Below are 72,089 nucleotides of genomic sequence, written 5' to 3'. Positions count from 1 at the left end.
TGCAAAAATCTTTCTAATCTTACCACATGTACAATGGTATTTGCTCCTTTCTGATGGGGTATGATCAAAAGTTGGACTCCTTACTGAGAACACATCTGAGTTCTGTTAAGCAGTTGCCCACAGACCCTGCAGCGCTTGGGACCATGTAATGGTCCCCCTAATGCTAGAGGCCACTGGCTCTACCACGCTCATCACTTTTCCTCCCTTGGATGGCTTCGCATGCAACATTACCATGGCCTTGGCCACCATTTCTTGAGAGAACACCAGTTTCTTGGCCTCCACCGAGAACTCTGAAGTTTGACTTATGGTTGGTGCCCAGAACGTGCTTAGGCTTTAGGAGATTCTGTCTGGGCAGATGGAACAGAGATGAGGGTCTTTGATTAGACTGAGCATACCTGCCAACATTCTCTGTTACCCTTCTAGGAAAAATGTCAGTATTTGAATAAATTGTCGGTCTATGGACAACCACATCTGTCTGACTCCAAAGGCAGCTCTTACCCATCCTCCTTGTCTCCTGACCCACTCCATGCTGTGGCTCCACTGCACTAACTGTTCCAGAACCTCATACCCCCAAAAGGTGCGCATGCCTTGCAATTAAGAATAAGGAAAAAAATATGTATATAACTGGATCACTTTGCTGTGTACCAGAACCTAACACAACATTGTAAATCAACTATACTCCAATAAAAAATTTTTAAAAATTAAAAAAAAGAATAAGGAAAATATATCAGATGTTTTCCCATCAATTGTTATAGAAGTATATAAAGCAAGGACCCACTATCTTTTTTTTTTTTTTACAGAATTTTTTTTTAATTAGTTAATTTATTTTTGGCCGCATTGGGTCTTCGTTGCTGCATGCGGGCTTTCTCTAGTTGTGGTGAGTGGGGGCTACTCTTCGTTGTGCTGCACGGGCTTCTCATTGAAGTAGCTTCTCTTATTGCGGAGCACGGGCTGTAGGTGTGCAGACTTCAGTAGTTGTGGCATGTGGGCTCAGTAGTTGTGGCTCATGGGCTCTAGAGCACAGGCTCAGTAGTTGTGGCGCACGGGCTTAGTTGCTCCGCAGCATGTGGGATCTTCCCAGACCAGGGCTTGAACCTGTGTCCCCTGCATTGACAGGCAGATTCTTAACCACTGCGCCACCGGGGAAGTCCCCAGGACCCGCTATCTTTTAATTATAATCACTAAAGCAATTTAAAATCTTACAAAGCCTCTCTCATAAATACAGAATATTTTTGTGATTTTTAAAAAAGAAGGTAGAAATTAGCCTTGTGTTGCCACGTTGTCGTTTGCTTGTGGTCTTCAAAATTCAGTTTCAGTTGGAGTTGCTTGTGAGTGAGGCTCCATCATTGATCTTTCATTCCCGGGCCACGTTTCTTCCCTTGGTGACTCTTGATCTCCTCTTTTTGTAACAGCTGCCAGGAATTCAGTCCTTCCCCCAGCTGGGAGAGAGGCGTGAGCCTCTTGTAGACTTCTGTCTCACTCAGAGAGTTACAATATGAAGTTTAGTCATAGCACATGTTGGGGACAGGAAAGAGTCATGAAAAAAAAAAAACCAAACAAAAAAACCCCCCAAAACAAAAAACCACCATTGCTTCAAGCCAGCCTGCTTCTGATGCACCAAACAGTCTCTGTCATGCTCCAGGGTCTTGCTGACTCTACAAGTATCCATCACCCTGCTATTTTCCCATAGTGGTGACATTTTTCTTTAGCTGAGCTGTAAAGCTTGAACTTGGAAAGGAGAACTGTAGGAGAGTGGTCACCAGTGAGCAAACACCAGCCGGGGACAGCAGGGTCTTGAATCAAGTTTGCTACATTTCTGGAGGTCATGAAAGCAGGCTGAATAAAGTCATATTTTCAATCTACACGGCCTTCCCTTCCTTTTCTGAGAAAACATAAACTATAGGATTTTATAAGAAAATGCTGTGGACAAAAAAAAAATCAAGAAAAAGAGTAAGAGGAGATAAGTGAGCTGTAGGAACAAATGAGCAAGGAAATTAGTAAAATAAACAAAAATACATAAACTTTCTGGAGGGCGGTTTGACAAAATGTACAGAATTCATCAGAGATGTGTATAGCTTCGATCCCAAATACCCACTTCTAGGAATTTCTCTTACAAAAGTAATTAGAGAAGTTTATAAACCTTTAGCTTCAGAACATTTGGCCTAACATTGTATGTGATGACAGAAAAATTGGAGACAATATAAACATTCAATAATATAAGATTGGTTTAGAAAGTTCTGGCCTGTCTAAATGGTGGAATGCTATGCACCCATTTAAAATAATACTGTTGGGCTTCCCTTGTGGCACAGTGGTTGAGAATCTGCCTGCCAATGCAGGGGACACGGGTTCGAGCCCTGGTCCGGGAAGATCCCACATGCCGCGGAGCAGCTGGGCCCATGAGCCATGGCTGCTGAGGCTGCACGTCCGGAGCCTGTGCTCCGCAACGGGAGAGGCCACAACAGTGAGAGGCCCGCGTACCGCAAAAAAAAAATAAATAAATAAATAAAATAAAATAAAAAATAAAATAATACTGTTGATGTTCTTTACTGATGTCAAAATAAGTTATTTAAATATTTTAGAGTAAAAAAATGTCAGGTTTCAAAAACAGTGTGTAGGAAATTCTGCTCTGGCCAAGAAGGAGTTAGCAAGAACCAAACTGAACCTCCTGCCAGAAACAACCAAAAAATGGACAAAATATATGAACAATTTTTAAGATACTGTACATTAGTCAACCAAGGACAGTGATTTCCCAGAAATGGGAAATAAGTGAGGTGAGCCCTACTATTGTCTTAGTTTACCACCTTGACAGGATTTCCAGAGCACAGTACAAGGAGAGAAAACCTAGTCAGAGACCACTGGGTTCCCCGAGTGGCAGAGATGGAAGAGAGAGTACAAGGACATTAAGATGGCTAGAGTTTTCAGGAAAGAGCACCTGAAAGGAGAGAGCTACACAGAGAATTCTGGAAATCTGCAGAAGGTCAGTGTTGAGTATTCAGCTGATCGGCGCGTGCATGTGAAGAAACTGAGGGAGAGGGAAAGAACTACTCACGAGGGTTAGAGAGAACCATGCCTGATACATAAACAGGGCCAGGAGTAATGCCCATTTGCACTAGACAGACTAAAAAGAAAAAAACAAACCCTCATGATTCACAGGGCCTTGGGTAGAGTATACAAAATGGCTAATAATTAGCCCTAGACAGAGCACTACCCTAGTCCTGCATGATAAACCTTAAAAGTAAGACCCAAAAAGATCAAACTGTTCCAAGTAAGTTAGCTATGTCACAAAGTTCAATATTATTTATAGGAATACTCAGCAGGTAAATTCACAATGTCTGGCATCCAGTTAGAATTACCAGGGATGAAAAGAAGAAAGAAAGTACAACTTGTAATGAGGAGAAAAATCAGTCAATCAAAACTGACCCAGAACTGGCACAGATGTTAGAATTGGTAGAAAAGAACACTAAAAGAGTTATTATAATTGTGTCCCATATGTTCAAAAAGTTAAGTAGAGACATGGAAGATATAAAAAAAAAGACCCCATTCAATCTTTAGGGGATTAAATATACAATGTCTAAGATTTTTTTTTAACCCACTAGATGGATTAATGACAGATTATACATTACATAAGAAAGGAATGGTAAACAGCAATAGAAATTATCAAAAATAAAACAGAGTGAAAAGGGAATGTTACAAATATGAACAGAACCTTGGTGAGCTGTGGAACAACTTCAAGCAGACCAATATACATGTAAGTGGAAGCCCTAAAGGAGAGGAGAGAGAGAGATGGGTAAAAAAAAAAAAATTAAAAAATATATATATATATTTGAAGAAATAGTGGCCAGAAGGTGTTCAACTTTGATGAAAGCTATACACACAGGGATTCAAGAAATTCAACAAACCCAAGCACTCAAACAAACAAGAACAACATCAAGTCATATCATAATCAAATTGCTCAAAATCAGTGATAAAAAGAAAATCTTAAAGGAAGCCAGAAAAAAAGAGACATGTTACACACAGAGGAACAAAGATAGGGATGACAGAAGATTTCCTGCAGAAGAAATTCAAGCAAGAAAACAGTGGATCTTTGAAGTATTGAGAGAAAAAGACTGCCCATTTGTATCCTATATACAGCAATATCTTTCAAAAATGAAAACAAAAGCATTTTCAGACATAAAATAGCTGAAAGAATTCATTACTAGCAGACCACATTATAAGGAATGTTAAAAAAAAGTCTTTCAGGCAAAGGGAAAATGATTCCAGATGGAAATGTGGATCTAGACAAAGCAATGAAGAGGACCAGATATGGTAACTAGAATATATAAGGTATTTTTCTTAATATTTAAATCTCTTTAAAAGAACTTTTAAAGATCATTGACTGTTTAAACAGAAACAATAACAATATAGTGGGGGGAATATAACACATGTAAAAGTGAAATGTGTACCAACAAGAGCACAAAGGTCAGGAGAGGAGAAATAGAAGTACTTGATTATAAGGTTTTTATACTGTACATTAAATGGTTTAATATCACGTAAAGGTAGACTGTGATAAGTTAAAGATGTATACTATAAACACTAAAGCAAACAATAAAATAAAAAAAACAAAAAGTTATAGCTAATAAGCCAATGAAGGTGATAAGATATAATCACAAAAATATCGATTAATCAACAAAAAGGCTGGCAAAGAGGAAAGGGAAAACAAAGAACACATGGGACAAACAAAAGGAATAGCAAGATGATAGATTTAAACCTAATCTCATCAACAGTCACATAAAATGCAAATGGTCTCAATTCCCCAATTAAAAGGCAGAGATTGTTAGAATGTGTTTTAAAAGCAAGATTCAACTTTATGTTGTCTACAGGAAATGCATTTTAAATATAAAAATACGAATGGGTTAAAAGTTAAAGGATGGAAAAATATACCATGCTAACACCATTCAAATGAAAGCTGAAATGCCTATATTTAATGTCAGACAATGTAGATTTCAGAGCAAAAAATATTACCAGGGATAAAAAAGGGCATTTAATAATAATAAAGTATTCATTAAAAGGACATAACAATTCTAAATGTTTATGTCCTTAATCACATTTCTGCAAAACACATGAAGCAAAAATTGAAATGGCTTCAAGGAGAAATAGACAAATCTTAAAACATAGTCAGATATTTCAACTCCCTTCTCTCAATAATCGATAGAACAAGTAGACAGGAAATAAGTAAGGATATAGAATATTTGAACAACACTATCAACCAACTTGACCTAATTGACATTTAGAGAGCATTCCAACCAACAGCAGCAGAATACACATTCTTTTCAAGTATATATATGGAACATTTATAAATATAGACCATATTCTGGGTTATAAATAAGTATTACTTAAGACATTTAAAGGGATATAAGTCATACAAGTTTTGTTCTCTGACTATGGTGGAATTAAATTAGAAATCAGTAATGAAAAGATTTCTGGGAAATCTCCAAATATTTGGAAAATAATACATTTCTAAATAATCCATGGGTCAAAGAAGTAATCAAAAGGGAAATTATAAAATATTTTGGACTAAATGAAAACAAAAACATAACATATCAGAATTTGTAGCATACTGCTAAATCAGTACTTTGAGGGTAATTTATTGAACTAAATGCCTATGTTGGAGAAGAAAAAAAGGTCTCAAATCAATAATTTCAGCTTCTAGCTTTAGAAACTCTAAATGGAACAGCAAATTAAACCCAAAGTAAGAAGAAGAAAAGAAATAATAAAGACTGGAGCAGAAAAAAAATAGAAAACAGAAAAACAATAGGAAAAAACAATGAAACTAAAAGCTGGCTCTTTGAAAAGATCAATAAAATTGATAACCTCTAGCCAGAATGTTCAGAGAGAAAAGAGAGTGAAGACACAAATTACCAAACTCAGAAATGAGACTTCACTACAGATCCTATTAAAAGGATAGCAAGGGAATATTGTGAATAACTTCATGCCAATAAATTCAACAGTTCAGAGGAAATGGACAAATTTCTTGGAAGACACAAAAAACCAAAGTTCCCTCAAGAGGAAATACATAACCTGAATAACCCTATATCTATTAAAGACATTGAATTTGGAGTTTAAAATCTTCCAACAAAGTAAACTCTAGGCCCAGATTGCTTTACTGGTGAATTCTACCAAATATTTAAAGAAGATATAATAACAATTCTATGCAAACTTCCAGATAACTGAAAAGAAGATGAAACTTCCAAGCACATCCTATGAGACCAGCATTACCCTGATAGTCGGCAGGCGGACTCTCAACCACTGCGCCACCAGGGAAGCCTGCTAAAGTGTTTTAAACTGACAACACCAAGTGCTGGAAAAGGTATGGAGGAACTAGAACTCTCATATACTGCTGGTGGGAATGGAAAGTGGTATAAGTACTTGGAAGCAATTTGGCAGTTTCTTAAAAAATTAAACATACAGCTGCCATATGATTTAGTCATTCCCATTCCTAGGCATTTACCCCAGAGAAATAGCACGTATGTCCTACAAAGACTTGTACACAAATATTCATGGAAGCTTTATTTATAATAACCTAAAGAGGAGGGCTTTCCGGGTGGCGCAATGGTTGAGAGTCCACCTGCCGATGCAGGGGACAGGGTTCGTGCCCCGGTCCGGGAAGATCTCACATGACGCGGAGCGGCTGGGCCCGTGAGCCATAGCCGCTGAGCCTGCGCGTCCGGAGCCTGTGCTCCGCAACGGGAGAGGCCACAACAGTGAGAGGCCCGCGTACCAAAATAACCTAAAGAGGAAACGAACCAAATGTCCTTCAGAAGTAAAAGAATAAACAAACTGTAGTGTATCCACACAATAGGATTCTACGCAGCAATGAAAAGGAATAAACTACTTATCGTGCTACAACGTGGGAGAATCTCAAGATAATTCTGCTGAGTGAAAGAAGCTGGAAAAGAAGGGTACATAGTGCATGATACTATTTATATAATATTCAAGAGAATTTAAACTAATCCATAGTGACAGAAAGCAGATCTGTTATTGCCTGAAATTGGACCTGTGGGAGAGGAGGCAGGATGGCGGGATTACAGTGAGCATGAGAAAACATAGGGGTGATGGATTGGTTCACTGTCTTAATTGCGATGGTTTCACAGGTATATACACAAGTCGACACATTAAACTGTACACTTTAAAAAAAATTTTTTTATTGGAGTATAGTTGCTTTACAATGTTATTAGTTTCTACTGTACAGCAAAGTGAATCCGCTATATGTATATTTTAAAATGTGCAATTTATGATATGTCGATTATTCATCAATAAAGCTGTTAAAATAGTATAGCCTTATTTTGGTAAAAATATCTAGGTTGGGAGAGGATATATATACACTGAAAGACTGAAACACAGCTTATTTTTCTTTTCTCTCCTTTTCCCCCTTCTTCCTCCTCCTCTTTCTCTTCTTCTTTTGCTTATTTACAATTTATGATTTTCCAAAAATGACGTGGTACATGTGTAACCAAGCAAAAAAAAAAAAAAAACAAAAAGTGAACAATGTGGAGCAAAGGAACCAGAGAGATGAAGAAGAAAAGCTGTGAATTTTGTTAACAAAATCAGAAAAAAGCACAGGAGACGCCATTTGGAGGAATTATAAACAAGATCTTCTTTTAGAACAAAGATTTTTAGAAAAATTCATCAGGAACAAAAAGTTTAAGGATCAACTTTATGGACTTTCATGCACACCAACTTGTTAGAAATTTCCAAGGCAGTTTGACCAGATTATCACAGTTTCAGAAATATGTACATAAATAAATAATTATGGTTGGTTATTTTCCAAGCAGCAACTTCAGCACAATATGCAGAAGGAGAAAACAAGCCCACTGGTGGCTGAAGGTTTGGAAAGAACAAAATTATTTTCTACATAGTGATGAATTTCCAGTTAAGAGAGGTTGGATGGTCTAGGTCAGATTTATTGCCAATGGCAATTCTGAAAGACAGTTTTCTGTTTTTGGAAGAATTAGCCATTGCATTATGACAGTTGACATACTTAGTGACCTAGGTAATTTTCTGGAATCAAAAGAATTGTGCAAATGACATTTTTGTGTTAGAGCTGATAACTAGTGAAACAATGACAACGAAGTACTAGAACATCAGATGTTTTACTACGTCCCAAAGCCCTCAGAGGAAGCATCACTCCAAAGCAGGATGCTCCAACTGTCTGCTATTTTATAAAATACACAGCAGATGACACTGCTGTTTGGCTGGGGAAAGAGAGGGGGTGTTATAGCTCAGTAGTCATGTCCATAGTCTTGGGACTCAGACAACGCAAACTGAGACCCCAAACTCTACCCCTATCTTTGTGGTCGTGGGCATTTTATTTTTTCATCAGCCCAATAAGAATTCCAACAGTTAGTTGTAGGATGTTATGAAGATGAAATGAGATAATACATGAAAGGCACTTATGTTTAAAATGTCATACTTACAATAATGTCCTTGATATATTTGAGGATGTTTCGGTTCATTCCTAAATGAAAACTAAAATAATAAATTAGACTAATAGAATGTCAGAGTTGAAGAAATCTTAGAGTCTATGGTCCAGTTCCCCAAAGTGAGGCCTGGGGAATTTAAACTGAGACAGAGCCTGATAGCTCTCCCTGCTTAAAGTGTGTCCCATTACACAGCACAGTTGCTTGATAATGCTCATCTGGATTCACTGTAAGTTCTTCAGCAGCTCATAAGCTTCTACTGAGCAGTGATTAGGATGTTTTAAGCAAGTACAAAATGGTCAGCAGAGCCCAGCTCACCAGGGTGCTTGAAAAGTATTACCTGGTGATGGGAATTACATGACAATGTAGAGACAAGGAGAGAGACTGGTTCCAGAAGCTCCCCAGAGTGAAAATGAATCCTGTTCTCCCTCGCTCTGCTCTCGCTCTTACACACACACACACACACACACACACACACACACAGTCTATTCCTCTTTGTCTTCTTTGCCTGGCTCAATAAGCATTTATGCAGCAAAACCAACTCATTCTCATACTAGAATGTCCAGAAATATAATTTACCCTTAAAATAAACTTTATGTAAGATTACATTATTTCAGATTTACTGAGTGTCTATACCTAGCCTAAGATACTTGCTTAGCACATTGTTTATAAGACAGAAATCAAGTCCTTAACTACACCACCCCCTTTCATGGCAGCTTGGTTCTAATTCCTATTCTGCTTGGATCTGAACTTCAACAGATTCAATCCCAGCATGCACTGGAATATAGGGCAGTGGAGACCAAATGGCAGAAAGACACTCTTCCAGCTTTTCCTGAGTGATGTCTCTACGGTGTGGCTTCGTGATTGTTTTTAAAGCAAATTCTATTCAACTTAAAACCATGCACCAAAATGTGTTCCAAACACAAATATACATTATTTTCAGACTCTCAACAATTTGAGGCCATTCCATACACATCCACTCCTCTCTCCACTACTTACAAATGATCCAAACCGGACTCACGGTCTTTCTACAAAATCCTCTTTTGTTTGTTCCAAATTCTGCCTTGTCTTCCTACTGTATTTTCACAGATAATGGAAAACAAAGTGACAGTGACATGAGGAGGGTCCGGCTCTACATAGGAAGCTAATCGAATCCTCCCAAGGCAGTTGCCAAGAGCATCCTGACCCTTGCTGGGATTCTTCAATATTGCGATGAAAAGTGCAAATTGTACTTCAAATATGTCTTCACTCTAAGTGCATTGGGTCATTTCCGTTAACAATGTGAACATGCTCTCATTATCATGTTCAACTTGATTAGCGTATGGTCTAACATTTAAAAGCGCTCTTCAGATAAAAGAATGTATAAATGCATGATTGGTTCCTAATAAATTGAGCAACCCCTTAATGAACTGTGAGCCATCTAGAGAGGAACTATTCCTATCACACAGAAATGGCAAACCAGACAAAAATAGAGTGTGTGTGTGTGTGTGTGTGTGTGTGTGTGTGTGTGTAGGGAGAGAAGACGATCTTTCTCCATCTTCCATGATACACTGCTAACTTCATTGAAAAAATAACTAAGAGAATTCAAGGCAACCAGAGAAATTAGTTCATTTAGGAGCCAAATATAAACAAAGATCATCTTTTGGCAAATGTTCAGCGTGGCTGGCCTAGCACAGCTGAAAACGAAACTCAGAGGGGTGTGTGGAGAAATCTCTTGATCAAGCTTTCTTACTGTTTTCTTCGAGGTAAGCTAGAGTTGATATAGGATGTAAGATTTTCTTAGTCATTTAAGATAAATTCTGTCCCACCCCTCTCTATTCCCATTTCTCTTTCTTTTCTGTCTTTTTTGGTTTGGCTTTTACTTCCTAAACATGTATTTCATAGTGTTAGAATAAGCCACGGCACTGGCCAAGTGGTCTGTTCACAGAGTTTAAAACTAGTAGTTTGGGATCTTGTTTGTGAAATATATCTTACATTTACTCCTGTTAGGAACCTAAACATTTTCAGAAGAATGAGGCAGCGTGCCTCTTCTCTGAACTTTATTTCTAACTCGTATCAGACAAACACTGGTGAAATTTAAATGTGAGCTTGAAGAGTTTACATATTACTTGGCAGCAGGCTCAGCCATGAGAAATTTAAGCACAGTGCAGACCAGCATCACCAAATGTTTACTTGGTGCTGAGTAAGCACAAGAGGAATACAAACAGCTACGAGCCAGGGTCCCTCGTCGTGAACAGGCAGCACTCGCCAAGTGCCACGTGCGTGCTACAGGCAACGCACCTGAGAGGGGAGGGCTCATCAGAGGCAGGATGCTGGGGGGAAGGGCTCAAAGAAGAGATGACACTTGAGTTTGGCCTTAAAGGATGTGACTGGACCAAGATAAATCCAGTGAGGGACAGAGGACATTGGGGCAGGAGGCCCCAACTGGGAGAGAACACTATGTGTCTGGGGCCTGGAGGAGTGCAGTTAAGGCTGCCGGGACATTCCGTGGAGGGGAACACGAGAAGCTGAGGACCATGAAACTGCCTAAGAATGGGAAAGTATCAAAGGCTTCAGAGGAAGGCAGTGACTCCTGCAGAGACAGACGGCTCTGGCCTGGTGTGTAGGCCAGGTTGTAAGGGGAGAGTATGGCAAGCAGAAGGTCCAGCAGAAAGTTGTCTGAAGAAGGGCAGGCACGTGTGAGTAACAAAGGAAGGACAGTAGTGAGGATAAGCAGTCTGGAGGCAAGGATGCTCTGGGTGAGGGGCCTTACCCCATGTCGCAGCTTTACAAAGATGGAGATACATGTAACTCCTGTTTGCTTTCCTTAAAATGAGACATGGATACTCCTTTATCAAGAACTGGGTCTGTATTGTCTCCTCTTGGCCTGGGCAGAATGTTGTAACTGCTTCAACCACTAGGATAAGGGGAAGTGATGCAGCCTGACGCATGCAGCTGATGCTAGGTCATAAAAGCCTTCGAGCCTCTCCCTCCATCTCTCTTTCTCTCTCTCTCTCTCTCTCTCTCTCTCTCTCTCACACACACACACACACACACACACACACACACACACGGGAACCCTGAGCCAGCAGATGCGAATGCTGGAGAGATTGCATAGGGAGAGCACAGAGAGAGATGCTTAAAGAGCCCCAGGCTTTCAAGCCTGTATATAGCCATAAACTCGTCCAGCTGAGACACCACACATCATGAATCAGAGATAAGCATCCCGTCTGGGCTGTGTTCTGACCTACAGAATCCATGAGCCTAAGAAATGGTCGTTTTATGGCACTCACTACGTTTTGGGGTAACTTGTTCCAAAGCTATAGCATCTGTCAACATCCCATCTCTTGACTGTAAATCCACTAAGCATACCTTATCCTTCCACAGCCCCTACTCCAGTGGTCAGATTTTTTCTGTAAAGGACCAGAGAGTACATATTTTAGGCTTTGCATCTATTCTGTCATTCTTGTATAAAAGCAGCCATAGACAATACCTAAATGAATGAGCCTGGCTGTATTCCAATAAAACTTTATATACAAAAACAAGCAGTGGCTGAATTTGGCCTGGGAGCCTAGAGGGATGACCCCTATCCTGTACTTAGACGTCATCAGTACTATGTCTCTCATGATCATAGCAGTTTAGGTCGGTCCTGCAGGCTGTACCAAGAGGACAGGGATGGTACATGGGGCCCGTGTCCAAGAGCATGTCACGTGAGCCAGAGTGAACGAAAGGTCTGGGCTGACATATTTTCCCACCCTTTACCCCTATCCATTGAACAACCCTAGCCATTTCCACCACCATGGTAGTTAGGTCCTCAGAACTAGCCTAAGCTGGAGTCCTTCCTTCTCCTTCTTCCTATTTTACTTGGCTCTTAATTGCTCCATATTGACTGAGTTTAACACTGTAATCCTGAGGGTTTTCCCACTAGCTCAAAGTATAACTGGTTTGTAAAACCCAGCTCCCTGTTACTAAGTGCTCGGAATTCATTTCAGAAGCCAAAAGGGTGCTCTTCACCCATGATACATGGAACTCAAGGATGGTCAAGAATGCATCCCATAGTCCAATTCCTATTCCTTGAAATGCCAACAGCTGTGAGCAGCAGAAAGTGACAAGTAGACAGGAGAGTACAATGGGCCTGTGCTTTTGTTCTGCCTCCTGAGAGCCGAGTTGCTGTTGGGTCCTTGATACCTTTAAGTGCTGATTTTGCAATGATGGTGAAGTAAGCGGTACTGAGTTCACAAGTTCACATCACAGGATCCGCCGAGAAAGAGGCCTTAATGAGAGACAGAAGGACTATAAGCTAACCAGAAAATTCGCCTCTCCTTCCTCCTGGTTTTACAGGATTCTCTAATAAGGGGATAACTTGGAGAAAAAGGAGAGAAACTCAACTAAGTGTAACAGCAGGAGTCCCTCCAGCAATCTTCTAAGCAGCTTCCTGAGAAGGCCTCCAGCCATTCAGCAGAGCCTGGGAAGGCTTAATGAGAGCAGCCTCACATGTGGGACCTGTACACAGCCGCTCCGATGCCGGCTGCCGTGGGCCTTTGCCCTCCCAAAGTCAGTGGGCCACTCACAAAAAGCAGGACAGGAGGAATTCTCAGTGACTACTCTCAGCCCCGACCCAGCTGTTACTATATTATATTATAATATAATGTAAACATATAAAATAAAAAGGCCTTAGAGGAAAACCATATATATATATGGTTTTATAATGGGGTCACGGAAATGTAGGTAGTAAAGCGTGCTAGGAACTTGTGATTTCGCTTCTAAGATAAATGGAAAGTGAGAATAGAATTATGAAGAAATCTTTTGTTTCATCCAGTCCAAAAAAAAAAAAAACCAAACATGGCAATCGTCAGCACAGGTTGTTTAGAGGGAAGATATGTCACCCTGAGAAGATAGACAAATGCCTTTCAGACTGACCTAACGGACTCTTGGGCATCACAGCGAGTTAGAAATTTGGCAAGCTCAAACGGCCAAAGTAGGGATGGTTTGGGGACCTTTGAACGGAGAATATCCTTTCTTCCTCCTTCACCTGTCCCCTAACTTATGACAGCTTTATGAGGAAGCAGGACAGCAACTGCAGTGAACTCTCACCTCAGGCCTCAGGGGAACCGCCATATGCTTTCAGAAAGCACTTGATAAAACAGCTGTTTGTGTGAGAGCTAGCTCAAACCTTCTGGGAAAACTGTTTAAAAGAGGCACTTTGATTTATACAAGGTAGCAGAGTGAATTTCTGTCCTGAAATACCACAGAAAGGCTTTCCACAGAATCAGAGAATACTTTCCAATGCAGAGTGCCAGGTGGTGAGTGGAATGGCTGGTTCAGAGATCCTAGCCTGGGCCCAGCCATGTGACCAGGGGTGAGCCATTGAACCCTCAGTCTTCTCGTCTGCAAAATGGGTCTAGTAAACCAATGTAGCTCCTTCAGTTGTTGTGAGTAAAGTCCAAATGAGATCAAATATGGGAAGACCTGAAGTGCTTTGCAAAGTTATTACTTTTGTGACATTCTGTACATCTGTAAGCAAAATTCAATAGGGAGAGAGAAAGAGAATGGAGATGATCTGGTGACCAAAGTGTTTTTATTATTAAGCATTGATATAGCACTTTCATTTTCAGAGAGCATAACAATCTTTTCCCCTGAGTTACTTCGACAGGTTAACATCTCATTTACTGACGTTGGAGCAATTACCAGTGTCAAAACATGGCAGAAAGGGTAAAAGTTCAGAAAAGCAGTAGCACAGCTATTTCCTTCCTGGATGCACGTGGATGTTGTCAGCCATCAGGAAATCGCTTCCCTCCTCCCCCTTACCCGCCACCCCAACTTATCTAAACTAGGGGCAACATAAAATAGAACCCAAGACGAAATTTTAGCTACAAACGACACATACTTCTCTTTTCTTTATCACAAAAGGAGGCTAGGAACTTAAAACTCAAGACTTCTTACGAAATCTACCTGCCAAAGTCCTGATTTTCCTAAACGGCACAGAAAAAGCCAAATTCTTGGGCTTTGCCCTGGGAAAGGGAGATAGACCTTCTGGAGCTCCACCCTGTGCCCTAATCATAGCTATATGCTCAGGGCCAGCTGGTGAAGGGCTGCAGGTCAAATACTGATCCTCTAATCTCTGATCCCTTAAACTCATCCTGCAATTGCTGATATCTTAAAAACAAATAAAGCTTTGGTGGTGCTTTCTATTGCTGGAGATGGAGGCTTAAACTGAGGGCCAGGGTGCATTTATCTTCAGGGAGTAAAACACGGACAAAAGGAAACATTTCAATGGACTAGGCAAATGTTGGGCCAAAATCCTATTCTGAAATGGAGACATTTGGGGCCCTGTGTTGAAAGCTTGGTTTTGGCTGTGGCTGAGTTATACAGCAAGGCTGGTTTACTTCTGCCCTTTTGCCCTCCCCTGGGCTGGGTCCTGAGAGCAAAGCGGGGGCCTGGTCCTAGGGTGGGGAGAACATGGACAAAGGCCCTCACAAAGGTGGCGGGCCAGGGTGCCGAGGAGGAAGGACAGACGGATGTGGAGGAACAAGAATGGCCACAAGGCCTCGTCGTGGAGGGTTATGGCTGGTGCACTCTGGGAAGGAGTTCCAGCTCGTATTGAGGTTTTTGGGGGTTTTTTTTTGGCGGTACGCGGGCCTCTCACTGTTGTGGCCTCTCCCGTTGCGGAGCACAGGCTCCGGACGTGCAGGCTCAGCGGCCATGGCTCACGGACCCAGCCGCTCCGCGGCATGTGGGATCTTCCCGGACCGGGGCACGAACCCGTGTGCCCTGCATCGGCAGGCGGACTCTCAACCACTGCGCCACCAGGGAAGCCCTCATATTGAGTTTTAAGTTTGTTTTTTTCTCATTGTAAATCCCATCTGTAAACTCGTCAATTGTATTGTGTATTAGGTATCCTGGCACGTGAGAGAATGGTCCTATCAGCAGTGCTTTGGGAAGTCCGGGAGGGGGAAAGACTTAGCAGAAAATAACCATGTATCTTTGTGGAGCAGGTTGGGGCTTAGGATCCAGAATGGGGGCAGGAAACATCAGAAGCACAGAGCTAAGGATGCCGCATGGAAGGAGACCCTAGGGAACATCTTACCCCTCCCCTCCCCCACACCACAGATAAGAAAACTGGCCCAGAGGCCTTCATTCACTTCCCCAAGTTTGATGAAAAGTTCCCATCTGCTGTTTATATATTTGGGCTGGAATTCCCCTGCCAACCCCTCCCCCCCCCACTTATCCAAGAAAAGGTTGGAATTTCTCATTCTGTTTCTCTGCACCCACCCTCACTCGCCCAACACCAAATTGCTAAAATATATTGACTAGAAGCCACGTCAAAACACTAAGTATCCAAACAAGAACAGTGGCTCGTTGAGACGAGGCCGACTCTCATTTAGGTTTGTGCTGGGTTTTTTTTTCCTCCTCTTTTCCTCAGATTTTCTCTATCCTAACAGGCTCTTTTCAATGATGGCCCGTGACATTTTCTTACCTGCTTAGTCTGCCTACAGTCTTTCGAAAGATGTAGTTATTGCCTTACCCCACTCAGCAAACAGTTATTGAAAGCTTGCTGTATGTGCCAGGCATTGTTCTAGACACTGGCTATGCGGTGATGGAAGGGAAGACCCTACCCTCCTGGGGTGCACACTAGAGGTTTGCTGCCTCTTCCAACTTGGGGAACAGTCCTCAATGGAATAGCACAGTCTTTATTTTCTACTAGACTCTGAAAGCATGTTAACACTCAGAAATCTAGCCATAATCAGTGGTAAACAATTCTATTTCATTCAAGCTCTGTTGATTCTTTGTACTCTTTCCTTTATTTTGTCTTTTTTTTTTTTTTTTTTTTTTTTTGCGGTACGCGGGCCTCTCACTGTTGTGGCCTCTCCCGTTGCAGAGCACAGGCTCCATACGCACAGGCTCAGCGGCCATGGCTCACGGGCCCAGCCGCTCTGCGGCATGTGGGATCTTCCCGGACCGGGGCATGAACCCGTGTCCCCTGCATCAGCAGGCGGACTCCCAACCACTGCGCCACCAGGGAAGCCCCTATTTCATCATTTTTAATCAGTGCGTTCTTTGTCTGTATCCTCCAGCTCCTACACCCCCAAGTAGCTCAGAAAGTACCTTTAAAATGCACATAATATTGAAAACCTTCAAGAAATTTAAGTACAGCTCTCTTTCCCATTTAGCATTCTGATGCCAAGTCAAAAGGGAGTTCATCAATGCCAAGTGCAGATAACTTGGAAGTGTTTTTAGAGGTTAGGTCTCTACCACACCAAGATGCCTCATCATTCTGAAAATACAGGCTGAGTTAAGGATCTCTTAAGGAAAATGAGGAAAACCTGGGAAGCCAGTTGGATTGATACCTTGAAGTGGAGAACTACCATGCATGGCCCCCCTAATACTTCTGCAGAGCCCCAGGTTGACAGGAAGTCACCGCAGTGTGGTGCAAAGGCAAAAGCCAAGGAGACCCACCCCTGTGTCTTCTTTTCCCTTTTAAGGCCTTGACAAGGAGAGAAAACAGAACTGCCAGCACATCAAATCTTTCCAGGGTCATCCTAGTGGAATTGGCTGGAGTCTTGGAAATATAAAGGCTTGCCAGCTCCAGGGCCTGGTGTAAATCCACAATTGCAAATACTGTTGGGACCAGAACATCCATAAGTCAATTATAACCAGCTAAATCCATAAGATTAACCATGTCACTTGCTTGTGACTTCGGGCATTAAAAAAGAGATGAGATGAACACATGAAAAGAAGCAAGCAAAGGTGTATTCTGGAGACACATACTACTCTCCAAGACAGGCCAAAAGTTTGCCTTAATCAACAGTAATACATTTCAGTGAATGATATTGAAACAAAGGCTGCTGGTCTACAACTGTGATGAATAAGTTCCCCAAATGCCAAGAATTTCCATGCATGTTCCAAGGCAACTTTTCCCAGCCCAAGTGACTCACCAAGGTCCAGGATGCATTACCTAGAGTGACTTCATTCTTTCCAGCCACAGTGAAACTGCTGTTCCCCTCTGTGTTTGCTCACTTTTTGAATCATAGCATGAACTGACAATAGAATCATGTCAAACAAAATCCCAACATCAAGACGGAGTTTTCTGAAGGATGTGCCTGTATCCACTCAGCCTCTTGCAGTGGAGATGCATGCATACCCACTGCACTTAAAACATGAACACTTGTATTGTTTTTTAGCAAATCTGTGAATAGAAGGCTCACTTTCTGCTTTGATTTCCTTAAACTTCACGTGTTTAAGAAGGATAAAAAGCACGTTAGGAGGATGGCAAAGCAGAGTCACCGCAGTATCCTAGCTCTGTCCGTCCTGTTCAACTCTTTTTTTTTTTTTCCTCTTCAGTGAGCTTTGCATAAAGCTTACCCAAACCCACACGGATTTCTATAATATCCAAAAAGAATGACAATGAGTGATGTGATGTAGGTGGAAACTGCCTGAAGAAACCTAAATTGTAACAGGAAAAAAAAATTGACATTTTAGATTTTAAATGTTACACAGTTTTTATAAAGCTTCAGTCAATTTATTTTATTTATTCTAATGAAGAGCATTACAACTGCTTTACTGCGCTGAAGCAAGCATTGATCACATCATTAATCACACCTTGTGAATAGCCACAAATCAAGTCCTAACAGCAAGTACTGAATCAGGAGCAATGAAGCATAAACTCCTTCACAATTTATGATCTCTCCAATTGCATCTTTTCAACCATTAAATTGCAAGATACCATAAATTTTTATCTTCTTCACTTCAGTCACATTATTGATTCTGCCGTGTGAAATATAGAAGCGCCGTAAATCTCGGCTATTGAATTAAATTTAAAGTCCCGACTTCAGGAAAGAAACCCGACCCACCTCCATGGCTGTTAATTTACACTGAGGAACAAACGATAGAAACATTAAAATTTAAATGGACAACGGGGATTTCTAAAAGCCATAGTACTGTCAATCCTAGTCCTTGCCAACCTTGAGGGCTTTTTTTACATTATTATTATGAATTCAAAATTTAAAATGTTAAACAAAAAAGAATCAAAAACTTGGGCTTCCCTGGTGGCGCAGTGGTTGAGAGTCCTCCTGCCGATGCAGGGGACACGGGTTCGTGCCCTGGTCTGGGAAGATCCCACATGCCGCGGAGTGGCTGGGCTCGTGAGCCATGGCCGCTGAGCCTGCGCGTCCGGAGCCTGTGCTCCACAACGGGAGAGGCCACAACAGTGAGAGGCCCGCGTACCGAAAAAAAAAAAAAAAAAAAAAAAAAACTTAAAAAGTAGAAGGTAGATTGTTCATAAGAACAGATCATAGAAAACCTCCTCGGTGGGAATGGCTGCCAATACTGGATATTTTAAAAAGCAGGATGATGATATTTCCCCCCCACCCCATCCCATGGGATAGGTCCAAATGAATCCACGTGCCCTGCATCCCACTCAGGACTCCTCTGGCTAAAGTGGTGATCCCACAGGAGGCACCGACAGTCCCTAGGCAGGTGTGCTTGTCTCCATTTACCACCTGGACTCCTCATGCATTTGCTGCCCTGCTGCCCCTGCAGGCTGTCTTACAAGGCCCTCTTGCTGTCTGGCTCCCTGTTGGGCTTGGCCCGTGGGAAGGACCATCAGAATGGCACAGGGCAGAGTGAGAGAGAGCTTGGAGGAAGAGTCCCCCACTCCCTCCCTGCTTTGATGCCAGAGTTTGGCAGCGGTAGGATCCCTCCCTGACTAGAGCTCCTCTGTGTGTGTGTGTGTGTGTGTGTGTGTGTGTGTGTGTGTGTGTGTAGGGGATGGTAACCCTCCCCGGTGCAAGTTCTCACAGAGCTCCACTAACACTCTTCCTCCCTCTGCCCTTTCAGGCCTGGGGTTAGGAAAGACTCTTCCAGGTGTTTCTCTCCAGGTGCCTCAGAGTCCATTAAGGTACCCTTAACCCGCCCATAGCTCCGTAAAGAGGCCCTTCATTACAGTCTCTTTAGAACGTCTGAATGCATTCTGCTGCCTGCTGGAACCTTGACTGCTACAAGCAGGGCACAGGGAAGATCTTAAAAGCTCCAGAAAACAGCAGATAGCAGCCCAGCCTTGCAGTAAAAGCCAGAGATATCACACCCCCCAAATGATGAAAACTCTAAGTAAACCCAGACCACATACAGATCAAGAAATGCCAATTATGTTTCGGCAGATAGCCGACCCTGGCTATTATGAAGCTCGTGCGTTGCACCCAGAAGTGAGACACATGAGATCATGACAAGAGGCTTTTTTCACCAGCCACCAGGCAAGCTGAGATCTAGCCACGGAGCATAAGGGGGAGGTTGCTGAGCAGTGGCTGCACTAGAGGAAGAAGTAGGGGCTCGCTTTCATGCACACAGTGTCCTAACGCAGACAGAGGCCATCTAGGGTCCACTGCGATGTTCAGGGGTGGGACTCAGCAGGCATAAGCAGTCTACTAGCCTGTGCTCGCAGGATCCGAAATAACCCTATGGTGTGTGAGTTGTGATCTGAGGAAGCCCTGAATGGCCTCTAGCCTTATCTACTTCCCAATGAATTATCATACTTCCTGCATGAATTTTCTATGTCCTTCAAGGTGCTCCCAAATCTCAGACCCAGCTGCTTCCCTCTGGCAGGGTGAGACAGCTAAGAATAGCAGTAATTCAAAAATACTATTCTATGATGACTGTCCCATGATCCAACAAATACTCCTCCTCCCCCCCGTAACTGACCAAAGACTTGGAACGGAATGTGCTAATTTCTCCAACCAAATGACAATCCCATGAGATAGAGGGATTGAGTGTCTCTCTCCATCTAAGGCTGTGCCAGAGGTCAGAACATCCCTGAGAGCCAGCAAAGCCATTCTGGGACCAATTGGTCCCAACCTACCAGTAGAATCCAGGCAGGTCCAGGCTAAACAAGATTTCTGGGATTATCCTCCATTTGATTGAAAGTCACGTGAGCAGTGGAAGAACAAAGAACGACACCTGAATCATCTGTCAGACATGTGTTCTGAACCTGGAGCTTCCTGCTCCAAAGTGACTGAACCCCCTTCAGTCTATCACAGTAATGCTTCCAATGCCTCCAATATCAGAATGGCAATTCTTGGGGCTTCCCTGGTGGCGCAGTGGTTAAGAATCCGCCTGCCAATGCAGGGGACATGGGTTCGAGCCCTGGTCCGGGAAGATCCCACATGCCCGTGTGCGACTAAGCCCGTGTGCCACAACTACTGAGCCTGCACTCTAGAGCCTGCGAGCCACAACTACTGAGCCCGCGTGCCCCAACTACTGAAGCCTAGAGCCTGTGTTGCACAACAAGAGAAGCCATTGCAATGAGAAGCCCGCGCACCACAACAAAGAGTAGCCCCTGCTTGCCGCAACTAGAGAAAGCCCACGTGCGGCAACGAAGACCCAATGCAGCCAAAAATAAATAAATAAATTTATAAATCAGTAAATTTATAAAAAAAAAAGAATGGCAATTCTTGATATTCAGACGAAATAACTAAGACTCTGGAAGACGTGATGAACTGATGATTCTCAGGCCCTTCACAAACATCTGTTTGGTAAAATAATAATTATGCACATGGCTCAAAATTCAAAATATATAAAAGAAGATAAGGTAAAAGCTTTCCCTCCCACCCTATCTTTCAGCCATCCAGTTTCCTTCCCAGAGGCAATCAGTGCTGCTAGTTTATCTATAAGTCTATATATGTACCTATCTGTTTATCCATCTACCTAGATGGAGATATATGTATGCATATGTGTATACATATATGTATACTTTCGGAAATATTCTATTCATATATAAACAAATGAATACATATGTATATATATATATTCTCCCCCCTCCTTTACATAAATGGTAGCATGTCATACAGACTGCACGGCATTTAACGTTTTTCATTTAATACGTCATGAAGCACATAAAGATTTCCCTTGCTGTTCTTTAAGGCTCCAGAGTAGTTACGTAAGATGGACCATAATTTATTGAATCGGTCTACTGTTGAGGAACATGTAGGTTGTTTCTAATCGCTTGCTATGCCAAACAAGACTACGGTAATAAAATTACGCTTGTCTTTGCACAAACAGCATAGCAGTTTTAAAAAATTGATCCAACATTTTTTTTAAATCCAATCTCACGTGAAAAGTGGATTTGAAGCTTCTCTTGAAAAATGTAAGATTTGGCAGAAGGGAACTCCCACTCCCACATGGCAACAGGCAGCTAGAGCTGAGCAGTGGACGCCCCTTTGGAAGAGTTGTGTGCTCTCCACTTTGTCATCTCTTCCATGCACTTTTGCGTGGCATGCCTGGTCCCTGTGCGCATTTAAAATCCTGTCCACCTTAGACTGTGGTAAGGATTAAATGAGATAATGAAGTTAAAGCATCTGGCCCCTGTGAGTGGTGGAGACCTCTCAGGGAAATGAGATACTTATTAAAGGGCTATTCCCGTCCATTCTCCTTCCCCTTCCTTGCATCTGTGAATCCTGGTTCTTCAGCCTCTCTCTAATCTCATAAGAAAGTAAACTCCATGAAGACACAGACTTTATTTTGTTCACCACCACGATTCCAGTACCTCGAAGGGCACAGGGCGTATGAAATGAATGAGTGAGTAAATGGATGAATAAAAGAAAGACAGCACCAAGAAATAAGCTATTCCTCAACTATATACCTGTTTCTCAAAGCTTTCTTGTTTTCATTCATTTTCCATAGTTTTCCGTTTACTTGCCCAATCCAAGCTTTTCCATTTTGTCAATTACATAAACATTTCCCCAAGTTCTTTAGTATTTACCTTCTATTCCTTATCTTTTGAATTATCGTTACTGTTCTGACTGCAGATTCTTTGTTGCTTTCAATCGTCTCAACCTCATGGTTTCAAACCAGAAGAAATCAGTTTAATTTTTTTATGTGGTCCCCAAAGCCATAAATCTAATTTTAAATTCCAAAACAGCCCTAACATCTTTGAAATGTTAATAACCCTATAAAAATATTCACATTAGTCCAAATTACATGATTAATGTGGCATCTTCCCCAGGAACATTTAAATGACTTTAAACACAGGACTTTGTGACACTTGCTATGTGACACAAGTTCCTTCTTAGAAAATGAAGAAGGTGAAGAATGTTACCTGATTCACGTAGTTTTGATATAAACACCACAGACTTTACCAGTCCATAGTTATTTTCCAGCTTGCTCTGTTACACAATGAATGGAATGCCATGGTTGTAGGAGCTTTAACGTTTGCAAAGTGCTGGTTCCACATCACCCTGGCTCATTTGCTCTTCTCTGCAACGCATGAGGGAGTGGGTCAGGATGTTGGAGATGGTTTGAGTGAGTTACAGATGATCAAACTATCTTAAACTAACATGAACAATTGTTGGGGAGAGACAGGTATCTCACCACCTGAGGACAGGAATCTCACCACTTGAGGACAGGAACTGTGGCTCCACGCCAACAGGAACTGAGAAACTGCAAAATCATTGGGAACCGAGACATCTGCTCCATTGTCTCTCAGTGAGGCCACAGTCTCTCCTCTCAGCTTTTCTCTGTGCACCTGTTCCCCAACTTCGTCTCTACCTGCAGGGGCTTTCTTTGTTTTCCCTATGCATAGAAGACAGCTGCCCTCCCGTTTCTGATTGGTCCACCTTGGGTCAGATGTCCCTCTCAGTCAAACACGAGATAGGAACAAGACATTACTCACCACGTTTTATTCTTTGACATTCCAGCTACATGAACCAAGGGCAGCTTGCATGTGACTGTGAGTTACCGAAGCCATCCAGACAACCTTGAGCATAGAGGGGGGGTTGCAGGGGAGAGGCGTGGGTATCTCTTGGCTCCAGTAAAGGAAGGGTGGCTCCACCCCTGATTTGTTCTGAGTGACTCACCCACAGCCGGGGAGCCCCGTGCAGTCACGTAACGTGGAAGCCCCGTGCTAAATGAAAACGCAGCATTCCTTGTTCAACAACTATGAAGAATTCAAGATGCCGACAGCAGAACTGTCCGAGACTAGGGCCCTTCTAAGCCCAGGTCCCATGAAGCCAGCTCTGCATGGAAGGTAGACCCTTGAGAAGGGAGGAGGACATAGGTCACTAAGCACTCCCAAAGGTCTCTATCTTAAGTAAGTGCTGATACTTTAACCATTTGATAGGTTTATTGTGATTAGGGGACTTGCCCAGGGCTATAAAGGTAGCAAGTAGACTTCTGACCTAGATCTCTTCCACCCCAACCATATTCTTTTCATTTTACCACATTCCCTTTTCCACAACTTGGCACATCATAGGCACTCGGGACACAGAAATTTCCAGAGCAGAAAAAAAGGATAAAATATTTAAGGATAGGCTGCTAACATCTCCATTCTCTGGTATGATGTCCGTCCATTTAAAAGCCACCAAATTTCAGTAGAAATTGAATTCTAAATACAAGCACATCCTCACCATCACTGTAATTTTACCATAACTATCCTATCATAATTCCTGGAATTCTTTCTGAACCCCAGACAGAGTGTCAAATTGACACTCACTTTCCAGGAATCATCAGATTTTTAGACATTGAATATTACTGTCAGTTCCTCTCCCATCAAGGCATGTGATAATTCTCCCCAAATGTGCTGCCCCTACCTTTTTACTTTTAATAAATGTAATTGAATCAGTCCTGGGCAGGAGCTTCTAGCCTTGGGTTGCCGTGTGGAGTTTTTTTTTTTTTTTTTTTTTTTTGGTCCAGAGGGCACATTTTTTGTTCTGGGGTCAATGAAATAATCAAAACCTAGTCCCTGGGGAGGAAATTTTATGGTTCTCATTTATTTGATCCACAATCTACTAAACTCCATGCCATAGTCAATCAGCAGCAAAATGAAGAAGGAGAGAACAGCTAGTTTGCTCTAGATAAGGTAAAATCCATTGGATCCTGGGATGGTTGAGTTAGAAATAGATTGATTAAACCTAAGCTGGGGGCTCACAGTGCTTCAATGAAATTGCTCAGGAGTTGGGAGCTCACTCATTTATTTTGCCCACAAACAGAAGCTGCCTTTTGAATTGACAAGATGAATCCTAGTTAACCAGGTTTCCAACCCAGGCAATGGTGGAGATTGACAGGCTCGCATTGCCAGAAAAGAACAGCAGGAAGGTAATGAAGGGACAGCACTTTAGAAGCGACGGGCCAAGGTTCACAGGGAGAAAGCGCGTGTTCAGAGGTGCCCACCACCGCCCCGCAGACACCCAGGGCCATCTCCTCGGTGACCCACCCCTCTCAGCCCTCACATCACTGGGCTGGCCCATCAATTGATCTCTAATGCCTGCCTTGGTTAATGTAATTGGAATGTCAAAGAATAAAATGTGGTTAGTTACGCGTTATTCTCTTTCTCATAAAACTCACCCTTGGACAGAGGGAACCAGCCTTTGATGAGGTCTGTCACGGGGCTTCCAGAGAGCACTTATTTCTACATGTTCTCCAGGAGACATTTGAAGCGTTGGCGACTCCAAGTTGAGCATGAATTTAAATGAGTGGTACAGTGTCAGCAGGTTCTCAGACAATTGTATGACCAGGGGCTCTAAGAATTTTCTTGCCAGCCCATAGGAACAGTCACCACCCAAGGAATCCTCTCCACCCTCGCTGTCCCACCAGTTCCCGCCACTTAACATGGAGGTAGCAGTGGGGATGGAGGGACTTTCTTTGCAGGGTTTGCCTGGGGACACAATACTCCCTACCCCAGTGTCGCTGTGATTTGAGGCCTTATGGTACTCTCATATTTGCATTGGAGCTCTGATCCGCGGTCTCCAGGAGGGTGGGGACCATGTCCATTTACTTACGGCTACAGGGCCAGGGCCCAGCTCAGTGCCTGACACACTGTAGGTGCTAATAAATGTTTGTTGAGTCATTAAATGGATCTGTAAAATTTTAAGGGGAACATTCTGTGAAGAGAGATCTAAGCTAGCAGGACAGGTGTGAAATTGGTGTTATAGATACTACCCCTCAGGTAAGAAGATAGGAAAAAGGTGCGTTAGTTTTGCTAGATTTTTTTTTTTTTTTAAATGATCATAGGTTCACTGGTCAGAGTAGTGAGATGGAACAGAAGCTAAAGCAGGGACAGCCTGGGGATGGTCTGATGTAGAGTGTACAAATGAAAAGCGTTTAGAAGTGGCCAAAATATGGGCCAAACAGCCATTGATTCTCCCTTGACCATCCTCCTGGTCAAGGGAGACCATCCTCCTGCCTTCAGGTAGGGCCACATCTAAGACACTCCGTGAGGCGAGAGCTTGTTTGGAAGAGAGCCAGAGAGGGGCCTCTAGGAGTCAGCATGGCCCCTGGGAAGCCCTGGCCAGCAGCACGCTAGCATGCCTGTAGGTGGAGGACCTTCAGGTTCAAGTACAATCAGACAAAGTGTCTCTGTAGGAGACCCTCCTCTGCCATCGAGAGAGGTAGAATCCAAATTCAAGGACAGGTGGCCTACCCCACTTTACCTCTACTACAGATTCTTTTTGTGTGTATATTTCGAGCTATTTGCTATTAGAAAACCCATAAAGACACTCTAAATTCATTTTTCTTCAAAAGTAGTTGTAGCCTCTTGCTAAGAACAATTTGAGCATGAAATGGTTTTTCTGTCTAGTTTAAGCTGCTTCTGCAAGTCACCAAAGTTGGAGTGGGCTGCAAGCATGTCAAAATGAATCCTCCCATTCATACTGAATAGGCCTAGAAAATGCCCTGAGAGACAGCAACTGCCTATTAAACATGATAGAGAGGTGCTCTGTCCAGCAGAAAATGGACAGGGATGAGAGGAATAGGAACTCCCATGAGCAAACAGTGAGTGTTTGCAGAGTGAAAGCACCCTCAATATATAATGAAGCAGGCACACCCGCTAGGGGAACACGTTCAAAAGTAAGTAATAAATATCTCAAACTCATCGTATATTGATTTTACATAAATATCATTGATGCATGTTGAGTATAATTATTTTTACCACTTTTTTTTACCCCCAGAATTAAGCCAATTCTACCCCTATAAGGCTTTTGATACCAAAAAATGACATATGGGGGAGATTTGAAGACCAAGTGGAGTTTTATGTTAAGAGATTCCCCCCCCTCCCACATTTTTAATTCTCTTTGAATGCAGTCACTTACCTGATCCTGGAAGGCCCAGACACTTGCAAATGCAAAATAGGTTTCACACAGTGCAGGAGGAGAGTCTGGGGGAGTATTCTGGGCTGTCAGGAGACAATCCAGTAATGAGCACAAAGTCTTCAATAAAGACAAACAATAAAAGGGCTGTATTGAAATTACTGCAGCCTTGCATAATAGCTGAGCTGCAAAGATACTGCAGAAATGTTAATGAGTACAATAATTCTCTGAACTTGGAGTGTTTTTGTTTAAAAGATTTTAATTAACCAGAAAATGAGCATTAATCCCGGCAACTTGAAAAATAACAACATGCTATCTTTTTGCTACAAGCAAAAAGGTAAGAAAAAGAATAAGAAAATGTTATCTGGGGAAATAAGCCCTTTGAAAGATAAACAATTCAGAGCACTAGCTAGAGTATATAGCGTGGCCACTTCTAAACGGTCAATTTACAATGGCTTGTTACATTTGACATTTCTACCCTTACATTCTTGGGAATCCAGTTCTCTTCCATGCCCTGGTTTCCCAAGTTAAATAGAGTGGATGAAATTTTCAGTCATCTAGAATTTATATTCTGAAAAACTTACTCTTTGTTGGGAAATCCAAAGAACCAACCAGCATCCACTGCCTGCAGCCTCTCCAAAAATATCAGAGAAGTGCGCAAACGCTAAAAAGAGGCCAATGGCGACATTTTTACCTATAAATGTCTCTGCAAAGGACATGCTACCACACCAAGTTTCCTACTGCTGCTCAAAAAAATAATCATAATTTGTATCCACTACATGAGCTATAGTTTCCAACAGAAGAGAGCCTGGGTTTATTACATGAATAACAGAAGCAGACCTCAAAACATGAAATTGATTGTCCTAAAGCTTTCCATTAGCAACCAGGCGCCTGCAAAATGCAGGCATTGAAAAGGCAAAGTTCTTTTATAAGAAATTCTCCAAAATGCTCCCACACCATTTTTTCTTAGATTGACCCTCGGGATACAGATTTCAAAGCTCTATGGCTGTAATTTCTATTGTCGTTGGCAATCACGTGATAGCTAGAGTTAGGATCATAGAGCCTCAAACTGAGCGCGTCCAACATTTGACTTTGCAACCTGCACCTTGCCCTCAACTCCTTCCCTTGGGCGATGCACCGTGAGTGCCATGGCCTTCCAAGCTGGAAGTTATCTTAGACTATCTCACAAAACCTTGTCAATTCTACTCCAGAAATGGCTCCTGAATTTGCTCCTTCCCACTTGTCCCTCAGTTCAGGCATCCAGCCCTTCTCTCACTCACAAAAATTCCAATAATCTTCCAGTTCTTCCCACTGTCTTGATTCCATTTGTCTCCAGTCTTTTCCTCCTAAGAAACAGTTAACAAAACTCTCACGCTTAAAAATGCCCCCTGCCCACCAAACAAAGTCCACAGCACTCAACATGCCCTTTAAAATCTTGCCCTATTTTTATCTTCTGCCCCTTACTACAAATAATCCATGTTTGGGACACACTGAATTTCTTAATATTTCTCGTGTCCAACCGTGTTCTTTCACAACTTCAGTCACTATACAAGTTGTGGGTTTTTGGCTTGTTTTTGTTGTTGTTTTGTGCAAAATTGTCCTTTGGTTGTGCAAGAGAAACCCCTGTCTAGGTCCCTATGCTTTACGGGGGTCTTGCTCTGACCCTGTCCTCTGGCCACCCTTCTCCAACAGGCAGGCAGTCCATGGGACCAAGGTTATATGCCTGCACAGGGGCTGCACTTCCCCTTCTAGACCACACTTGCAGTGACCAGGACTCCAGTGTTGCCCGTCCAAAAGACCCAAGCCTGCCTCTAGGGCCGGTGTGGGTCTCTTCCTATACGCATCCTTCAGAGCTCAGTCCAAACCACGCGGCTGACCACTCCTAAGCCTGAGGGTGGCCAGGAGGCGGCTGTCTGCAGAGGGGCTGGGGTAAAACCCAAGTGTCCACACGTGGCACATGAAGACCTTGTAATACAGGATAGAGCTGGAGGGTGGGAACAGAAGGAAAGAGGCTCCCAGGAAGGAGCACAGGTGACAGGGACCAGCTCACCTCATGCCTTTACATTCCAGCATGGAACCCCTAAGAGGGCTAGAATTCAAAATTTGAATTTGGTTTTCCCAGTCATCGTAAAAGTAAATCTATCACGGGAGTGGAGTGGATTATATTTTCTTTAACAGTTTACTAGCTTGATTTATAACTTGTGAGTATTGGCATATATGGCATTTGGGCCTCGGTACTCCCGTTCTGGACCCTGTGGTAAACATTAGGGGCAGGCCTGCTCTTCCATCCTGCTGTTATCTCCTTCCTGCTAATGTCTGTCTGGTGAACTCTTATTCACCCATCAAAATCCACTGCAAATAGATGAACTCCTTCTTCTTCTCCCTCTCCCTCTCCCTCTCCTTCTCCTTCTTCAGTAGAGTTAGGGAACTGGAATGCAGCTGAACCTAGGCCTGGAGCCAGGAGGTGGGGTGCTATCAGGTCCCCAGGTGTCATGCTCAGCCATCTTCCGTCAGCTTTATCTGACACTCATCCACATGATGGAAGATGGCCATGCCACACTTAGGAAATGAAAATCAGGTGGGCTAGATGATCTAGTTTCCTCTCAAAAACGTATACGTACAAGGTGTGTGAGTTTTCTCTCTCTGAAATTTTGATATTTCTTCCACTCAAGAGGCCAGCCCCAAGAGAGGCTAATTTCATAATGCCAACTCCAAATTCCCAGGGAAGGGACTCAGATAATGGCAGGAACAGATACCATGTCCTTCTGAGGTAAGATGATACCTTGAGATATGAACCCCCTCTTGTACCCTTGTCTTTCCCTTATTCAGTCCGGAGCATTCGTTGCCTTGGAGACTGGGGGGGCAAGGAGAGAAAAGGCTGTTGAGTTTCAAAAGGCTTGGCTTCCGCTTCCTAGAGCCTAGCTGCTGAGGCGACTCCGAACTTGGTGAATGTGTTTGGATGCAGGACAAGGTCCCATGCACCCCTGGGAACACACACCCTCAAGTGAGTTAGATCTGCTATTCCCTGTTGACATACCATTGTCTAGGCTGAGCCTCATGGAAAGAGTACAAACCACAACAGTTTAGAGCTGAACCCAGAGCAGGCAGGGCCTGGGTCCCATTCATTGCGAAGTGGAGCCTTCAGCAGTGGTGAGACCCAGAGTGGCCCACCCCTGAGGGCGTCATGGCGCTGGAGAAGAAGAGCAGAAATGGTGCAGCAGCGTCTCTAGGCAGATGGGCCTGGGGGAGCTGTGCTCAACGTCATGCAAGCAGTGGATGGTTTCCTGTGTGCCAGAGGGAGGGTCCCTGAAGGAGCCTAGAAAACCTCCTGGGTGTGAAGGCGCCGCTGTGGACACAAACGAGGGTGACCCAGGGGAAACTGGCAAGGACTGACAGTCTTGGGTGATGACAAGGAAGGGAAGAAAGCAGCCAAGACCGTCTGCTGACGTTAACCCCCAAGCTTAGCTTTGAGGAAAGAGGGGGGATCTCTGACATGACTGCCACACGGTCAGATGGAGGTTTGGAAGACAGATGCGTGTTTTAGGATTATTATTTTAAAAAGAAAATGTTTTTTGCTTGATTGTGATATATTCCCTAGTCAAGCTGTCCCAGAAAATAAATGTGATGCCTGTCTCAGAATTTGCATTTTCCCCACCAACTTAAACCTGTGTGCTCCAGAGGGGATTTCAGCCATCATGAGGAGCCTTTGCCCCAAAAAGTTAAACCTTCGAGCTCCCTCAGAGGCACATCGCCTGTAAGGAGAGCTAAGCAGGCACCCGTCTGGGAGGACACAGAGCTCTGAGCTCCGCTGCAGAGTCAGAGTGGCAAGGAGGATCCGAGCCGGACAGCGTGTCCAGGGCTGCTCTGTGGAACTGGCAGCTGTCCTGCAGCATCAAGTCCCGAACAGAATCGACTAAACGTATCTCAGGGACATCGTACAGACTTGCAAAACACCCCATGAAAACACATGAAAATCAGTGTACAGATGACCTGTTTCTGTTTTCTCTCAAATTATACTTAAATAAAACATCTGAGGATTTCCTCTTTCTGGCTATTTTTCATCTGTAGCAGTTACTGAATTTGAATCAATGCTTTTTATTAATTAATTGATTTATTTTTGCTGTGTTGGGTCTTCGTTTCTGTGCGAGGGCTTTCTCTAGTTGCGGCGAGCGGGGGCCACTCTTCATCGCGGTGCGCGGGCCTCTCACTATCGCGGCCTCTCGTTGCGGAGCACAGGCTCCGGACACGCAGGCTCAGTAGTTGTGGCTCACAGGTCTAGTTGCTCCGCGGCATGTGGGATCCTCCCAGACCAGGGCTCGAACCCGTGTCCCCTGCATTGGCAGGCGGACTCTAAACCACTACGCCACGAGGGAAGCCCTGAATCAATGCTTTTTAAAAAATTAGGTAGGTTATGGCGATGAAGGTCTCTCTGCTCATAAACTTCGTCATTGCCACGCTTTCATAAAAGAACATCTGAAGTCACTGTTTCATTGAATGAATGATATCATCAGGTTAATTCTCAAAGTTGCCAAAGACTTCCATGGTATTCCTGTTGTCTGCCATGATTTCTGTGGATTGGACTGGAAGTGGCAAACCGTGTTACCTCTGCTCGGAGCACCACCAGCAAGGGGGCTCCAGCAGAGCAGACTTTTGATTTGTTTTGTTTTTCTAGTTCAATGAGAACTTAATAATCTATTTTTTTCTCCTTCCTTTGAAGACTTCAGGAGAGAAAGGGTCATTGCTCAACATGAGGGACAAATTTGTACCGTCATAGGCGAGGGCAGGAGACGAATTGTACGGTTCTGGAGGGATCTGACAGATTGGGATATGAGCATGAAAGCACACTCACCTCTCCCGTGCACCACCCTTTCCCCAGGCTTCCTGGAAGGGCAACCACTGTCAGTTCACACAACAGCCATGAGCATCGGCAGAACAATAGATTTTGATTAGAAAAACACTAATGCCAGATCTATTTGTTAATTGTAGACTCTTAACAATTTCTGTCAAATGTGGGATTCTTTTTTTAAATTTCAGAGATGTAATCACAGCCTCCTGAAATTCGGTGCGAACCCTATCCATTCAGGCTTTTGTTTGCCTAATGTGTGGAGGGTTGGGGAGGGAGGCACCATGAGAGGAACATAATAGAGTAGTTCTCTTTCCAAGGGCACTTGAGAAAGCGTGTTGAGCTTACAGTTTTAATCATGAAGGACTAAAGATAACCAACTGAAAAGTTTTTGATCAAGATGTTTACACTTTCAACTTAAGCCCTGGAATTGAGAGAGCAAAACACACGCAGAAGCCATGACTTTTATTCATTTACACGGAATCTGAGTGTTTACCTAGTGTCTCAGAATTTTCACATATCTATTGCCTACCGCTAAAATGTAGAAAGGATAAGAAAACCATTCAAATGAAGAGAAAAGAGGAAAAATAAAAACCATGAGAGAAAAGAATTCTTTGGGGAGGGGAGGTTGTTTGGGGTGATCTACTCTGAGGAAACAAGAAAATTAAACTAAATATCAATTTTAAAATGTATCATAAAACAAGAACATTGAACAGCCACTGAACAGGGAGTACAACAGGATGCAGTAGAGTCATTCTGATTTATCACCGTGAGGCAGTGGGAATTATCTCAGCTCAACTTGTGGTTAAGAACATGCCGAGAGGCAAACATGTCTGCGTGTATCTGACAAACTGTTGGGGCAGCCCTGCCTGAAGTTTTTTTGCCTAAAAAGTGAGGAGGGGAGCATTCTGGGTAACACCTCATCCTTAGAGGAGGATCCAGGCACATTGAGCCTGACCCAGTGACAAAGAGGGAGGGTATGTGAAAATGAACACAGCTCTAAGTCTGTGAGTTGGATTTGTCTTCTACTCTTGCCCCACGTTTGTCTCATGGTTGGATCCTCATAGGACATAGGGCAGAGGGAGTATGAGATGTTTGCAAAGAACGTCTATGGGAAAATTTACATAAGCATGTGTGGCACAAGCAATTCTCCTTGGGGATCCCTCCAACAGCAAACACAAGAGAGAAAGTTCTCCTGTCTTGCCACCTGAACACCAAGCACCTTTAGTATTCTAGAGGGACCTGGTATTCCCATTGGGGTGGGGACTCATTGCCTGGAGACACCCAGTGGAGGGAGAACCCCTCGCCTGCCCAGACTAGCTTCAGAGCACTTATAAAGACACCCCCTGGGGACTCTCAAAAATACCTAGTGATGAATGTCACTTGCAAGAGACTGAGACAAGGGGATCAAAAGCCAATGAAATATTTATTACATACTCGTTTCCTTTTCGGTTGACTATAATGTTTAGGTAGGTTAATTGGTGTCCTCATTCTAACATCTTGCTATATCTCATTGTTGATTAAGGATATAAACTCTGACTGTAAACACTTTTTAATAGCATACAGTATTTGAATTTTGGTCACAGAGCTGTCTTCCTCAGTTACGTATTCTGATGCTTCTATGAAAGGGCCTGAACAAATACAGCTTTTAATGCACTTTAAAATGGTTTACCTTTATATTCAATTTGGGGGAGTTAATTTTTCATCCCATGCCAGTTATTTATTGCTGCTTAACACTCCAAACTTAGTGGATTAAACTACACAAATATTGAAATGTCTAAAATTTTAAAACTGACTATACTAAGTGTTGTCAAGGAATTAGAGCAATTAGAATTCTCATTTTTCCCACTGCTACAGGGAATGTAAAATGGTATAACCACTTTGAAAAGCAGTGTAAGACAGTTGGTAATTCCTTAAAATATTAAACATACAGTACCGTGTGATCCAGCCATTCTATTCCTACCTATTTACTCAAGAGAAATGAAAGTATACAGCCATGCAAAGAACTATGAATGTTCATAGCAGCTTTAGTTTTTAATCAGCAAAAACTGGAAACAATGTCCAACCACAAGTGAATGGTTAAAGAATTTGTGGTATATTCATACAACAGACTACTACTCAAGTAATAAAAATAAAAAGGGGGCTTCCCTGGTGGCGCAGTGGTTGAGAGTCCGCCTGCCGATGCAGGGGACACGGGTTTGTGCCCCTGTCCGGGAGGATCCCACATGCCGCAGAGCAGCTGGGCCCGTGAGCCATGGCCACTGGGCCTGCGCGTCCGGAGCCTGTGCCCCGCAACGGGAGAGGCCACAACAGTGAGAGGCCCACGTACCGCAAAAAAAAAAAAAAAAAAAAGGAAAGGGGAAACAGACGCTACCTCTTGATAAGGAGTAGCAAAGTCTGGTAGGGCATGTGGAATGGGAATTATTATTGAAGCTATTTTTTGGAAAGTATGATCTACCACAGTCCAATTTCTGGCCCAATAATTCACATTCCTCATACATTCAAAATGCACCCTCTCCTTCTCCAAGACCCTCAAAGTCTTATCCCATGATGGTATTAGGCTCAGGCTTGAGGTCCAGGATCTCACCTTCTAAAGCAAATCCATGGAAAACAGTTTCCTAAGAAGTTAAGATTCTTCAAAAGTTAAATGTACACCTACTATATGATCCAGTCTTTCCAATTCTAGATATTTACCCAAGAGAAATGAAAGCACATGGCCGAAGAGAGGAAGCCCTTTGGCTGAAGTTCCTCAAGTACAGCTCCCCATGTGAAACATCTCTTGATCTTAAAACCCATGAATTTCAGAGAAAGTTATTTACACCATACACACCCAACACATAATGGTAGGACAGATATAATATATATATAAACACTCTTGTTCAAAAAGAAAGAAAATGGAGTCACACAGAAATCATTGCTCCAAAGTTATTCTGAAATCCAGTTGGGCGCATTTTGCCAGTTCCTTGATCAGAGTTCAATTCTACTTCCTGTGTAAAATTTGCTAAAGCTCTTAACTCTGCCCTCTGGGCTCCTGATTCTATACTCTGAATTATCCTTACTTTACTTTTCAATCAAATATAGCCAACATTTGTTAAAAATATTTTCTGCCAGTTTTTCTTTTGTCTTTGCTTATTGCATTTTCTGTCGGGCAAAAGTTTTGCTTTTCAGTAATGCAGTCAATTGTACCCATGTTTTCTTTCGATTGCAAAGAGAAACAAATGATTTTAACTGTAAATAAATTGGATAACATGACTACATAGGGAAAAAATTGTAAACTCAGTATTTGGCTACACATCTTTAATAGAATGTGTGGTTGTCAATGGTAATGGTGCATTAATTTTGAGATGATTTCATATGCATACCATAGGAAAGAGCAAATGAATTACTATATTTAAGGAGGAGGAGAAGGGGAAGGGGAAGAGGAGGGAGAATGCTTTTCCTAACTCGCTAGGTTTTCCACCGTCAGCCCCTCCCACCTGAACTGTGGTAATCCAGTCAAAATCCATAAAAAAGCAAGAGCTGTGCACCGACATACAGAATGGAGATTTAAGGAAATTCTGTCACCACCTTCACTTTGGGGAGATGTGCCTGGGAATAAAATGAGGACCCCCAACAATGAGATAGCACTAAAACACTCTCTCATCTCTAAAAGGACTTTTTATTTACACTTCCTCTTTGCAAAGGGGAAAGGCAAGGTAGTTAACATTTTGAGAGTAGCTCGCATGTACTTTTCTTACATTATGCAATTTAACCCTCGGAACAACTTTGTAGGAAAAAAAAAGTTTTCAACCCACCATTTCAGTGAAAAGCCAGAGACTCAAAAAGATAACACAACTGAGATATTGAGCATTTTCTATTTTTTCATTTAATCCTCATGATAATCCTATGAAGGGTCACTATTACTATGTCCATTTTCCATATGTGAAAGCTGAGGTAGATAAACGTTAAGTAACTTGCCCAAGGTTTTACGATTAAGTTATGAAGCTAGAATTTGTACCTCAGCAGTCTGGCTACAGAGCCAATGCTTTTATCTCTTCCCTTTAAAGGGGGTCAGACACAGGATTCAACCTGAAGGGGCTCACATTGGCAAAACTGGGGATAACTGGGCATCAAATAAATGATAGCAAAGGATTATAACCCACTGAATAAAATTGGGATTCATGAATCCATACAAATTAGAGAGAGAGAGAAAGAGAAGAGACAGAAGGATGGACAGGAGGATATAGAGGGAGTGTCTTTAATATGTATTATATAGTTATATATATATAATATTAGAAAGCCAACTAATAAATGTACAAGGAATGATAGAAATGTCACCATTTTAGGTGAAAATCATGAACGGATGCTAAAATTCATGGATAGAAGTCTGAGGAGCATCAGGGTGTTTAGATAGTCTCAAAGTATCCCACCACAATACTTACTAATTACAAAGAGAAAAATGTTACATTTACAGTACAGAAACCTAGCAGCTAGCATCTTAACAAATGCTTGAAATTAACATCAGCAGTAACAGGACAAATGGACATAGGGTGGCTCCTTATATAATTCACTGAAAAAAACACAGCATCGTTTCTGTTATATTCCTGCCAAAGATTTACAACCTGAATCTTATCATGAGGAAACTTCAGACAAACCCAAACTGAGGCACGTTCTATAAAATATCTTGTCTGTACTCTTAAAGAATAGCAATGTCATGAAAGACTGAGGATTTTAAGACTAAAGAGACATGACAATGAACACAATGCGTGGGCCAAAATTTTCTTTTGCTCTGAAGGACACTTTGGAGGCAAGCAGTATAATCTATACAAGGTTAATAGATGAGATAAGAGCATTATACCAATATCAATTTCCCAACTTTGGTAATTACACTGTGGTTATGTAAAAGAATGTCCTTTTTTTAAGAAACACACTGAAGTGATTAGGAGTAAAGGAGCATCTGCGTGTGTGTGTGTGTGTTTGTGTGTGTGTGTGTGTGTGTGTGTGTGTGTGTGTGTGGAGAGAGAGAGAGAGGGAGGGAGGGAGGGAGGGAAAGTACAAATGTGGTAAAATTGTTAGCACTTGGGAAATCTGGGTAAAGGGAATTCTTCTATATTATTCTTGCAGCTTTTCTGTAAGTTTGAAATTATGTCAAAATAAAAAAGAAGAAAGTAAGAAAAAGGTATCAAAGCCGGAATCCAAATTCAGACCCTCTGTGTCTGAGGACTCTTTCTGCCACAAGTGACAGGAAATCCAATTCAAACCAGCTCAAGCAAAGTAAATAAACCCAAATGTTCTGCATCCATGTAGCTGACAAGTCCCAGGGAAGGGATGGCCTCAGGCACAGCTTGTGCCAAAATTCAAACAATTTTGAATTGTTTTCAAATCAAAACAGTTCAGGACTTGGTTTCTCCATCTCTCAGCCCAGCCTTCTGCGATGTTGGCTTCATTTTCAGCCTCTACCTGATGGACACTAGCAATTCCAGGCTCATACCTTTTTGGCTTTTGATTCAGTTGAAAAGAAAAAGGGCTCTCTCACCAGTACCAGAAAAAGTCTTTTATTGTATCTCACTGGCTCTGACTGAGTCACACATCTGGTTCCAGAAGCAATCTCAGTGGTCAGTTCCTCTGATTTTGGTCATGCTGCATCATAAGCTCATCCCTGGAGTCAGGGATGGAGTCGACTCCATTCAAAGTATATGTACTGAGAGTGGGAACGGGATTGGTTCCCCCAAGGAAAATAAAGGTAACCTTACCACAGGATGGGCACATGGATTCTGGAAGCACAAACACTAGGCTCCCACAGACACCACACTTTCTATGGCTGTGTAACAAGCCCCTCCAAAACTCAGTGGCATGAGGCAGCAACAATCATTTATTTGCACAGACCTTTGCAATGTGGTCAAGGCTCAGCAGGGATGGCTCACCTCTGCCCCACGTGTTGTCAGCTGGGGGGGCTTGCCTGGGAATGGAGGGTCCATTTTCAGGGTGGCTCCTTCACATGAATGGCAATTTGGTGCTGGACATCAGCTGCGACCACAGCTCTCCTCCATGTGGGCCTCCTGCACGGCTGCTTGGGCTTCCTCATAGCATGGAGGCTGGGGTTCAAGAGGAAGAAGCAGAAGTTGTCCGTCATCTGAAAGGTTAGCATCACTTCCCCCATACCATGTTGATTAAAGTAGTCATAGGCCCAGAACAGATTTAAGGGGGTGGAGAAATAGGATCCACCTCTCCTTGGGCAAAATGACAAAGAATTTGCAGCTGTCTTTAATCTACTACAGATATCCTCTGTCTCATTCCATAATCTCACAACTACCAGAGTAAAAATTAGAGTTCCAGCGTCTTAAAGCTTCGCCCTCACAACTGCATATCCTGGGTCCCCACTAAACTCTGAGGGGCCTCTTGCTAAACATTGAAGAGCAACCCTATCCTCTGTTCACTAAAGCAGGGGATGCAACTCAAGTGTCTACAGAAGTCAGGCAGGAAACCTATGTAAGTGAAGTGGACAGGGGCATTGGCAATTTGAACACGTAAGAATATTCTTCTACTCCACACACATAAAAATGCATTCTATCATTCTGGGAACATACAGCCCTGTTCATCTTCTGTTTTCTCACTTTCAGTAAAGATTGAGTACAGATATATATTGTTCTACCATAAGAAAAAACTCATGCAGGCACATAGAAAAATGACATTTAACTCTAGATTTCGACAGAGTTGATGCCTTCTAAGGGGACAGCTGCTACTCAGCTCTGGTCAAGCACTGCCAAGTAGAGGTCAGACCCTCTATGACCCAAATTTTCCATTTTCCAAGAGAAGTTGAAACTTTGGAGTTTTATACGAAATCCTATTTTTAGATGTTGGCTTATCTTTTTGAAAACACTGTGAAGGTCAAACAAAACATCCTGAGGCAAGTTCAGCCAATAGATCACCACTTTGTGACTAAAAGTATTAAAAAGAATTTAGCATTCATTGTCAAGCATTTACATACTTAAAAGGAAACTAAAAAAATCATTTTACTTTCCTAAGCCAATGCTTCAGAGCATAATTAAGTCGAGTAGTTCATTACATATGAAATAGTGTGGATTATTTCATATCTTAGACATATTTCCAGCACCACCTATAGTACATTAAAAACAGCCTTAAAGCCTTTAATACTCCTCCCATCTAGAGGTGGGATCTGATTCCCCCTCCCTTGAGTATGGGCTGGCTGTGATGATTTGCTTGTAACCAACAGAATGTGGCAGAGATGGTACTGATGACTTCTGAGGCCAGGTCCAGGGAAACCTTGCAGTTCCTACCTTGGCCTCTTGAACATTCTCTCTCTGGACACTCCCTCTCTGGATACTCCCTGTTGGGATCCAGCTGCTATGCTGTGACAAGCCCACGGCACGTAGAGGCACCACGTACAGACACCCTGGTCAACAGCTTGGCTGAGCTCCCAGCCAACAGCCAGCACGAGCTGCCGCCACAAGAGGGGTCTCCCTGAACATCCTTCCTTCCCAGTTACGCCTTTAGAGCGCTGTGGCGCCAGATGACAGCTCATTGCAGCTGAATGAAGACCCCAGAAGGGAACTGCCCAGACGAGTCTCTTGGGAATTTTGGACCTAAAAAATTAAAAAGAGGAAAAAGTGGCTGTGTTACAGTGCTAAATTCTGGGGTTGTTCATTACCCAGCAACAGATAAGAGGATACTACCTTAATGTAGTTGATCAGGAAAGTCAAACTTCTCAGGCCTAAGAAAACTTGGCTGCTGCTAGCACTCTTTCCACTTAATGTTCTTTCTTATTGCCACTGTTATGAAGGCTTATAGATTATTTTTTAAAGAATAAAACGTCTGAATCTTTAGGCATTTAAAATAAAATATCTGATATTAATGTCTGATTCTTTTTTTTTCTGCCCTGATTTCCTGTTGTGGTGGTGAAAACATGAGGAATAGCTGTAAGAAGTCAGCAAAAGAATTACCAGAAATGTTTGTTCTCTTGTTTCTTTATGGCATATACTATGGATTTCTAAACAACATACTTGATGGAGGGTAAGCAGACTTTCAAGATGAAAAAGGATAAGTAAAGCTCTTCTAGAAGGATTTGGAGACTGTAATCAAAAGTACTCAAAATAAAAGGATGGCTAATTATCTCATTAGTAAAATTATGAACTAAAGATGCAATTTAAAAATTAAATATATAAATGCTCCCAGTTAGGCATCATACACGTAGGATAAAGAAAAGTTTCATGTCTGCCTGGAGGGCAACATAAAGGAACACAAGTTTTCACATATGGTGCCCAGAGAGGGTAGGTTTGATAGTATGTGTTTTTAGAAGAATAATCTATACCCATTTGCTATTTTGCAACGCCCTATACCTTAGTTTATAAGTTCAAATAATAGGAAGGTAGGAGAAAAGATCATTTAGGGAACAGAAAAGTAAATACTTAACAAATCTACTAGACCCTTTATCCACTTCCATTTTTAAAAGAACAAAGAAATGACACATATATTTATACTCTTGGAATGAGGGAAAGATAAAACTTCAGAAATGAAAGTGTCAACTAGGAAGCTCTGATTGTTCTGCAAAAGTCCCTATACCCAGTGAACAAAAACCCTTCTCTCCAGCTGGGCTCACACAATCCAGTCTTCGAGTGAAAATGCCCAGTCACTGCATTTCCTTGAGAAGGGCCACCTGCATGAGTCAAAGTAACTCTTGTGATAACAGGACAAGATTTTCTTTTAAAGAATAATGTTCTAAAATGGGAGGATGAATTACCTTGCTTAAGAGTATGAGAAACTGGTCATAAATGGGGAAAAGTGTGGGTCTGGTGATTTTTGACTTTGACTCTGCAGGGGAAACACAACCTAGAGGAAGCCCAGAGCCAAGTGGGAATGTCGGCCACTTCCAGCGCTTAGCAGTGGGGAGGCATTGTAGGAAAGCCAGCCTCGGCCACATCAGTAACCTCAGACCTCTGCTTTGCAGAAGGAACGCCTGTCTCCTGCAACCACCCGTCTTATACGAATTACATTGGCCCTGTTCACATCTCACAGCCTTGTGGGGGTCACTGCAAAGCTAATGGCTCCTGATCTGGAGCAGGGAGAGACTCGGGCCCTGTCAGTCACGGGAAAGGAAGGAAGGAAGAAAATGCACCGATTCCAGCAAAACTGACCCACCTTGGTCTCCGTGGCTTATTTTCGGCTTCCTGACTGGTTTGACTCAGGGGAAAACAAACAAACAAACAAACCCCCCAAAGCTGTTTTGAACGAGAGCAGGTATCCCTAGAAAGCTCATTAAGGAAGAGGCCACATTTCACGTTAGAATAGAGTATACCAGTGGCCATGGAAAGACGTGGAAAATCTTTTACCTGCTCTGTAGGTAGGAAGTGAGGCAAGTGGACGCCTTGGCTGGGAAATTCATATTCCTCTTTCAAAGAGCAGGATTCGGTGTTCTTCATTCATGTTAATCTGAGAGCAGAAAGCCAGTCTTAAAAGGAGCCTTACAGCGAGAACCGCCTGATGCCATGCAGCTCCTGCGAGGAATCCTCTTGTTGAAAACTTCAAGAGCAGGTGCAGCATAAGCCCTGCCCCAATGTATCCAATAACCACAACTGGCTGACTAATGAAAAGCAAGCAGATCAAGAATGAGCAGGGGTTCCCCGTAGGGTGCAAATAAGGACGCATGAGAGGGATGGATGGTGACAGAGCACACACCCTCCCTGGCAGGGTACTCAAACTGGACTGTAGCAACCCTATCACTGTGAGGGCTTCTGGGCCACAGATTCACGTGGCCAACACTGGCCTTGTAAGTGGTTTTCACACCCTTCTTGTTCTGTTTTCTGCAGCATTCTCCCAGCTCACCATCTCCCAGAACTTCATTGAACATATAAGAGGATCTGGTGCAATGGTTCTCAAGGGGTCTGGAACTGCCCCACAGGCGATGTTTTGGAAATTTGTGGGTGTGCTTTTGATTGTCAAAATAATTACTGGGGGGGTTACTGCATACCTTTAGTGGGCAGGGCCGCAGAGGCTGGATGTCCTGCAATGCATAAGCACTCCCAAACCACAAAGAATCATCCTCCCAGCTGCATCCTTCAGGGCTTTCAAGTGATCCACTGCACATCATATACATGAGCACCATCTTATTTTAAAGCCTAGAAATTTCTTCCATTTTACATATAAACACAGAAGATTCTTTTGCGCTTTGCATGATTTTATTATGCTCTGAATTCTCCAGTTGACTGTGGCAAGATTATTCTTAGCTTTGTTGGAGACTTTACCAAGAGTAGTCACTGTTGCAGAATGTCAGTTCATGACCATACTGCTGCTCTAGGTATCTGAGACTCTGACACGGTACTCCCGGGTCACCTGCTGCTCTAGGTATCTGAGACTGTGACACAGTACTCCTGGGTCACCTGCTTCCGTAGCTGCTGCACACTAGGTCTGGATTCTTATGCCATTGCTCACAAACACTTACATATTAAAATAAAGAATAGTTTAAATGTCTTTTATTTCTCTTTTATATTATAACTGGGCATTCTATGTTTTAAAAAAATTCCTATGAAGTAGATTCTATTACCCATGAATGTCATGACTGGACAGGAAAGAGTGTTAACAAAATGTTCTGGAGCACAGGGTCTGTCAGCACTGAGAAACTCTGCTATAATGAGCTGGAGCATCTAGAAGTTAGTAATTTTTCATTTACTGACTTAAGTACTCTCCTCCTCCTACCTATTCTCAATAAAATGCTAAGGAGGAAAGAAGAGAGAGGGGAGCTAAAAGATTATCACCCACAGAGAAAAGGCCCCTGGAGACGCTTCTCCAGTCCCAGGACCCCTACCGCAGCCTCATTTAGTTTGTAGCATTTTTTCATCTGGGGCCTGATTTAACTAGTATTTGCTCTCTTATCTCCTAGAATCCTCTCCACCCTCTCCCTGTTCACTGGTGATCATTTCTTATCTTTCTTTTTTCAATTGTGTCATTTTGGTTGTGTTCATTTAAAGTTCTGAACCCGGTATCCAAATTCTTTGGAAGAAGGATGCTATATGAATGTCTGTCAAAAGCAAACACGTTTATAGTTAACCCATGAATAAAATATTCATAAATTCTAACTGTCCCTATTTGGAAAAGAAACTTGCAGATTATTAAATTTCTTCAACATTAGGGGCCTAAATTTCTTTTAGCTGATGAACTGCTTCCTTAAGTTCCCCGTTTCATTTACTTTAGACCTAACATATAGATGTGCCCTAAGATCATCTTTATAGTGTCTCAGACTTCTAATTTAAAGCTGGTAGACCATTTCCCAGGCATATCCAGAATCTGACCGATTCTGAATCAAGAACATTTCCAGAATCAAAATATTTCCAAATTTTAAAGAGCTTACATCTGAAGCAGCATAATCAGAAAAAGATTCAATTCAAACCCAAGAGGTACTTTTTTATTATATAGAATAAAGAGCGGGCTAGGTAGTGTATATTTGCACAGTGCTGTAGAACAGGTGTTTCCCATAAGCATATAAGCCGTGCATCCGGAACAGTGACACAGCCGTGATGTCCCCGACACATACCTGTGTGTTGTGGTTTAGACCCCTGACTTCACCAACCAGCCTTCAGAAGCCCAGCAGCTCACATGTCAGCAAACACAACACAGTATATGGACTCAGTCTCAGGTATTGCAATGGCGTCATCTTTAAAATGGGTGACTGTAAAAAATATTCCTTGTTTGCCTGCACCTTGGGTTTAGACTCTGAGATTAAAAATCTTTAATCATAATTACATTTTAAAATATAAGAAGTAAAACACCAAGGAGCCAAGCCGAGGTCAGGAAGGCAGTGGACCTATCTCTATACCTCTGAAATCAAGCAAGCGCACCAGGTGAGAAACACCAAAGCAGGCAGACATTTTACTTACATACAGCGGAAGCAGCTCTCAGGCACAGTACTGGTTAAACTAGTCAAGAGAAGGTTTGGGATTTTTTTTTTTTTTTAGAAACAATTAGGTACTTGTCTTCAACACATACACTCACACACACAATCGAAAGTATTAGTACAGAGTAATGGAATGTTCATATCCTTTAAAGAGAAATCTAAAGTAAAATAAACATACTCATCTTTACCACCCCCCCCAAGGCATAGGCAACCTTCTTGGAGACGGGATCTGGATTCAAGCAGGTAGCAGAGTCAGCGGTGCCCGGAAAGGGGAGCCAGCTAGGGGAGACTGAACCCGGAAGCCCCTCCTATCCACTGGCTCCACAGTCTGAGGGTCCCTCTTGGACTGTCTAAGGAGCCCAAGGAACCGGGCGTGCTGGAATCCTTTGCAGGCCCCTGTGGCTGTGGGAGAGTGTACAACACTATTTAAGCATCCTGGTATTCTCTAGTTTCGAAATGAGTTGCTAATGGGGAGTGGGGAGGTGGGGGAAGGGAAGCAGGAAGGAGGGAGGGAACAGAGACAAAGAAAGAAGACGTACACAGGCCAGCCACTCTTACTTATCTAAGGAGTGCAATATGTACTTTTCCCTAATTTTGGTTTTTATCACACTCGCATTACTAGATCCATTATTCATATAGATGCCAACTCTGAACACAATCAAAGTTGCTTTCTGGCAGGGGCTAATTTGAAAGAGTAATCCTGCTAGTGGGGTTTCTAAAATGTGCATCAGTACTTATAAAGCACTAAAACACTAGACTGTTTAAAAATATTTATCTTACTAGTTCTAGATTTTTTATTGACATGACAAAAATCTCTCTGTGATTGGACAGTAGAATAGCTATAAAAACATGATTCTATTTGTAAGTGTAATATATGTATATAATATGTAGTATATATAATATGTAGTATATATAATATACAGAATATACTATAAGTATATACATTATAATTACATAATATAAATATATTACATAGTTTTGTTAAGCATAATAGATGCATGTTATCTATATGTTTATACACATATATATTACACTTATAATTATCTTCTTATTCAATTATATCCTCATGCAAACGAGCATTCCTGAGTCATTATTTCTCCAGTGTAATTTTCATGTATATTTCCTTGCTCTCTCTCTCTCTCTCTCTCTCTCTCTCTAAGGAAGGCAGCTTGCCAATAGCTGACAGGCCTGGTGCTTTGCAAGTGCTGGGAGATGCTATTAATCCTAAAGGATTTCATTCTAGATGATACAAGGGATCTATTGTCATGGAGTTTAGTAATAGCAGTTAGTAGTAGTGGTAGCAGTAGTAGTAGTGGTAGCAGTAGTAGCAGTGGTAGCAGTAGTAGGAGTGGTAGCAGTAGTAGGAGTAACAGCAGTAGCATTTTAGAATGAGGCATCTGCTTATTATAAACTCTTTGGTTTACTTGCCTTTCAAAACTCAGATTTATGATTGCAGAGTCTAAAGTAGGTGACATTGTGAATGATGCATTATTGTTGATTTTGAGGCAGATCCTGAAAGCCATTTTCATCAAGTTGTACGGAGAGTGCAAAATGAGCCAGCATGTTCAAACCCAGTTAGCCAGTCAAATGTAAGCATACTCCAGAAAATAAATTTTAAGTCTCTCAAATACCACATGTGGAATCTAAAAAAAAAAAAAAAAGCTTCTGAAGAACCTAGGGGCAGGACAGGAATAAAGACGCAGATGTAGAGAATGGACTTGAGGACACGGGGAGGGGGAAGGGTAAGCTGGGATGAAGTGAGGGAGTGGCATGGACATATATACACTACCAGATGTAAAATAGATAGCTAGTGGGAAGCAGCCACATAGCACAGGGAGATCAGCTCGGTGTTTTGTGACCATCTAGAGGGGTGGGTTACGGAGGATGGGAGGGAGACGCAAGAGGGAGGAGATATGGGGATATATGTATATGTAAGCTGATTCACTTTGCTATACAGTAGAAACTAACGCAACATCGTAAAGCAATTATACTCCAATAAAGATGTTAAAAAACAAACAAACAAACAAAACCTCTCAGATAAAAATTAAGCTAACACTGAGTTATGCAATTATTATTATGTCTAGTATATTTATAAGTAGCAGCACAAATTGTACGTTAAGAAAGTAATAACAAACATGACTGAGGGGAACAGGTAATAAAATAAGAAATTTAGAGGTTGCAAACCCAAATGCTTGCAAGGGCAGGCAGGTAATAGCAATAAGTACAGGCTGGTAAAAGACAATGTGAACGGTAGGGTTGTGAAAACCAGACGGCGTGTTCCTTCTCTGATAACATTCTACAACATAAAAACAAACACTGTGAGTCCCCAAAAATCTGCAGATGAAATTCATGTCTGAGATTTGTCTCAAAGTAATCCAGGGCAAAGTGGGAAGAGGTAGAGGCAAGGGAGGATTATAGGTGAAACAATATTAGGTTTAAGTTGATAGTTCTTGAGGCTGGTGATGGGCACCTAGACTTCATTTTACTATTCTCCTTATTCCTGCGTAGATTCAAATGTTTCCACAAATAAAATGTAAAAACCATTTTCAAATACTCAAAAATGAGGTCCATAAGGTTGCTAATTTTCCGTCTCAGTTATAATTGAAAAAACACAAAATAATGACTTTAGCATCTAGTACCTGATCACAAGAATGAAGACAAATAGTAAACTCACTGTTGCCATTAATAAGAGTGCCCCAAAGCCAGTAGGATCATGTGAGGTAGGTATGGGTGGTTTTCATGTCTTTAGTATTTATTCATAATTATATAACAAATTCAAAGCATGGGAGAACTGAGCCCTAAAATGTAATGTTCAGATACTCCCAGGTGCATGCGCGCGCGCGCGCACACACACACACACACACACACACACACACACACACATATACAGACACACACACACACGCACTCACATCTCACTTACTCAGCAGCATCAAGCGGATGCTGAGACGCCCTGTTCAATGAATTACTCCTTAGCAGGTGAACAGCTTTATACTGTCCTCTTCGCATGACAGTTGAATTCCCAGAAGTCGGGATTAGGACTCTTTCATCTCCAGACTCCTGGAACGCAGTAGCTACGTAACAAATATTTGTTGAATTAATTAACAAAACAGCCTTCGTGCCTTGGGAACATCATCTTGACAACTCACAGCAAGTCTATGTGTTGAAAATGAGTAAGATGAAATTATTGGGATAATTTAGAAAAACTTTAGCAAAATGTGAAATGTAGTGAACAATAGGAAAACAACTGTATTTCCCCAGTTTAAAAATAAAATAAAATGTGATTCTAAATATATTCAGTAAATCACTTTTTCTGGAATTGACTTAAAAGCTGCCCTAATGCATTCCATCCCCCATTTCCCAAGGCTATCACACTCTCTGGGACTAGAATCACAACAGAGAATTTTCCAGTCAAGGGCCAGAGACTTACGTAACAGGCAAGTTTGACCACAGAAGTACAGCCATGGGAGCTCTTCCCTCCAAGAGGCTCCTTGAGCTCGTGAGTGTCCTGGAGCCCTGAGGGAACTGTCCTCAAAGGATGATCCAGCAATGTGGGGTGGATGCATTTTGGTCATGGGCAGAGTATTGCTCCACTCTTAGGGTTAATTGGAGGTAGGCAGGTGAGGTGCCTAAGTACAGGTGGAGGAAAGTGCCCACCACATGAAGACAGCACGGTTAGCCAGAGAAGCCTGTGATCCAGCACAACTCCTGAGCCCCCAAACCGGGCTCCCTACATTTAGCTGGGCGGATGCAAGAGAGAGATGCCAGTTAAATAAAATGAAACCCAACTCAGGAGGTAATTCAAAATATTGTCCCCATCACGAGCAGGTCACTTATTCATATGCTGATACATCATGCCCCTTTCTCCACCCTTAGAAAATACTAAAGCCAGTCCCTTGCACAGAAAACACACATGGCACAGAGTCATTTCCCTCTGTGACTGTCACTAGAAATGCTCTCCTTTCCACTTCTTGGATCAGCCTGATTTGATGACAGCACAAATGACAGAATAATTCAGTTGTGACAGGAGTACCACAAGGGGACACACTTGTCAATGGGCCCATCTGTCTGCTGTCATTCTCCATCCCCTCAAATGCTTAAGAGATTGTCCTGCTACTGAAAATGTTATAAGCAGACAGAGTTACACCCATGCATCCCCATTCCAAATGGGGTGAAGGAAGGTCGTGAATAATAGATGGTGCATCCGTAGAAAAAACAGTCACCAGCAGAGCAAGAGATGAATCTAGAACTTCCAACTCTCTCGGTAATTGTAGCCTCTCCTCTTTCTTATGCTCTAGAATTCCACTAAGACAATAAGAAACTATAATGTCTTGTACTTATTTCTTGAATGTTTAGTGAGTGCCTACCGTATAGATAGCAATGGGCTGGAGATTAGAGGGAACACAAAGCAATAAAATTCATAATTTCTGCCCTCAATAAATTTAACAGCTAGTTAAGAAAAGCTGCACACCGGGCTTCCCTGGTGGCGCAGTGGTTGAGAGTCCACCTGCTGATGCAGGGGACGCGGGTTCGTGCCCCGGTCCGGGAAGATCCCACATGCCGCGGAGTGGCTGGGCGCGTGAGCCATGGCCGCTGAGCCTGCGCGTCCAGAGCCTGTGTTCCGCAACGGGAGAGGCCACGACAGTGAGAGGCCCGCATACCGCAAAAAAAAAAAAGAAAAGCTGCACACCAATAAAAAGTTCAGTTATAAAATGATACAAGTCCTAACTGATCACATAGTCCCATGAGTTCCATTTTATAATTTAGAATCAAATGAGTAGAACAGATCCCAGATATTGCAAGTTGACTACTATTGACACCCCAAATACTACCTCTGGGAAATGCAGCGGAGAAGTGGCATCTCCCAGTTTGGCCCCCCATGGTTCTGTTTCTTATGTGTGTCTGGTCTCCTCAGCCAGGCTGTGAGGTCTCTGGGAGCAGCCTCTTATCTCCTGCACATTACATAGACTTCTTAATGCCCAGCGCATTGTTGGGTGACCAGTAGGACCAGGTAGAGACTCTCCTCACGGACCCCACTGTGTTCTCTTATTTACCTCCTGGTATTCCCTCCCATAGAGCCTAACACACTTCACTGTGGCCATTTAGATTGGTCCCTGTTAAAATGTAAGTTCTCTGGGTAGGAGTTGGGTCTTTCTTTCTTATCACTGTGTTCCCAGTGGCCACCTGGGCACAGTGACTGAAAGAATGTACAGCTGTTACGACTTTGCTCAGACAATCAGCAACGTAACTAGGGAATCTGAGAATTTGTAAAATAGTACCAAGATGCAGTTATACAGAAAATTAAAGGGAATGGATAGAAAAGGATAAAAACATAGGAGAAAATTCTAACCTACATCACAATTTTATAGGTCATATTATTGCCCATACATATTTTTCTCCTGACTACCCAAGGCTGTCCCTGTTTTAACTGCCATCTGAAAAGCCATGGGCCAAGAAGACCATCTTCCATGTTGTGATCAACCTGCAGCAGCAATAGATGCAGGACTTAGGCGGATCTTTGAGTGATTTCAATCACTAGTCTACGAGCAGCTTCTGCACACACCCTCTGAGCTGGCCCTTTTTGGGGCTCTGCCCAAATACATTGATGCACCCCCCCATGGAAACACTCAGATGCCATCCAATCTGATACGGAGCCACAGGCATCCTGGTAAAACCACGAATGTCTCATTCCTTGTGGCTCACCCAGGAGACAAAATACAAAAGAGCAGAAGGTGGGAGATGCCCGCATAGTTCCATGGATGTGCAGAGATCTATACCATTACATATGCTGGGCCGCCAGCCCGATGAGACCACTGACCAGCCTACACATTCTTTGTTTTGTCATCACCGGCTGTTTTGTGGTCTCAACATAGCCAAAGGTGTTGAGAAGGGACTAAGACAGGCCTGGGTCACGTGGGGGAGAAGTAAATTCAGAACTTGGCTTAGCAGTGAGCAGGTGAAGAAGATAAAGGTCCACATATGGCTTCTGCCTTTGCTCCTTTTCATCATGTCACACTGAGTCTACAGACACACACATGCACACAGCGTGCCAAGGCAGACCTCATAGTGCCAGGTCTGGATTCCAAACAGCTGGAGCAGAAAGCAGCAGTTGGCAGGAGCAGACAATAACGAGAGACACAGTATTGAGTCCAGATTGACACTCAGAGTTCTTGGCATGACCACACTGCAACCCTCTTTCAGGAGAACTGGCAAACTTCCAGGCCTCCCCAGCCCTTCTCCAAATGGCAAATCCTAGACCGTCTAGGATAAAGAAAAACTTAATAGGTAAAGCCATTTGCCTCTGACTGTTTTCCAGCTATATCAAATTACACTTGTTAGACTAGGTTTCAAAATGAAATGTGTTTGCATGTTAATAAGAACAATGGCGTGAAAGTAATAAGACCCATTTCCTCATATGTTGTAACTTGAAGAGACCTTGGACATAATTACTCTAATGTTCTCGTGTTATCATTGAGGAAAATGAGTCCCAGAGAAGTTATATGACTTGATGGAGGTCACACTGAGAGTTAGTGGCAGAGTTCCTGCCCTGACTTCCAGGTAGCTTGCTTTATTTCCTGCCATGCTGCCCTTGTGATTCATTTCACATCCATCGTTAGCTCCCTGCAAGATCATAATATCAAATTATGATTTTGCCATGTCTTATTCATAGCTAAAGCAACATCCTGTGCTTTCACAAATAGAGTTGCATGTTCTGACCCGGCTTCAGGATAAAGAAAGATGGTCTGGGTGGTGGTGGGAAACAGTGATGACTTGAGTGGTCAGGAGGCAAGAGAGCAATGACTTCCTCAGTAATTTTCTTTTGCTGAAAATCAAACACTAAGTCTCTGTTGATGGTGGTTGAGTTGATGACGTTGTAGTTTAGGATGACTGGGTTTAAATTCGGTGTTTACCACTTAATAGTGGTGTGATCTTGGGCAGGTTCTTTACTCTTTCTAGACCTCAGTTTCTGTATCCGTAAAACAGGAATGAAAATAACATTTCCTTCACTGAGTTCTTATAAGGATTAAATGAAATGAGGCACTAAAGATGCTTAGCACATGTCAGTTGCTCTTATATACCTAATGAGTTTAATCTTTCATTTTTCTTTGATTCTGGTTTTTAACGTACTCATACAACCCATCCGTTCACTCATATATCAACTCTGGACATTATCAAATTTGCTTTCTGGAGGTAGCTGATATGAACTATCAGTCTTACTGGTGGAGTTTCTAAACGTGTATCAACACTTATAAGGGCATCTAAAATACTAGACTCTTTAAAAAATAATCTGTTACTATTTCAATTAAGGTTAGCTATTCTCCTCAACATCATCATCATCATCTTCTTCAACATCACCATCATCATCATCCTCAATATCATCATCATTTCTCAACATCATCATCATCTTCTTCAACATCACCATCATCATCATCCTCAATATCATCATCATTTCTCAACATCATCATCATCTTCTTCAACATCACCATCATCATCATCCTCAATATCATCATCATTCTCAACATCATCATCATCTTCTTCTTCCTCAATACCATCATCTACCAAGTGACCAGAACAATCTAGAGGAAACCCACCTTGATGATAAGGTTTGGCATTTTTACAGAGCAGGAAGACATAAACCTGCATCGTTTCTGGTAGTAGACATGGCAAGGACACTGAAGATCAGAGCAGTGAGCATTTCGTCTTCTAAGTTAGCAAAGTGGAAGCATTTCCAGATATTAGAATTGTCTCAACTTCTACTCTCCCAGGAGATTCCACTTGTTGCTTCTAAAAGTAGGCCTTCTCTCTCTGAAAAGTTCCTGGAGCAGACATTATCCCCTCTTTTTTCTTCACCTCAAAGCTTCTCACTTGTATCTTCACATGGAAAGTACACAGTTGTAGGCTGAGTCTTTTCAGATCATAATTCTACCAACCACCCTGGTTCTTGAAATGGCAGATTCATGGCCAACAGACCCAAGCCAGCCTCGCTCTCAATCTCTGTCTCTCTCTCTGTCTCTCTCTATCTCTGTGTCTCTGTCTCTCTCTCTTTCTCACTCTGATTCTTATCAAAATAGTTTTTGCTTCTACAAAAAAAAAAAGCCAAAATTCCACAGTCTTTAAATATAGTAACAATGTTTTTAAAATGTGAAAAGAAATAAATCTGGGTAAAGCAATTAAAAATGACCTTTTAATTATTAAAAAAATGATAAGAGAAAAAACTATTTAAAAATTTTAAAAAACCTCAAGTAATTTCTTTTCAAATTTTACTTTTATTCTTATTTAAATGGTATTAGTCACAGAAAACTTAGATTTAAAGTATCTTAGCATAATCTTAGTGATGGAAATATTTACACCAAACACCTTGCCTATATTATTATTTCTTAAATTCCATTCTTTAAAATAATAGACAAACTGCTTATTCCAATTCAAGGTACTATACTTTTCAATTTTACCCCTTCAATCTGTTATCTCCAGAACACAAATTGTTTCCTTTTTTGTTGTATGAGTTTTACTGATTCAGCTTCAACCTGATCTCAGGACCTAAGCCAATTTTCCTAAATTTATCTTGCGCTTGTTAGCAATTTGGATTTGTATCTGATAGAGGCTAAACAGGGCTTAGAATATTAATTTAAACTCATGCTAAAAATGTAATAAAAACCTTGGGTTTTGAACGTAAAGGCTGCAACATTTCCATAACAATATGCAAAAGGCTCTGCTTTTAATAAATGTACCAGGGTGAAGTTAATCCAGAAAATAAAGTTGTTTCTCTCTCTCTCTCCCTCTAATGTCTTGATACATGAACTAGTGATACTTACTTCAGGCACAATTCCCAGCCTACTTAGAACAAAAGCCCTGGGCAGCACACTGTGATACCAAGGCTAACAGCTGTCAGCTAGTAAAGGCATTTGCCAGATGTTGGAGCCCAGAGGCATCCAACAGCAGTGATCATTACAGCCTTCAATCACCCCATTTAGAATTTACAACAAACTGAGCAGAAAGCTATTATTTCCACCTTTCGTATAAAGTTTTCCTCAGGCTGCAAGTGGAGTTCGGCAACGGACGGATGCACCACCTGCTCCAAGTTCACATTGCTCTTTGCATGGAACTTGCACCCATAGAAATAAGTCCCAGACAAAGTCCAGAAATACTAAGATGTTATTCACTCTTATTTGAGGGAATATCAAGATCCCTAAGGGTTCTTGATCATGGCTGGAAAAAGGACTTACGTTGTAATTAAATGAAACAATAACAAATCATAATATAAGGCATAAAATGAACAAACATTATGAATTAATCATACTCAGACAATTACAACCCATATGGCTTGTTAAACTCAATCTGCTACTGGTAGTGACATCAGATGCATACTGCATATTTGATGCTGCAGCTCTTTCTCCCCCCAGGATATAATTACTTAATTTTGTGAATGAGCAAATGAGATATACAGGCAACGTGTCCACCATTTGGTATCCTCTCTAGTCTCCCTTAATGGTTCGAAGGATGCCTTCCATACACAGCTCAGAAGCCTTCTGCATTCCTTCCCTTAGAGACACTGGTTCCTTTGTAGACAAACGCCCGTCTTCCTCCCACTCCATTCTAACTTTCCCCTCTTCTCTACTTCAAGGTACTTATAGCAAGAAGTTAGGAGAGCCGACTTTCTGTGCACCTTAACAGGGAGGGGAGAATGTCTCCTGTGTAATTTGACACCACGGTCAAATTGACACCAGTTCTCTGGAGAAAGCCTGCTTTTTCTATAATAAAATCAGGGATGTGACTTAGAAGACCTGATGACTTCCCCGCGTACCAAGGTCACTGCTGGGAACAGCAATAATATCTGCCCGTGCAGAAATGTTGTGAGAACGAAATGAGACATGCTCCGTGAAGGGCCTAAGCCAGGCTAGTCAGTGTTCACTAAAAGGGTAGTGAGCTTCCATCCTAGAAACACCACGGGGAGTTTGATTGTTCAGAGAAATTATAAAAACAAAAAACAACTAAGGAGCTGCTGAGAATGTTCTTACTTTGGAAGGACACAGGTTATCAACCTCCCTAGGCAGTGAAAATGACACTAGAAAAATTAAGGGCTGGGCTTCCCTGGTGAAGAAGTGGTTGAGAGTCAGCCTGCCGATGCAGGGGACAGGGGTTTGTGCCCCGGTCCGGGAAGATCCCACATGCCGTGGAGCGGCTGGGCCCGTGAGCCATGGCCGCTGAGCCTGCGCGTCCGGAGCCTGTGCTCCGCAACAGGAGAGGCCACAGCAGTGAGAGGCCCGTGTACCGAAAAAAAAAATTAGGGGCTGAACCAGTCTCAGGCCCGGCCTAGAGGTTTGGTGTATCACAGAATCACCACGTTATCCACCAGCAGGTAAAGCCGAGGGAATTCCACTGGCATGTGGGCTCAGAAACTGGGGACAAAGCCCTGACCAGCTGCACCTACCCCAGCAACTCTTGCAGACCAGCTGCAGAGGCAAGAGATGCATGAGGGCAGCTGAAGGTAACCATCAGTGGAAGAGTCAGCGGGGGGCTCTCAGCCTCCTACCTCGGAGGCCAAACTTGTCCACACATCCCCACTTGCCCTGATCTGAGCAGCCGGTTCTAGCATCTGTGCCCAACTACAGGTGCAAGATCTGCTGTCCGATTGAGAGAGGTAGAACGAACCATGAGCCACCCTGACTCCAAAGGGGCCCGCAGAATCAGTCTCTATGAATAAGCCTTAATTAAGCAATTTTCACACTATCACAGAAAGTAGACATGTGAAGCCTGTTTCACCATTTATCCTCTTATAATCAGGTACTCTGAGTATGCTATAATACGTCGGACAGAAAAACAATCCCCAGATTAGCTCTTTGCACAAACTTCAAGTACAGAAACTATCTTGCTGTATTCTAATTAGTTGTTTACAGGTGTCAGGGAGCCCCGAGGCTTTCTGAGTTAAATCAAGCCCAGATTCTGCACTGTTGATGATGGAGGGAGGACCCCTCTTGGAAGGGAGCCACAGCCCATAGACTTAATTCCTGTGTGTTCTGAGGTTCACATGCCCCCAGAGGTCCTTTGCAATTCTTGCTTTACCTCCAGCCCACCCTTTCAAGAATGCTCTGAGGCACAGCTGAGACCCACTTAAATGAGAACATTTAACCATAATTTTGTTATGTACTTGGGGAGAACAAAAAGGAAAGCAAGAGAGATTGGGTATCTTAGAGCCTGGGTATGAATCCTGGCTGCCCCTTTGTATACCTGGAGCAGGTGACAGCCCCTTCGATCCTCATGTATGATACGTAGGCAATAGTATACCTACCTCATTTTGTTGTGAGGATTAAATGAAAAAAAAAAAAAGGAAAAGGCTTAGCGTACATTCGGCACATGGTAGGACTTTTAAAAAAGTTAGCTGTACTCTGTGGGTTTTTTGTTTATTTTCTGCCTTATAAAGTACAGCTTTTTCCTCTTATTCACCCTGATCCAAGCTGCCATCACTTCTTTTTTTTTTTTTTTTTTGCGGTACGCGGGCCTCTCACTGCTGTGGCCTCTCCCGTTGCGGAGCACAGGCTCCGGACGCGCAGGCTCAGCGGCCATGGCTCACGGGCCCAGCCGCTCCGCGGAACGTGGGATCTTCCCCGACCGGGGCACGAACCCGTGTCCTCTGCATCGGCAGGCGGACTCTCAACCACTGCGCCGCCAGGGAAGCCCTGCCATCACTTCTTGCCTGGATTATCACAGTTGCCCTAAACTATTCTCTGTCTTCTCGCTTTGCCCACCACCTGTAGTCTATGCTCAACACAGCAGCTATAGTGATTGTATTCATTTCCTAACGCTGCTGTAACTAATTACCACAAACTTAGGAGCTTAAAACAATGCAAATGTATTATCCTACAGTTCTGGAGTTTGGATGCCCCAAATGGAGCCCATTGGTTTATTTTTTTAGTTTAATTTTTATTTTATATTGGGGTTCAGTTGATTTACAATGTTGTATTAGTTTTAGGTGTATATCAAAGTGGTTGTTATACGTATACATATATCCATTCTTTTTCAGATTCTTTTCCTATATAGGTTATTACAGATTACTGAGCAGAGTTCCCTGTGCTATACAGTCAGAAGGTCCTTGTTGATTATCTATTTTATATATAGGAGTGTGTATATGTTAATCCCAACCTCCTAATTTATCCCTCACCCTGACTTTTCCCCTTTGGTAGCCATAAGTTTTTTTGTTTTTAAAATTTTCTCATTTTTTTCTTTTTCTTTTTTTTTTTTTCTTTTTGGCCACACTGCATGACATGCAGAATCTTAGTCCACAGACCAGGGATCAAACCTGTGCCCCCGGCAGTGGAAATGCAGAGTCCTAACCACTGGACCCCCAGGGAATTCCCGGTAACCATAAGTTTGTTTTCGAAGTCTGTGAGTCTGTTTCTGTTTTGTAAATAAGTTCATTTGTATCATCTTTTTAGATTCCACATATAAGTGGTATCATATGATATCTGTCTTTCTCTGTCTGACTTACTTCACTAAGTATGATAATCTCTAGGTCCATCCATGTTGCTGCAAATGGCATTATTTCATTTTTTTATGGCTGAGTAATATTCCATTGTATATATGTACCACATCTTCTTTACCCATTCCTCTGTCGATAGACATTTAGGTTGCTCCCATGTCTTCGTTAATGTAAAAAGTGCTGCAATGAACATTAGGGTGCATGTATCTTTTCGAATTATGGTTTTCTCCAGATATATGCCCAGGAGTGGGATTGCTGGATCATATGGTAGTTCTGTGGTGGGGTGGGGTCTGCCAGCCTTGCAGACCTAAATGTAAGACCAGACACTATAAAACTCTTAGAGGAAAACATAGGCAGAACACTCTTTGACATAAATTGCAGCAATATCTTTTCGGATCCACCTCCTTGAGTAATGAAAATAAAAATAAATAAATGGGACCTAATTAAACTTAAAAGCTTTTGCACGGCAAAGGAAACCATAAACAAAACAAAAAGACAACCCACAGAATGGGAGAAAATATTTGCAAATGAAGAGACTGACAAGGGATTAATCTCCAAAATATACAAACAGTTCATGCAGTTCAATATCAAAAAATCAAACAACCCAGTCAAAAAATGGGCAGAAGATCTAAATAGACATTCTCCAAAGAAGACATACAGATCGCCAAAAAGCACATGAAAAGATAGTCAACATCACTAATAATTAGAGAAATGCAAATCAAAACTACAATGAGGGGCTTCCCTGGTGGCGCAGTGGTTGGGAGTCTGCCTGCCGATGCGGGGGACAGGGGTTTGTGCCCCGGTCCGGGAAGATCCCACATGCCACGGAGCGGCTGGGCCCGTGAGCCATGGCCACTGAGCCCGCGCGTCCGGAGCCTGTGCTCCACAACGGGAGAGGCCACAGTGGTGAGAGGCCCGCGTACCGCCAAAAAAAAAAAAAAAAAAAAAACACTACAATGAGGTATCACCTCACACCAGTCAGAATGGCCATCATCAAAAAGTCTACAAATAACAAATGCTGGAGAGGGTGTGGAGAAAAGGGAACTCTCCTACAATGTTGGTGAGAATGTAAATTGACAACCACTATGGAGAACAGTATGGAGGTTCCTTAAAAAACTAAAAATAGAACTCCCATTGGTTTAAAATCAAGGTGTCAACAGAGCTGTGTTCCTTCTGGAGGCTCTCAGGAGGAGCGCACTTTACTGCCTTTCCCAGCATCTAGAGCCCACCCCAGCCTCATCCCACCCCCTGCACTCCTTGGCTTATGGCCTCCTTCCTCCATTCTCAAAGCCAGCAATAGTGGGCTGAGTCCCCACACCGCCGCCCCTCTGGCTTTTCCTTGCTTGTCTCCTTCTTCTACTTATAAGGACCCTTGTGATTATACTGGGCCCATCCAGATAATTCAGGATAATCTCCCCATCTCGAGGCTACCTGATTAGCAACCTTAATCCTATCTGCAACCTTAATTCCCCTTTACCATGCAATATAGTCACAGGTTCTGCAGACTACATCATGGACATCTTTGGGGGCCATTATTCTCCCTTGCACAATGATTGTGTTAAAACATAAGTCTGATCATGCCACTCTCTGCCCAAAGCTCCCCACTCAGAATATAAACCACAGTCCTACATGGCCCACCAGACAACGTGCTCCACCCATTTCCTCTCTGGCCTGCTCTCCTACTGCTCTCTCCCTCTCTCCCTCTGCTCTAGCCACACTGGCTTCTTGACCTTCACAGGTTAAATGGACATCCCATGCAAGCAGCACTTGGGGTTTTGGTACTTGAAAAAAGCACATCACACACAAAAAAGGATATCCAAAGTGCAAACAAGCATATGAAAATGCACTCAACTTCATTAAGTCGTTCGGGAAATGCTAATTAAAACCGTAATACAGTGCTACTCTATGTGCTCCAGAATGGCGAAATTTGAAAAAGATGGAAAATACCAAGTGTTGACAAGGATGTGGAGCAATGGGAACCTCAGACACAGTTGGTAGGAGTCTAACTTGGTATGACTACTTTGGAAAAACTGTTTAGCAGCTTCTACTAAAGCTGAACATATTCCGTGGCCTAGGAATTTCACATTATATTTAATTGCTTATTAATCTGCATTTCCCACAGAGCGTGAAGGCAAGCATTATGTCTGATGCGCAATGATTCCTTGAACAGTACCCAGCGCACAGTAGGCACTCAATGAATCCTTGCTAAATGACTGAGTGAAGGCATCTCCGAGCACCTTTCATGACCCATGGCGAGACCCTTGGAGGTTCATCCACCTACCCCATGCAGTTACATTGCTTCCATTCCAGCCTCTGAGGTTCTGGATTCGATGTTTGTGAATAACTGATCCGATTTCCTTACCACATGCCTTCCTCCCCAACTACTAAGCCAACAAAAACGCTGGTCACTCGGTAGTTTACCTAGAGCTTGCATGGCTTCCAAACATAGCCCAGGCCTCACCAAAGAGCTGAGTGGGAGACTGAGTGAGTGAAGTTCACAGTGAAAGCCACAGTGGAGTGCCGCCTGTGCTTCAGACACTCTGACCCCTTCCTCTATCCCAGAGACTTCTAGAAGTCTCCAGATGGCGTCTCCCTGTGACATGCAGTGCCGCCATTTTCTGAGCCTGTTCTGCTCAGCTCCTGTCAGTGCCAGGGCTCTGCTGTCACTAAGCCCCTTCTTGCCAGGTGCCCCCGCTGGCCCCCGGGGCACTGCTGTCATCAGCGGCGCCCTGCAGGTTCCCAGGCAGCACACAAGCACCATATTCTCTGCGGTTTTCAAGTCACTAAAGTCTCTCCTCGCTCCAGCAATAGTGGTGTGTTGCTCCCCCCCCCATTTGTGCTATACTTTGTCCCTTGGTCCCCAAAAGAAAATTACTCCTGTGACATCTGCCTCTAGCATCCATCTCCTTAAGGTTCAGGCACACGTTATTCTGTGTACCATCTTCCCAATCTCCTCCCCCTGGCCCTACTTCTTCACACAACCGCTACAAAAACCCTAGTCACACGAGCTAATATTTATTCTGTGCCAGAATAAATAAATGTATTCAGAACTCTTCTAAAGGCCTTGCACGTTTTTAATCAGCTAATCATCAGCACAGCCCTATGAGATAGGTACTATTATAATCTCCATTCAACAGATGAGGACACTGAGGCATGGAAAGATTTAGAAACTTGTCTGCAGCCATGCACTCAGGAAGTACCAGCATCAGAATTAAAGCCCAAGCAAACCTGTGTCTATCAGCTCTTGGCCTGTTCACCCTCACCCGTCAATAACAGCAATGGAAAAAGAAGGAAAGTCAACGTTGATCTAGTGTTCACTAAGGATTAGGCTGTACTCTAAGCACTGTATATCTATTGTCTTATTTGAATCTGTCAGTAACTAACAACTGTTAGGATCTTTTCTGTAGAGATGAAGAATCTGATCTGTGGAGAAAAGCTGAGTAAATTGCCAAGGCCACACAGTCCTTAAGTGCTAGAGTCCGATTTCAGTCACAGGTACTGTGACTCTGGAACCCACCACTGTAACCTCTGTGCCATGTGACTTTTGCCTCTGGAGGGCCACAGCAGTGGCAGAGGGTGCAGGGGAGGTGATGGTGGAGCTCCAGGAATGACTGAATGTATCTGATTCCCATTCGTGGACGTGGCTTCGGCTCCAGTTGGGAGCCACGCTACGCCAGGATATGTACTGTATTAATACAACAAAATGTTATTTTTCTCCATGTTGCCATGATAATTACAACCTTTAAGTGCTCTTAAAAGTCTCTAAAGATCACCAAGCCATATTTCTTTTCTGCCTTTAAAAAAGTAAGAATGAATACCAGAGCTAAGAGTGTAGTTCGACTATCAAATTTGCAAAAAATAAAAGAGGCAGAAGGCTACCCTTTGCCTCCCCATCGGCATTGTGCCCTGATTCCACAGACCATAGCTTCTGCCATGATTAGTCCAAGGGAAACGGAATACCTTTCCAGACTGAACACATGCACCTTATTTAGAATTCTCAAGGAAGAGAATGATTTCCTGTTCACTTCCCTGCACTCAGGAGGAGGCCACAACATGCTTTTCCTGTCGCTTGGATAGCTGGTCACGTAATCATCTGAGCCGTCATGTTCAATGCAAATAGTAATCCTTGCAACTAGATATGTTTTGATGTTTGCTACAATCCTACTGATAAGATACTGGCAGAGCTCTTTAATAAACTTGTTAAGAGGCAGGGTTTCACGAGGGGTCACACCTGTCAACTGCTAAGAAGGCAATTGTCAACAAAATGCATAGAGACAGATAAACTTCCTGGCAAATATCTTGGAATGCAAAAATTTTCATGGGAAAATTTCCCATGAAATCTTGACTCTTGGAATTACAAAAACGGTCACAGTTTTTGTCATTTCTACTATACTTCCATATAGTAGAAAACGGCGAGCGTTTATAAGAGGAAATGCTAAACTCTGGATGCTCGATAGATGCCAGTAGAAGTATAAATAACTAGATGAGACTATTTTGTTGTTATATAACATTCACACTATACTTAATGGCTGAAGAAATGTTCTAATCTACACTCTCTTTCAAAGTAAAATATTTGAAATAGTGGACTGGGATATGGCCCATTGCTTAGAGAACATTCTTTAAACTGTGAACCATTTGGGGCCCAGAAAATTTCTAAGAATCTTTATTTCCACACCCCTACTCTTCCCCCTTAGCTTCTGTGTCTCTCTTTTCTATACAGGTATTGTGTACACTATGAACAGCATACATTGATTTTTTAAACTTTGTAATTGAAAAATGAAGAGGAAAAATATCAAATAATTATGAGCTTATGGGTGAAAAAAAAAGAATTTTACCTCCATAACCTTTCAGAATGAATAGTTCATTCTAGGTACCTACATTCAGGCACCTACAAACAGCCCTCTCCTCTATTGCTACGTAGAGATGTAGTCTTCGTGCAAAGTCCATTCTTGACATACAGGATTTTGGTCCAGGGATTATTTCACCATTCTCTTAATGATATCACAGGTACTACTGATGAAGCAACTTCAGTGGCCAATGCTTAAAAACAATGGACTATTACTCTGAAAACTTTCAATTAAAGGAAAAACTTAAGCCTTTATTCTGTCTTTGTTATATGAACTATGTTTCAGAGTAACCAATTAGTGCTAGTTGATGAGGGAAATCTTTTTTAAAGAAGAATTCCAGTTAATACACAGTAAAGGAAAGACAAAACTATAAAATCATCATTTTGTAACTCAACGTAATAATTGATTCAGTCAACAAACAGCAATGGATGCTAATAATGAAGGACCAATGAAGAAGCAGATATTTGTGGCTGATTACTTCTACTTATAAGAGGAAAACCACAACATTATAATGGAAGGGTCTGCTGACACCAGCTGAACCCATTGATCAATCCTGGCATTTTGAAATACACAGATATGTGTTCTCCTGACATGATGCAATATGAGGTAAAACCCAAAACCCTTCACCCAAATATATTAAAGCTTTTATAAATAAAAGAAAACAAAAGACAGGAACAAACCCAATGGCATAATGAGGAAGACAGCAGACAAATCCAGAATGTGTACAATTCTACAGGACAACCAAGCTGTGTAAGGCAATGGCATGAATTAGACGGCAGTGGTTTTCTCTCAGTTTTTGATTTAAAGAGACTTAAAAGATATGCAGCCTAATACAACATGTGGACGTTTTGGGATCCCTATTTGAACAAAACAACTACTAAAAAAATTGAGAAGACAATTGGGCAAACTTGAATGTGGATAGGATATTGAATGATACAAAGGAATTATTGCTGGAGAGCCATGAAGGCCTAATGTTTATATAAGAAAATGTCTTATTTGTATGGAGAGGTATACTGAAGTATTTGAGAGTGAAGTCACAATGTTTGGAATTTAGACTATATCAGCAGAAAAGAAGACTGGTAAATCAAACATAGCAAAATGTGAACAACTGCTAAGTGATGGATATGTGAGGATTCATTATCTCATCATTCTCCTTATATATCTTTGAACTTTTTATAATGAAAAGTTTTCAAATTAGACTAAATTCCACCTTCATCTCTGGAGGTTGACGGAATAAATACTGCTAGAATAAAATCTTTGGTATAAAATGAGAAAGGTAATTCTTAGGCGCAGCTTTACTGCTGACCCCAAAATTCCACGTGCAAAGAATCTTTTCTGCCTTTGAAGTTTGTTAATGATATTGATATGAACACTACTAAAATGGACTCATAAAATTTATAGATATCCCTGAAATACGTTGGGTTTTTTTTGTTTGTTTGTTTGTTTTTTGCGGTACGCGGGCCTCTCACTGCTGTGGCCTCCCCCGTCGCGGAGCACAGGCTCCGGACACGCAGGCTCAGCGGCCATGGCTCACGGGCCCAGCCGCTCCGCGGCATGTGGGATCTTCCCGGACCGGGGCACGAACCCGTGTCCCCTGCATCGGCACGCGGACTCTCAACCACTGCGCTGCCAGGGAAGCCCTGTATGATTTTTTTGATTCAGAGTGTTTAAAAAGAATAATGTCCCCTCTAGTTGACCATCTGATCGTCAGTAAAATGAAAAATGCACTCTTAATGGGCCATTAGAAAAAATTTTAATTATATTAAATTCTCACTAAAAAAAAAATTAAGCGTTAAGTTTCTCTGAAAGTTTAATGCTTCCCACATATCAGGGATTCAGGATTAATAGTTATAAGTTTGTCCGCTGTAGCTTTCAACGCTGTAGTTTCTCCTAAAAATTTTAAGCTAGGGACAAGAATGATTTGCCAGCTAGGTGATCAGTTTTTTCTGTTTTTGAAAAGAAGTGAATGAAGGAAGTTATAAAAACTTTATTTTATGGGGCTTCCCTGGTGGCGCAGTGGTTGAGAGTCCATCTGCTGATGCAAGGGGCACGGGTTCGTGCCCCGGTCCGGGAAGATCCCACATGCTGCGGAGCGGCTGTGCCCGTGAGCCATGGATGCTGAGCCTGCGCATCCGGAGCCTGTGCTCCGCAACGGGAGAGGCCACAACAGAGAGAGGCCCGCGTACCGCAAAAAAAAAAGAAAAAAACCCAAAAACTTTATTTTATGAAACAAGCTTTTATAATTAAATGCATGATAACTGATTTCATCATCTGCTCAAGTATTAATTACATATTTCAAGCTAAATCTAATTGCAATAATCCTTACAGCCCTCCTTGGACCTAGGCAATGTTGAGCTAAGTCTTGGTCTTGATTTTAGGAAACAGCGTGATTGACAATTACCTTCCTTTGCCTTAGCTTGTCTCTGAAATACCAGTAAAAATGTCTACCCTGACATACAGTCCAGAGACACAGTGGGGAGAGGGGATGATAGATCATATCCTTTGTACCGTTGGGAAGAAATTCCCTTTATGAAGTGAAAGAAAAATAGGACTGAAAATCAATATGAAGCATTAGGCATTCCACAAAGTAATTTTTAATCAATTCACGCAATTTATGGTACATAATAAAACAAATATAATTAGCCTGCTTTGCTACAGAATTGCCACGAGTTGCTACTAGTTCTGGATGTACAGATTTATCGTCATCCACAAAAAGGTAGTTCTTGACGTAAAGCAGAACAGAGCTGGAATCTTATGACCATCTGAACAGATTTCTTTCCAGTTTCGGGCTGCGGATGAATGAAAAATGTCATGAAGAACCTAGGGGTAAGACAGGAATAAAGACACAGACCTACTAGAGAATGGACTTGAGGATATGGGGAGGGGGAAGGGTAAGCTGTGACAAAGTGAGAGAGTGGCATGGACATATATACACTACGAAACGTAAGGTAGATAGCTAGTGGGAAGCTGCTGCATAGCACAGGGAGATCAGCTCGGTGCTTTGTGACCACCTAGAGGGGTGGGATAGGGAGGGTGGGAGAGAGGGAGGGAGACGCAAGAGGGAAGAGATATGGGAACATATGTATATGTATAACTGATTCACTTTGTTATAAAGCAGAAACTAACACACCATTGTAAAGCAATTATACTCCAATAAAGGTGTTAAAAAAGAAAAAAAAAAGGCAAATTTCTGTTTGATCAAGATTCTTCTGGCACAAGTAATAGAGACCCGCTCAAACAAGCTAAGGCACAATGGTGGGGGAAGAGGGATTATCATAAGAAACAAGTGAGATGGACCCCGGGGCAGAAAATGGAGTGGGGCCCCATAACAGACCCGGACCAGGAATCAGAACGCTGTCCAGAGTCAAGGTCCACCTTCCATCTAGAATGCAAACTTCCAGGGAGGTAGATTGTTGTCCTGACAGCATAGTATCCCCAGTGTCTAAACAGTACCTAACCAGAGTAGGAGCTCACATCATTGTTGGGTAAACAAATGGATTTCCACTCCCTCTCCCCTCTCGCCCGCTCCCTCTTTCCTCTCCCCATACCCCCTCCTCTCTCCCCTCTCCCCTCTTCCCTCTCCCCTTTTCCTCTCCCTCTCTCAGCCTAAATGGCCTTTCATCCCTGCCTCTCCCTGCACTCCTGTCATAATTAATTCTCTTTTTCTCCATAGATTGCCTTTTGATGCTTCTGTATACACAGAGCCAAGCATGGCCACACTCACAGTTCCTGAATTTACATATCTTTATTCAAAGCAATTGCAGAAACAGAGTAACTCTCTCAGGATCAATTCCAAATTCCCAGGGGAAAAAAAATCTGAGTGATCCAGCTTAGGTCAGGCGTCTATTCCTGTCGAATTGACTATGCCAGGGGAGCGGTCATGGTCAACATAATATAAACATGTCTTCTGGGTCCATCCTCATGGGTGGATGAGGGCAGTCCTTAGAAAGAGAGGTCATGGCCAGGACAATGAATCTTACATCAAATTAGCAGATGTTAGAGATCGCGAGATGTTTAGCCTTGTCCGGTCAATGCTACAACCTCATCAACATGTACGCTACAGCTGTCATTGGGTCCCCCACTCCCACAGGGCACACTTCCAGCTCTGCCCTTATAAGGCAGGGACTTCAGCTAATCTGTTCATGCTGATCCCCAGTGCTTAGAATAGTGTTTGGTAAATAGTAGGCAATTGATAGACATTTGTTCAATGAATGTTGGATAGTGTCTTAGTCAGTTGGGGCTGCTATAACTAATTACTCCAGGCTGAAAGGCTTAAACAACAAACATTTATTTCTCACAGTTCCGGAGGCTTGGAAGTTCAAGATCAAGTGTGTCTGGTGAGTACTCACTTTCCCAGTTGGCAGGTGGACATCTTCTCCTCGTATCTTCACAGGTTGAAGAGCAGAGAGCAAGAAGCAAGCTCTCTTTTATCTCTTCTTGTAAGGTCATTAACCTCATTCATGAGGGCTCTATTCTCATGACCTAATTACCACCCAAAGACCCCACCTTCTAATACCATCATGTGGGGTTAAGTTAGGATTTCAACATGAGTTTGCAGGTGACACAAACATTCAGTCCATAAGAGATAGTATAACAAGCAGATGCAACCTGCCTTCACTTACTGCCCTGTGTGTGCTCATATGCATACACAGACACTGACACACACCTACAGCTCATTGACAACCACAGTCACCCTTCCTGCCAATCTCAGAGGGGTTGACCTGGCAAAGTTGATCCTGTACCTGCTCAAGGCCAATCCATAACTTGTCCTCATAACCCTAGACCCCCTGCTCTCCTAGGTCTTGGCCCATTGTTTATTCCCTCTCTGCCTTCTCCCTTGCTCTCGCTTCTCCCTAACTTTCCCTCAGTCTATAAAACACATTCACATCTCTCCCACCCTAAATCCACCCTGGCAGGGAGTAGTCCCAGAGCCGCTTGCCCTGTAAGAGTCACCACATTTCGCTTTTCCTTTACACATTTATGCACCGTTCAACTGGACGTGGATATTTTTTGTAATTTAAACTGCCCCTACCCCCCCAAATGTACAGACAGAAATCTTTACCGCATGGGTCCTGTTCTTCAAGGAGCTTCTCCTGACTCGTGCTGGCCAGCTAAGCATCCCACAGGCCCTGGTGTACGTCTAGAGCTGCACTGGCCACATGATAGAAAATCACCTGCATACATGTCTACTCCCTCCAAACTGTCAGCTCTTAGTGGACAGGGAACATGACTTTTCAAATCTTTGATTCTTTAGGTCTTAGAAGACATCTGATGGTAGTAGAATTCCACTAAGGGTTTGTTGAAATCAGTTTCAACAATTTCTGTCAAGTAAAGGAGAGGTACCTTTATATATTATTGGCCAGTCTTAACACTACATTACATAGCAAAATAGAAACTGCACAAATAAGTGAAAACTTGCAGTAAATAAGTTGTCTGAGTGAAAAACTCCATGTGTCGGCCCTGATTTATAAAGTAATTGACCAGTCACTTATCCCTGCAAGGAATTTGCTGGTATTTATTATAGTTGCAATTTTTAAGGCAGTAACTCAAGCAAAAGAATCATCAAGGACTCTTCCTTTTCAGGCCTTTACACAGAATATGGGATGAATAAAGCTGAAATTCTGTACTCCTATAGAACAGAGTTTGACCACAGGCAATTCTCTTTCCTCAAAGATTGTATTTTGAAGATAGACTTCTGACATGAATCATTTTTCTTTTATCTCTGACTTGTTTTGTAGAGTGCCCTGAATGATGGTGTTAATGGCCCTCCATAGGAAACACCTCCAGAGAAGAAGGGTGGAATTCATCCACACAACACCATGGTCTGTGCAGTCATTCCCCATTCATGGATGTGGAATGAAGGACAGAGAGAATGAGCAGGAACCCCTGCTAAGACCCAGGGTTCATAATAGTGAAACTGAATTCTCCCTCCCAAATGAAAACACCACAGAATTGTGATGATTTTTTTTATATCAAATCTACCCAATCTATGACTTGAAATCAAAACATTTTGGGAAGAAATCTGCAAGTCTATCCCTGGAGTTAGGGCAGAGCAGATGCTACTGCATGTACTTAAAAACTTTAGCAGGGGGCTTCCCTGGTGGCTCAGTGGTTGGGAGTCCGCCTGCCGATGCAGGGGACGCGGGTTCGTGCCCCGGTCCGGGAAGATCCCACATGCCGCGGAGCGGCTGGGCCCGTGAGCCATGGTCGCTGAGCCTGCGCGTCCGGAGCCTGTGCTCTGCAATGGGAGAGGCCAAAAAAAAAAAAAACTTTAACAGAAGAATTAAAGAAATGCAGGCAGAATCCCAAATGGAACTCTCCTTTCTAGCCTGTATGTAAATTTAGGGACGGGGTGAAATAGAGTATATTCACTTGGGAATCTGAGAATATCTGCTCCAGGTGGGTGCCCATGTTCTACGAGTTTAGGAGTTAAAGAAAGAATGAAATGGTATCATTTAGAGCAGGTTCAAGCCAATGAAACATTTTCAGGTCTAATGATTCTTCACTACTCAGAGGGCGTAAGTCATATCAGAACTGTTCTTTTCCATGACACACGTCCCTTCACCAATTTATTATCCATTTAGACTGCACACCAACTCCTTCCAAAGGACTTACAGTAGCTCTGTACAATTGGAATGCTTTTTCCTGTTCTAATCAGTACTCGGCCCCATAGCTTCCTTCCTTCATGGAAGCCACAGCCTTGGGCTTTAGAGGTGAGCCAGCTGAATTGGCAAGAGCCCATCCTTCCACTGCGTTCACGTACCACAGCCATTTGCATTTTTCTAATTTTGGATTCCTGCTTCAATAGACACATAGGACATTCTTGAAGGTATCTTGGCAACCCATCCCCATATTCATGCATGAAGGTGCCTTGTCCCAGGTTGACTGATCCACTCAACTAGATTACACATGTTGGGTGACCATGGGATTTGCTGACTGTGTTCAACTCAGTGCAGCTATTGGAGTTTTTCAACATCTCAAGTTACATGAAGCATATGTTAGAATAAATCGACTGCCTTCTGCTGCTAGGTTTTGGCTCTGCTTCCAGAGAACTTCTGAGGGGGAAAATGGAATAGGCACTCAGTATGCAAGATCCTTTTCTCTTAACTGGACTTGAAACAGAGAAAACAAGGAAGTTGAACCTGACCCTGGTCCTCTGTGGTCTGGCATGCCAGAATATGAAAGGGAAAGGAAGCAAAGAGGAAAGAGTAGCACTAATAGAAAATTCTCTGTGGGACTGGAATGTGATTACAAGGGTTTCTACTTTAAAAAGTACTCTCCCATGTGTTCTTTGATTCTTTTACTAAGGAGGGAAGCGAGCCATTACAACAGAAGCTCAAACCCGCAATGCAAACATCTGTATAATAAGGTGACTCTAAGTTGTCTATCTCATTCAGGGTGAGTCAGGCAGCATCCTGGGCTCCTTCTGCCATACACCTGTGCGCCCACTGATTCACATACGAGCTGAGGGGCTGGCGAGTTCAGGCAAATACAGTGACATCTGATGGTGTGAAATGCTGAGGACCTGGCCCAGGGGTAGAGGGTGGAGGATCCAATATGCAAGGAAAACAAGAGGGTCCCCTGGAAAATTGTTCAGCATAAGCGAAGAAGGTATCTGCATGATAAGTGAGACTCAGCCAGTGGCCTGAGGCTGGAGAAGTCTAGCAGCCCTGAGCGCTCGGTAGAGGGTCTCGTGGCCCCAGGTCTTATTCAGGCTCTAGGCAGCTTGTATTTGGCCTGGAGAGAAAGTGGCTCTAAATCAATTCAGTTTTCAGTTCCAGGCTCTGCAAATTCTTGGGCTACAGAGTTGTAACATTTTGGGGTTCAGTCGGCCTGGATTCGAACTTCCAGGAGGGTGCAACACAGATGGAGCATTCTCCTCTCGTCATAGTCTTTAAGTAGCAGGACTGACAGTGACCATGACCAGCTCAAAGCACCCCAATCGCTGCTTCCTAGCTGAGGTACTAACCTTGTCGTCTTTTCCTGGAAGGCAGGGAGTTATGGAAGGCTGGGGCAGGCTTCTTGGCCTTCCCCACTTGGGAAAGGATTATATCACAGGGGACCAGAAGCCGTGTGGCCAGGTGGCTATCAACCATCTCAGTAAAAAAAGAACCAAGAGCATTCCTGGGACTACCCAGAAAAACATCAAGTCCAAAGGACAAAAGGTGTCAGGAAGCAAAGCCAGAAGAGGCTCAGAGCTTGATGGAATCAGGTTTGAGGGACCAGAAAGGGGAGCAGTCCTAGGACACTGCAGTAGGGCAAGGGTCCATTGGGTCAGGGAGCCGCCCAAGGCCAGACACCCCCATGTACCCTAGGCTTACCAAACGACATGCTCCTTTCTCTGTTTTGAATGCCGTCTCCCACTTGTCCATCCAAGGACTCACACCAAACAGTGCCTAACTGTTATCCCACACTATCACTGAACCTGACACAGACCTCTGATGTGCAATTATCACTGTGCATTTTATTTTTGTTTAATTTATTTAAGCTAAAAAAACAAAACACGAAAACACTTCATCCATTTCTCCCACACCCCACTCCCGCCTCTAGCAACGACCAACCCATTCTAGGAGCCTGGTGGCATATTAGTAACCTGGCTGGTCCTCCCAATTCCCATAACACTGAACTACTTGGTGTCAAAGACTTTGTCTTGCCATTTTTTAAATCTTAGCACTCAGTCAAGCCCTGGCATGTGAAGACTCTCAAGAATGAATGAATGACTGGAAATGTGATAGATGGCACAAGCATATCTAATTTAACGCTCTCCCCTAAATCCCACTAAAACTACGGCAAAGAGATTTAAAGTGAACAAACAAACAAAAACAGATAAACCTACAAGGACAGGGAAAATAAAGGGGAGACAACAAAAACAAAAGGTGGGAAGCTGGGAAACAGATGGACAAGCGTTGTCTGACTTAGCAGATCTGAAAAGCTGAATTCTAAGTCAGCAGTGATGAAAGCCAAGAACCCACCCGATCTACACAGTCAAGTGTTCAAAAGGCTCATAACTCTATGGCATCAGATACCCTTGGAAGTGGGGTGAAGGGGCAGATTAGTGAAAAGCTGTGTGAGGAGCGGTTAGATCCCAGTGTCCCCTCTTTTCTATAGGCTCCTGGACAGCCACTCTCCCCAGCCCCAGCAGATGCCTGGGAGGTTAGTCTCTCAAGAGAGTAAAATAAAGGGTCTCTAGACGTGAAGTCCCAGGCACAGTGGACGAGGGTGCACCAAATGGAACACTCTGAATGCAGAGACCCTTCTCTATTTATGCATACACACATCCAATCACATTTATCCAGATTATAGATAATCTCTGATGGCTGCAAAATCCTAACTATAATCAACACATCTCTCAATATTTCAGTCAGTCCCCAACATCCAAGCTCACCTTGCCAGGCTTAATAGATTATTAACTGAGATTTATGTTCTACCAATATCTGGGATGTTTCCAAAGGCATTGAAAGTGACCTTTATACTTTCCGATGAGTTCCTGTATGTCCATGAAAAAGGTCCTAACTATCTAAGGAAGAATTACTGCCGCGTAAGCACACTTCCCAATACAAATTTTGGTCTTTGGATCTTATTTAAGTCTTCAACATAGTTCCACAGGTCAAAAAGCAACAACAAACAGTAACTGCAACTCACGACTGTAGGAACATAAATTATAACATTCTTAAAATCAAATATGCCGCCTTCGTGTCAAACTACAACCATCATTTTATTTTAAAAGTCCATTTTTGTGGATTAAAAACTGTGTCGTCAGCCAATTACGGGTATATTTCTTATGTTCTAAGAAAAAAATATCGATAAGAGGGTCATTTTGCTCTCTAGTTTTTTCATAGAATTGGACTAAATCACGGCAATTAGTGTAACGGAAATGTTTAGAGCAATCTCTGATGGCAGTTCCACTAATGTAATGATTTAGCTCAAGCCCAGTAAGACATGAACATGTATCATCAAGTGAATTGGAATCAAAAGCAAAACAAGTTTTTCTTACAGTAATTCAACATACATCATCTCATCAGCAATGCCAACTATAAAATTAAGGATATACAATTAGTCAATCAGACACTTCCTGAATTAATTAATTAAGCAAAGAAAATCAGCAAGCAAGGACAGGACTACACCCAACAACATACTTACACCTCTTGGAGCAATCCCCTCCATTAATTTTTATCTATCCCAATAAATCCCAGGACTAAATCTTCCCCATATGGTTTTAGTGATCAGGACGCCTCCCAGATCGGCCTTTGCAAAATTCTTAAGTTAGTAGCCACCACTTTGGTATCTCATAAACTCACCCTCCAAGAGGTCACATAGCTTTGTTTCTACATTTGAGAATTATTTGTTTCGTTGTCTGCCTGACAAAGCTACACCCATAATAATCCTCAAGGGTTCATTCAACAGCTGCCACTAGAACTATGCTTAAACACAGGGTTAAACGTATTCCTCCATTGGTAGGAATAAGAAGAAATTCAGTTACCTCGAGGCTTAGATTTCAAGACAAGGAGTATTACTGGAAATAGAGAAGAACATTTTATAATGATAAGAGAATAATTGTAGAATGTCAATGGTGGAGTCTAGGTGGTAGGTATTGGGTTGGCCAAAAAGTGCCTTCGGTTTTTAAGCAAAACTAAAAGACACATTCTTCATTTTCACCAAGAACTCTATTGAACAACGTATTCACCCTTTGTTCCACTATTTTCTGCCATTTTTCAGACGACTTCATAATTCCATCTTCCCGAAACTTTTTCTCTTTTTGAGCAAAGAACTGTTCCAGATGCCTTTTACAGTCTTCCAGGGAATTGAAATTTTTTCCATTAAGAGAATTTTATAAAGACTGAAATAAATGGAAATCTGAAGGTGCAATGTCTGGTGAATACGGTGGATGAATCAGAACTTCCCAGCCAAGCTGTAACAGTTTTGGCCTGGTCATCAAAGAAACATGCAGTCTTGAATTATCTTGATGGAGGATTATGTGTTTTCTGTTCACTAATTCCAGACGCTTTTTGTCGAGTGCCGCTTTCAGTTGGTCTAACTGGGAGCAGTACTTGAAATTAATCGTTTGGCTTTCCGGAAGGAGCTCATAATAGAGGACTCCCTTACAATCCTACCATATACACAACATCACCTTCTCTGGATGAAGACTGGCCTTTGGTGTGACTGGTGGGTTCATTTCGCTTGCCCCACCATCTCTTCAGTTCCACATTATTGTATAATATCCATTTTTCATAGCCCATCCAAACTTGTTTTAAAAACAGAACGTTTTCATTACATTTCAGTAGAGAATTGCATGTGGAAATACGGTCAAGAAGGTTTTTTTCGCCTAACTTATGTGGAACCCAAACATCAAAGCGAGGAACATAACCAAGCTGGTGCAAATGATTTTCAACACTTGATTTGGACATATTGAGTCTGTTGGCCATCTCCCGCGTGGTATAACATTGATTGTTCTCAATTAATGTCTCGATTTGATTGCTATCAACTTCAACTGGTCTACCTGACCATGGTGCAATGTTCAGTGAGAAATCTCCAGCACA

The 72,089-nt window shown here is 42.5% G+C and overlaps 1 long non-coding RNA gene across 2 annotated transcripts; it reads right to left on the bottom strand.

The window, feature by feature from the left end:
* Nucleotides 1-16,292: 16,292 nt before the first annotated feature.
* On the bottom strand, nt 16,293-41,821 carry LOC141279080 (uncharacterized). Of its 2 annotated transcripts, XR_012332833.1 has the most exons (4): nt 40,673-41,821; nt 38,624-38,929; nt 37,250-37,420; nt 16,293-17,879 (listed from the first exon to the last, which is right to left on the bottom strand). It is a non-coding gene; the product is annotated as an uncharacterized lncRNA (long non-coding RNA). The 2 variants fall into 2 exon arrangements; XR_012332832.1 differs by lacking the exon at nt 16,293-17,879 and having other exon boundaries at nt 34,893-37,420.
* Nucleotides 41,822-72,089: the final 30,268 nt, after the last annotated feature.

The sequence above is a fragment of the Tursiops truncatus genome, chromosome 7 (assembly GCF_011762595.2).
Source record: "Tursiops truncatus isolate mTurTru1 chromosome 7, mTurTru1.mat.Y, whole genome shotgun sequence".
NCBI lineage: Eukaryota > Metazoa > Chordata > Mammalia > Artiodactyla > Delphinidae > Tursiops > Tursiops truncatus.
The sequence above is the reverse complement of the archived record's forward strand: the minus strand, read 5'-3'. Positions and strand labels throughout refer to the sequence as shown.